The sequence below is a fragment of the Mytilus trossulus genome, chromosome 13, assembly GCF_036588685.1.
Source record: "Mytilus trossulus isolate FHL-02 chromosome 13, PNRI_Mtr1.1.1.hap1, whole genome shotgun sequence".
NCBI lineage: Eukaryota > Metazoa > Mollusca > Bivalvia > Mytilida > Mytilidae > Mytilus > Mytilus trossulus.
The window spans coordinates 52,050,080-52,122,168 of NC_086385.1; the positions used below are offsets into that span (position 1 = coordinate 52,050,080).

Consider the following 72,089-nt stretch of genomic DNA (forward strand, 5'->3'; position numbering starts at 1 on the left):
TAACAACTTCTGTGTCTGTAGAGAATTTGTTGTATGTATTAGAATTATTTTGTCATCTTCATTGAATTAATTGGCTAGTTGTCTAGACTTCGGATGATTCAGAACTTGACATCCTATGGGACTGCTTTAATCCTGGCATCTTGGGGGCACTGTTTCAATCCATTCAAGTACCACACCTTTTCATACAAATGTTTTATATGTTAAAAGATATAAATTGCACCATATTTTTATCTTTTAGTGATGGACCCCCCCCCTTTTTTTTGTTAGAAAACTTTAATATTTTCATATTGAGACATACTGTTAGACCACCGCCTTGTTATGTGACTTGTATTTGTTTAAACCCCTCCCCCTTTTCAAAATGGCTTCATCTGAACCTGTATATGAAAGAAATATAAAAGTAAAGATGATATACTGTGGATTCATTAATATTCGTGGGATACCAATTTTCGTGGATTTCGTGGGTACAGGAGAACCACGAATTCAAATGTTCAACGAATAACAAATTTTCTAAAGGAATGAGTGTAGACTTTGCCAAAACCACGAAATCAAATATCCACAAACATCTAAATTTTCCTTAAACCACGAAAATTGATACCCACGAAAATAAATGAATCCACAGTATACTAGTGATGTACTATGAAGCTTGAAATAGTGGCCTGTTCCATTGTCTTATTCATTACAATCAATTCAAATTATTTAAGGGCCTATCATGGACTAGACATAAGGTGTTGAGTTATTGTTCATAGCCAAACCTTTGTGAATATAATGATTTCTTGAGGTCCATATAGGCCTTCTTTTTATAAAGTCACTGGTCCCTGTATTTAATGGTTAGATTCATTAGTGGTTACATGTACCAAAGGTTAGAATGGGGTTTGTTTTAGTTTAGGCTTCAGGGATAAGGGCTTATGTTAGGATTAGGTGTGGGTTAGTGTAAGATGTGAGTAACCGTTAGGCCGTGGAGTCTAGAATTAGGCCTTAGGCTTAGGGATTATGGGCTTATTAGTCACAGGTCCAGGGTTTCTGTATTTTATGGTTAGATTCATTAATGGTTACCCAAGGTTAAAATGGGGTTTGTTTTAGTTTAGGCTTCAGGGATAAGAGCTTATGTTAGGATTAGGTGTGGGTTAGTGTAAGATGTGAGTAACCCTTAGGCCGTGGAGTCTAGAATTAGGCCTTAGGCTTAGGGATTATGGGCTTATTTAAGGATTAGGTGTGAGTTAGTGTAAGATGTGAGTAACCATTAGTCTTAGGCTCAGGGGAGTTAGGGTTTAAGGATAGGGCAACATTAGGGTCAGGTGTGGAAGAGGGTTAGATTTGATTGAAGGTTAAATTCAGTTCAGTCCCCACGAAGTCAAAGACAACCTCTATCACAATTAACTTCTTTTGCTAGGTTGCTGTCTTATAAATGTGTACCTCACAACACCTTTAATTGATAACAAACATGTATGAATCAGCTAATGTCTATCATTTCTCTATTTTTCAGATGTATTGGGACAATCCTTTTCACTCCTCATTAATATATAAATGTCTCATTTCAATACATTAATGGAAAATATTACATAATATTCGTGAAGTGATCACAGAGGTATATTAATAAATGTTCCTTTTTTTCCAGTCTAAAACGAGAAACAGATGAAGAGAAGAACGTTACATTGATTTCAACTATATTGAGATGAGTTAAACAGTCGGACAACTATTGCTTTGGTTTGATGTGAGTCATCACTATGAATTATACTGATGAAGTAACAAGAGTCTGACTTGGGATGATGGTATCTGGTTCATATATATAAAATTTAGGAGATGTGGTATGATTGCCTATGACACAAATATCAACACAGACCAAATCGTGAGGACACAGGCAGATCAAAAAAGTTGAACTTGATTTTTTTGTCAATTACCCAACACTTCAGCTTACTTGTTTATGTTTTTTTGGAACAACCTTAACTGGCTTTAAAGCCTTTTGAAGCCCTCACACATTTGGTAATGAAGTACTTAAATGTAGGCTACATGTACATGTATTTGAGGTGGTAGTTCAAGAGAGGAAAAGTGGTTTAAATTATTTTTTTAAATCTTACGAAATTAATGCAGTTAATAACAATTCAGATTCCTAGACATAATGGAAGGACCCATCCGACCAACTTTTTAAAATTTCTAGATCATTGCCTGCTAGATAATTTTAAGGTGGTACCTAACACTACAGGGAGATAACTCTGTAAAGTCAGCTAAACGTTACAATTACGTTGTGTTTTAAAGGGAATATTAAGCTTCTCAGTTATCAAAATTGGTGTTTGTCAAACTGGTATATAACCAGTGTATTTTTTCTGATAAAATGATTGGTTCAAAATTATTGAAATTTTTATATTTTTGTTAAAGGGTCAAAGTAAAAATTTTATGAAAATTAAACGAGCCAAATAAATTTTAGTGAAAGTGTTGGGTACCACCTTAATTATATCCTATCCATTCAGTACACTTTTTTTGAGAAAAAAAAAATGAGTTTTGATTATTGATAATACTTATATTCTATAAATCACTGGGAAGTGCCAAGAAACACAACTAAAAGTGCTTTGTGTAAACATAGAATATCTTTAATTGTTAACCAAGATGAAAAGAAAACCAGCAGGTGCTTGCTGAAGTCTGTTTTTACAAGCGTTTGATCTACCAGCCATTAAGAATGAGAGATGGAAGTTGTCTTATCTACCATTGTAGAAAAAGTGCAGTTTTTACTGAGATATGCATGTTTATTTTAAGGAGAGAGATGTTTGATAGGCGATCTTTGATCTGACGGGATGTATGGATTTCATCACTTATGTGATGATGATGTTTCCTGATAAAAAATAAGTATTTAAAAATGAACTTAGTAGCTCCATTGCTAAGATAACTTGTAGCAGACATTACCAAAATCTTCACTTTCTTTTACTTTTGTCCACAAAATGCATGAAATATTTGGCACTGGACTTGAAGCAACAGTGAAAAAATAAAATCCTCAATTTCTCTTTCAAAACAAAAAAACTTAAGGATTTTTTTAAGGACTATTAAAATAAGTATTCAAAAAGGTACTTCGTAGCTCCAGTATTTTGAAAATAGACTTTCTGAACTTCTCCATTTCTTCGTTTTTGTCCAGAAAAAGCATGAAATATTTACCACTGATGGGATACATGGATTTAATCACGTTTGTGATGATTATGTTTCCTGATAAAAAATAAGTAATATTCAAAAATGAACTTAGTAGCACCAGTACTTGGATAACTTTATGAATATCTTCCTTCTTATATTTTTGTCCACAAAAACCATGAAATATTTGCCACTGAAGGGATATATGGATATTGCATCACTGATGTGACGATGATGTTACCTGATAACAAATAAGTCAGAAATTAACCGAGATAACTTGTAGCAGACTTTACCAAAGTCTTCCCTTTCTTCACTTTTATGTCCTGAAAATGCATGAAATATTTGCCACTGGACTTTAAGCAACCAACAATCATTCATTCCTCCACTATATGAAAACCCTTAATGCCTTGATTCAGATGATCTGTGAGAGAGACCTTCATCCATGTCATTTGATTCTGATAAAAAAAACCAATTGAACTAAATATACCAGTCTGGTAGTTCTTTTACAGTGTAAATTGTAACAGTGTTGAACATTGACTATGCTACACTTGGAGTTTAATGCTTTAATCATCAGAATTTAATTTTATAGGAGATTTGGTCCCTAATAAGTCAGATTTCTCAAAGTCTTTTTTTTTCTGGTAGTTCTTGAAGAAAGTCTGATACATTAATTTTTAAAAATTTTGGTGGTCTAAACAATTATAGTATGTAACACTTTTTTTTAAACGTTTTGGTTTCTCATGAATCAAAAAGTTTTTCATTACTTTCTCAGATAATGTTAAACATATATATCTATGTGATGGATTTCCACGGCACACCAACAGTACACAGTGTAGGTATAGATATGAATGCTGTTAATCTAATTAAAAAATCAATTGATGTAGTTTTAGGTTTTGTAGTACCAAGGATGTTAATTGTAGTAGATTTGAGCTTCTTCTTTTCTTCATTGAATCTCTGTTTTAATATTTTCGTTCATGTTGCTACTGAAGATCTCAGCTCTTAGTTGGTCAAGATTTTGTTTAGAAAATATTCAGCCTCTGAAGGTTATTTTCTGATTGGACTTTCTCAGTTGAAAATTTTCCACTCTGGTAGAAGATAGTAGATTTTTCCAAAAAGAACCAATTTTACTGTACAGTTAGTCCAAAAAGAACCAATTTTACTGTACAGTTAGTCCAAAAAGAACCAATTTTAACTGTACAGTTAGTCCAAAAAGAACCAATTTTACTGTACAGTTAGTCCAAAAAGAACCAATTTTACTGTACAGTAAGTCCAAAAAAGAACCAAGTTTTGATGAACTTAAAACAATTTTTTTTTTTTTATTCATCTTTAACTGGCTTTAGAAATACTGAAATGAATATATAAATTCTGACTTAATATATTTATACTGAAACAATGCTACTTTAACAGTAATGTCATGCACGTGTTTCAGCCCTATAGTGTTTGCACGCTTTTGTCATTGATGAAATTTTGTTTGTCAGAAAAATTACAAATATTGGATAAGTTTTGTTGTTAGATATTTAACATTTAACTTCTGACTAGATATTTTCATACTAAACATACTACTTTCCCCCGTAGTTAGTTGCAGGTGCTTGCAAGCTCATTGTCATTGATAAAATTTTCTTTGTCAGAAAAATTATAAATATTGAAAAAGTTTTGTTATTAGATATTCAATATTTTAACAGGTTGTGCAATTTACATGATCTTTCTTTTAATCATTCCCTAACTTAGGTCAGAATCTTCAATTATCATTCTTTCTTTTCTTCACAGATTACAATGATGAGATTCCTACAAATCTTAAGCAATAAGGTTAATGTTCATTTTGACAAAGTTTTGCTAATTTGCCAAGATCTTCAGATGTTGAACATATTGTGGTAAAAGTGATTGTTATCATCAGGTTTAAGTCTTTTGTGTTAGAAATAATTCTTACCGAAGTCTGTCATAATCTTAGCTAGGTTTTATGATTTGTGCTGGGTGGGGTGCTATAATAAACATCATACTGTAAACAGAATACTGATTTATACCAAAGTGCATCCTGCTCAGCTAGGCATGATTGCAGGATCGACAAAAATGGATTTTTGAGGGTGTCAGACTCAATTACCTCAAAAACAGAGAAAAAAAACATATCCACTTCACCCTTAATCTCCCCATCCTCCAACTCCTCACCCAAGAAAATAAAATAAATTATAAAATACAAAATAATGAAAAACATAAAATTCAGAAACAAAAAAAAACTGACAAGAGGAAACATACACAGGAACTTCTATTTGTTGATTAAAAACATTCAAGTTTTCACTGAATATAGTCGTATGTTTAGGGATGTAAAGGCTTGTTGCACAAAAAACACGTGGCAATTGTTTACAAACACTTTCTACATTTACACGTGATCATGTTATAGGCGCATTTTGATTGGATGCAGTGAGTTTTGACTGCAACCAATAAAAATCCTTACCTTGTGTCTCCGAAATGTTATCTCAATCCGCCAAGGGTGAAGAGAGCGGGAGTGGATCGTAACCCTTGGCTAGCGAAGATGCATTTTCATGGTTCAGTGACCACTTGAAAAAAAAGTTCAGATTTTTTGTAATGTTTAATTCTCTCTTGTTATAAGTAATAGAATAATTATATTTGGTATGTGCCTACCTGCAAGGTCCTCATGCCCGTCAGACAGTTTTCAATTGACCTCGACCTCATTTCATGGATCAGTGAACAAGGTTAGGATTTGGTGGTCAAGTCCATAACTCAGATACTATAAGCAATAGGGCTATTATATTCAGTGTATGGAAGGACTGTAAGGTGTACATGTCCAACTGGCAGGTGTCATCTGACCTTGACCTTATTTTCATGGTTCAGTGGTTATAGTTAACCTTTTGTGTTTTGGTCTGTTTTTCTCATACTTTATGCAATAGATCTACTATATTTGTTGTATGGAATGATTGTAAGGTGTACAGGTCTAGCGGGCAGATGTCATCTGACCTTGACCTCATTTTCATGGTTGAATGGTCAAAGTTAAGTTTTTTTAGTTTTGGTCTTTTTTATCTAATACTATATGCCATAAGTCAACTATATTTGGTGTATGGAAATATTGTATGGTCTATATGTCAGTCGTGCAGGTTTTATTTGACCTTTACCTCATTTTCACGGTTCATTGCTTAGTGTTAAGTTTTTGTGTTTTGGTCTATTTTTCTTAAACTATAAGTAATAGGTCAACTATATTTGTTGTATGAGGCATTGTTAGCTGTACATATCTGCCTGGCATGGTTCATCAGACCTTGACCTCATTTTCATGGTTCTTTGGTCTTTGTTTAGTTATCTTGGTTAATGTTAAGTTTATGTGACAGTTTTTAATAAAGCTTTATACTTAGGACTATCAACATAATATCAATGATTAGTAAAGAAGGCGAGTCATTTCAGCGTGTGCACTCTTGTTAGATCTAAGGTTCATTTGAAGTATATCATATAATTTGCTTTGCTTAGAATATTTTCAAAGGAATATAAGCTAGCTATAATGGTAGGACACTTCAATATCCTCTACAAAATTTGGTGTAACAGAAATTAATTGTTATTTGAATAAAAAGGTACTTTAGACAGTATTATTATATTTTTTTATAGGGGGGGGGGGGGGGGGGGGAGGGGGGGATCACATAAATGGATTATTTTTTTTGGCAATTAATGTTTAAAATGTTATCTATGACTAAAGAATTCAAGACATCCCTAGCTTTTGTCAAACTTTCATGAAATATTATTAAACTTGAAGACAGGCTTCTTCATCATTAAATGATAGCATCTGAAGAAACAGTTTGAAAAAGTGTTTTTTATCCTATTTCACTGATAGATTTGCAGTTGATATTTAGATTAAGTTTGGGTTTAACTTTAAAGTTTTTTTTGACGTCCATAACTTTGTCAATGCTACTTTTAATGTGTTTAAACTTGTAGAAAGGCTGCTTCATCATTAAAAGATAGCATCGCAAACAAAATTTTGAACATATATTTTTTTCCTGGTAGTTTACCAATTTTTTTGGCAATTAACATGTTATTACAGAAATTTTAGTTAGAATATTTTAGAAATTAGTAATTTTGTCATATATTTGTGGAATATTGTGAAAATAATCTTTCCCATATTTTACTGATATTTTGACGTTTAATTTTTTAGAAAGTTAGAGTTATATTTTTTTTTAAGGACTTAAGTAAATTAAGTTTCAGGCTTATTCACACTATTCTGCTAAAGGTTCAACAATTCTTTTCTGCATTATTTTTAGTGCATTGCATTAATTTGAAAATTAATCATTAATTAGTGTATTCCATATATTTAATGAATTGTTCTTCACTCATAAATATCAAACCATTTAAGGTCAGTACCCAACACTTTCACTCAAATTAATTTGGCTCGTTTAATTTTCATAAAATTTTGTCAAAGTATTAACAAAAATATAAAAATTTAAAAATTTTTGAACCAACCGTTTTGTCAGAAAAATTACACTGGTTATTATTATAGCAGTTTGACAAACACCAATTTTGATCATTGAGAAACTTTATATTCCATTTACAACACAACCTAATTAAAACATTTAGCTGACTTTACAGAGTTATCTCCCTGTAGTGTTAAGTACCACCTTAAACTGATACTTCTATTTCCTTTGAAATTTGAACATGACATCTTAAACTTTGTCGTTATTGCAAGTGCTTAACTGATATGGTTTCATATATCAAATGAGAAATAGAGAGCTATATTGAAAAGCTAATACCAAGGGTTAAAGATGGCCAAAATAATGACTTGAATTTAATTTGTTTTTTGGTTATATTAGACTTATTATGATGAGGAAATTTAATTTGAGTCAGATGAGAAAGATGGAATATACCCCCCCCCCCCCCCCCCCCTTATGGAAGATATTCAAGATATGATCAAGTCTATTTTTATTCCTAGATAATTTTTTTTCTCTTTAGAAATTGCAAAAATGGTTTAACCAAATGATCTATTTTGAAACTGAATGAAGTCAGGAAATCCACTGTCCTCCATAATGGTTTGCAAGTTAAATCATTTCTTGCATTTCTTATGTCATCCAATTACAAGAAAAAAGGAGGAGTTGGGGGGGGGGGGGGGGGGGGTACAGAAAATTCATTGAATAGATATACATTCTAGATGTATAAATAGTTCAATTTTCAGATCAATTCACCTTAAATATTATAAATTTACTTTTACTGTTTCTAGGTAGTAAGAATAAGAATAAGAATTTTTATTGAATTAAAGGGCCCATATTTCTGAGCATATAAATTTTATTATATTAATTATTCCGTAATTTTTAAAGATATATATGACATCAAATATAAATGATAAAATAACTATGCATGCAATACTAGATGCATGGTGTTTGAAATTAAAACAAAAATCTATCTTATACATAAAAAATAAAAATAAACTACATCACTACTAATATATATTTAGTTTTTGGTAGTGCATTCAACCTAAATTTCATTCAATAACAAAATGAAATGTTTTTTACCCAGCTAGTAAACATCTGCAGGGCCAGTTACTTTGATCTATAAGTTACACATTCTGATAAGTTATAGAGAAGAATTCAGATTGTAGAGATATACAATTTCTCCTCATTAATTCAGGCACATGCCTTTACGTGATGGATTTCTATCTGTAATAGATATAGAAAATGAGGCTCCAGGCTGCAGCTGAAGGTTTAAAATTTCATAATAAATTTTTGTTTTTTATTTACGTAATGTTTCATATTTTTGTGGCCCCTAACACATAATAACATGTAAAGTGATGACGGTTTTGGCTCCAGGCATCTACTTTTGTTTCCCTGAGTAAATTGATTATGCAAAGAGTGCATATGCTACAAATTTAGATTCTTTTTTGTGCATTTATTTTTGACAGTGCATTGAAGTCATGATTTTAAGATTCAAGTCCACAGTAGCTATACTCTATACTTGAATAAAGAAGAAAAAAATGTACTTTAACCACAATATAAAAATAATTTATATTTTGAAAGGAATCTATATCATTGGCGGTAATTTCCAGGTTTAATGAAACCCTTAAGTCCCTATATATACTTTGTTATGGAGAAAAAAACGCTTGAAATGCAAAATTTATTTTGATGCAAGAAGATCATGATATAAAATATGCATGGTATTAATAATTAGTGGAAAGTTTAATATGTAATTTGAAACCAATTGTATATTTTGCATGTAACATTAGATATACTGGTACCCTGTGTCATATAATCAACCAAAATTTAAGCTCTGGGATCTTTCAAAAGCAGTATATTTTTATATGGACAGAAAATGAATTTGTTATAGTTCTACCAGAGACATAAAATACAATTGTATTTATAGTAGAAACATATGCTTAAAAGGCAAAATTTACTTTAACATCGGATGCAATAAAATCATTGATAAAATATGCATGGTTTGAATAATTATTGGAATGTTTAAAATATGTAATTTGAAACAAATTGTATATTTTGCATTGGATCAACTACTAAATAATGACTGCACTATATAATTGACCACAATAGCTCTGGGTTCATTTGTCAGCAGTATATATCAGACAATTCATCTACCAGAAACATATAATACAATTGTATATGTAGAGACAAATGCATAACAATTTCCTTGATAGGCAAAATTTATTTTAAAATGGGATATATATATGTAATAAGATTTTCTGATAAAATATACATGGTTTGAATAATTATTGGAATGTTAAGATATGTAATTTGAAACAAAGTGGATATTTTGCATAGGTTCAACTACTAAATAATGACTGCACTATATAATTGACCACAATAGCTCTGGGTTCATTTGTCAGCAGTATATATCAGACAGTTCATCTACCAGAAACATATAATACAATTGTATATGTAGAGATCGACAAATGCATAACAATTTCCTTGATAGGCAAAATTTACTTTAAAATGGGATATATATATGTAATAAGATTTTCTGATAAAATATACATGGTTTGAATAATTATTGGAATGTTAAATTTGTAATTTAAAACAAAGTGCATATTTTGCATGAGTTAGGTTACTAAATAATGACTGCACTATATAATTGACCACAATAGCTCTAGGTTTATTTGTCAGCAGTATATATATATGAACAGAAAATGACTGTCGCAGTTCTATCGGAGACATACAATACAATTAAATTATATGATTCTATTTCTACACTGAAAGTATAAATTCATGATTGTCACCAGTAAGATGTATGACCAAGCTCTGAACTATATTGATTTATCGACAGAAACTGCAGAATTATTTCAATAGATTCTATACAGCTTCACTCCAGCCAGACAATCGAACAAAATAAGTTCATTTTCTCACGTTAATGAAGTCTTTTTTCTATCAGTGTTGGTTGAAAGGTTGAGATAATAATACATGTTCATCATGGATTTGTTGGTCTGTCCTTTTGACCCTAGTGACTTCTCACGACTGATGAAAGGTTGAGATGATAATACATGTTCATCATGGATTTGTTGGTCTGTCCTTTTGACCCTAGTGACTTCTCACGACTGATGTTTACTATTTGGTACCAGTTTGTTAAAAGACTTGGTGTCGCGACTGTCATAAGATATGTAATTATGTTATAATTATATAAATGGCTGTAGGTTGATGGGGCAGGTAGAGATAAAAGTTTGGTGTCAAAGGCTGGGATACCTGAGTTTTTACCTGTAAGGTGCACCTGTAATTGTTACCTGAATCAAAAGTTCTTTGTTCTTTAAATCTGATCACATCTCCTCTTTAAGGCCTGGCTAATGTGATTTGTTGTTTATAATTTCTTGTCATCTGTCCATATATTTTTGCTCCTTGAGTATATATGGGTGAATTTGTCACGGAATAGAAGTTCCTTCATAATATAAGTTCCGAATGGAAAAACTATTCTGGAATATTATTTCCACAGGAATAAATATTACAGTAGATGTTCCTAACGGAATAAATAGTATAGAATATTTGTTCCAACAGGTACAGGTATTATGACATTGTTTATAATAAAGTTTCCACTGGAACTTCTGTTAGGTGGAACAAATATACGTTGACAAATTAAGTGTGTTTGAGGATTTTTGTAAATGAAGTATTCATCAGTTGCAGATCTAGAAATCTATGGGCTCACTGGCTGCCTTAGTCTTTTAAGATGGGGCCCACTCGGGTCTTGCTTCAGTGATTCCCTATACATATAATCAACCAAAATTTTCCCAGAAAAAGGGGGCCAGTGCCTGCATCTCGTAGTGCAAAATACTTATTTTCATTCGATTTGTGTGGGAAAGATTATTAACCAAGTCAGCACAATCATTTCCTATATCCTCTGTACTCTGTATGAAAGCACTTTAAAAGATTTGGAAAGACATATTTTATATCAGCAGGTTTACTATAATCTGGTTTCATTTTCCTGAATGTGACCATGATAGTAATAATTACTTCCATGATGGACCTATCAAATTAGACTTATTAACATGTTTGTTATAACATGAGCAACACAACGGGTGCCACATGTGGAACATGATCTGCTTACCCTTCTGGAGCACCTGTCATCAGCCCCATTTTTTCCTGGGGGTTCATGATGCTTAGTATTTATTTTTCTATGTTGTTTTTTGAGTTCTTTTGGTCTTTTACTTTTTTACCCATGACCTTCTAACGGCTGTTTTATTTTCAACATATGAGTTTGAATGTCCCTCTGTTATCTTTCACACCTCTTTTAAAGTAATTTAAATTTGAATTATGTAACTGTGAGCTTTCTTTAATACTGTACTATCATATCCTTTAAAATAATATTCTTGTTTATTTTGTTATTTAGAGTTTTATTTACTATTCTTATATTAAACATTGATATAGTGTGTACCTGGCCTTGACAGTTTGATCAAAGTGATAGGTAGTAACACAGATGGAATTTAATGAATGCTTTTGAATGACACTGAATAACTTGTTGCACAGCTTGGGTTTCTATTGTGTTTAAATTTAATAGGGCATTTGACTTGTGGACAGAAATGGTACATTTTAACATGAACACAGCAGGGTCCATGCTCAATTACAAGTACAGCTATTTATGATCATAGAGCCTATAATTAGAACTACACTCAGGCTGTTGTGCCTGTCCACTTGACTTTATCAGTACAGAGTGTCATGTAAAAACAGACAATTTTGTGATGTTTAAAAAAAAAAAAAATGCGTCAGGGTAACTTGAAGCAAAATTAAAACTTGCATTTTAATTTTTTTTTATTTCCTTTTAGAAATAAAAGAAAAAATGATTTTGTGTTTTGGCCATAAGCTCCATGTGAACATATATAGTATGTGACATCCTGACTTCCTATAAAACTGATCAATTGATTTAAAATACAGTTTGTCGATCTGCATAATTTGCAGGATTTCCACTAATTAGATTGTAATTTTTTTCAGGTTTGTCAACCAACATAACCACAAAACTGAAGTTGAACTTAAAATATAACAAAAGCGTCAAACCACAGTTTGGGTAAATATCTCTAAAACTATAGCAATATGGTAAATATTTGCATGTTGATATGATGAGCACCACAAAGCTTTATATTTAGGTCTATCAACATAATATCAATGATTAGTAAAGAAGGCGAGACATTTCAGCGTGTGCACTCTTGTTTAATAAAAAGAACAATAAAATAAAAGTTGAACTTGTCCTGTTCCTAAATTAATGTATTTTTACTTTTCTGATAAATTGTATTGTCCTATGTGGAGCCGTTTGTGAAAGAAACTATCATTTATTCTTGTTTAAACAAATAACCTGGAATTTTATCCAGAATAATTTTGCTTTAGAGTAAGGACAGACAGCTTAATCATAAACTTGTAAATTTTATTTTATTGCAGGTAAATGTGGCAGAAAAAACATTCAGACTCCCTGATTTATCATTACAAGTTCATCTTGATGTAAAAACAGAACTTTTTTATGGTGGTTTTCCTTGGGGGACATCAATGTTAACTGAAGGTAGATATGAAAATGTGATGTACCAGTAGTTAAACAACATTCAGAAAGTTATTCAACACTATAATGATCCGAAATAATATAGAGTTCAGCAGTATCCCTTTTTTTAAACAAATAATAAAATGTCATGTGATATATACAATTCCTTGGATATATACAATGATAATCATAAAAAAAATCCAAATATTTACCACATTCAAACATTTACCAATGCTACTAAAGCCCCAGTCAATTGCATGATTGTGCAGGTAAGACACTCTCACGACAGCCAAAAAACAGTGACACCACAAAAAATCGTAGAGCCAAAAAAGGTGCATGTTCAATTTTCGTTCCACGGCACACACTGGTGCCATGAGGCTCAAAATATTGTGGGACTGTCATACGATGATCCCAGATTACCTGCGATTTTACCAAATTTCATGTTGTGGCGCTGCACAGATGTTTCATGGGCTCGTTGGGACCAGGGGTTATGTCTTAGCAGACAAACCATAGCTCTTAAGGTCCTCATGATATTATTTGACCTATTGTCTGAAAAATTGTCAAAATTATGATGAGGACCTTAGAGCTGTGGTTCCACATTTATTACACATGCATTTGTCTCCAAATTCCCCACCCCCTATATACCTTAATATAATGTTATATTAAGGTATATTGCGGGGGGGGGGGGGAATTCTTAGACAAGTGTCTGTGAGATATCTGTATCTAAGTGTTTTTGACTTAAAAATTTGGATTAAATAGCAATGTGTAATGTATTCTTAACTTTCTAGACTCGGACAATTTAATAACTAGTTTGACTAACTGTAACATAACTTGTCTTTTATTAATGATCCTATGTAACCAAGTAGACATCTCTTCTTAAGTTTTCATGTCTTAAAGGTGCTACCTCAGTGTGCTAATAGTATACCGCACATGTCTTTTTGATTCATAGATAATTTTCTTGTCTGATAGTTCAAGGATTTTGATAATTTATGATAAAAAAAAATAATGCAGAAAGGCATAAAGTATGTAAACTAACAACTATTACTGTCAAAATCTTACAACTAATTTGTTTAATTGACTTTAAAAGTTGTCATATAACATATGACTTTATTGAGGTAGTAATTATTGTAGAATACCAATTAAATATCAGATCTTCACATTTGACTCGTGTCAGTTTAATGATCTTTAATTTGCAATTGTAATGACAAGAATTAAGAAAATTTGAATTTTTAATTTGTAATTTGAAAATTGAGGACATGCATGTCATAATTTATAATATTATTTTGTCAAGTTTATAGGTTAAAAATTGTACTTTTATAAAATTGATTTATTTTTGTTGAACTTCCAGTGACAAGTATTTCATCCTCAAACCAGGAAAATTTTATGATGTCCAGTTGAACGGTTACAATTTGTACTTAACAAAAAGGATTATTTTTGATTGGACTTTCAACAACTAATCCTTTGCTCATTGTTGAAGGCCATACAGTCATTTTCTGGACACCATGTTTCCCTTTCTTCTTAAACAAGTCTCTCCCGTGAGACATACAAATTTCAAACCTTAATATAAAAATATTTCAACCTTGTTTAACTATAAAGAATATCCATGTTCTCTCTGAAAGATACAATTTAGACAATTAAAGTCTGAATTTCAATTGTCAACACTTATATGAAAATAAGGCAATGTGGTATGATTGCTTATGGAAATAGATATCCACATCCCAAAGACCAATGTAGGTCACCAGGACATAAACTTTATATTTACATCACATATTTTAGCTGATGAAACAAAGTCTCCATTGTTTTAAATCATATTTTATATTGTTTTGTTTTTTTATAAATGTTTCTGCGTCATGAAACATAGATCTAATTATAATGTTTGATTTATGTATGTGACATCATTTCATTAAATTATTCTTTTGTAGTCTGCCGTAACCTCCGGGTAAGGAGATGTCATTTTCTGATGGCTGATGATCGTAGCTTTTTTGTGAACATCTTTTGAATTATTAATAAGGTAAATTGTTGATTGTTTTAAAAGATTATATTATATTTAAAATTTGTCCACAGTGTTCTCCTGATTAAACATTCCCAAATTACTCCAATATAATCGTTAATTGTCAGTGTCTTGTCCACAGTGTTCTCCTGGTGAAACATTCCCAAATTACTCCAATATAATTGTTTTTAGGCAGTGTCAGATCCAGGGGTGTTCCTGGAGTTGGAACCTATTTTTATTTTGACGATCAATGCATTTGAATAGGGACATATGGTTGGAACCCCCTTATCCTGGGTTGGGAACCCCTCGTTTGCAAATGGCTGGATCCACCCTGTGTTGTTATTGGCTAAAAAATATCCATAAATGTAAAATATTGCTAGAGGGAAATAACAGTGGGCATATTACTGATATGTGCCTCTTAAACTGCCAAAGCAAATAAATTGAGATTGTGTCTCCATAGTACGTATACACCGGCGTTTTGCATTTGCGCCGATATGCATTTCATTTGCGCCGATTTTTTCTTTCATTTGCGCCGATTTTTGTTTTCATTTGCGCCGATTTTTTTACAGGTAAATTACAGGTAAATTACAGGTGAAAAGTTGTAAGAAGATCTGATATGAGTGCCAATGAAACATTATACAACTCTCCATCCCAGTCATGTTATGTTTTAATTATCATTAAAGACATCTTCCGTTAGCCAGTTGTACAAATGTTATGAATTGTCAATAATATAAAATTGAGAATGGAAATTGGGAATGTGTCAAAGAGACAACAACCCGACCATAGAAAAACAACAGCAGAAGGTCACCGACAGGTCTTCAATGTAGCGAGAAATCCCCGCACCCGGAGGCGTCCTTCAGCTGGCCCCTTAACAAATATATACTAGTTCAGTGATAATGAACACCATACTAATTGAACGCCATACTAATAACATGTATATAGCTTGATAACATCCAAAACACTTATATGTTGGGGTGGTGTGAATAGAATTGTTTGTTGTAATGGGAATGAACAGATTCTGGGCCGTTATTCGTCCTCTTGCAGTTTTAAACGGATGCAGCTTCCCATAAATGAGGTTGATAGCTTGACGTTGTGCATATGTACATGCACTTAGTACGTAGTCTAAGAATGTATGACATTTGTAATCAGAAGGAGCGTCAGACTTACTGTCAAATGTGAATCAGTCATCGATTTCATTTAGGGGAAGAAATGGTAACCACAAAAAATTGAATAGTCATTTACCAATGACAATTGATTTGTCTTTATACCTTGTGCTCAGCCCATGTAAAAGTATTAACTTACATGTAAATCCAATTAGGAGAAAATATAAAATCGGCGCAAATGAAAAAATGAAATCGGCGCAAATGAAAGAATGAAAATTTTCAAAATCGGCGCAAATGTCATACTCCCGTATACACAGACGATGCATATACAGTTTAAATGGGACATAACTCAAGAAGGACGAAAAGTACACCACTTAGTGTTTTCTGGTAATATGCATTGTGGATAAGTTTTATAATATTTGGTTGAGGTAAACTTTAGTAAGGGAATGAAAACTTTGTGGTTTAAGTGACATTGGTTGCAGAAACTGGAGGCCTAGGATAATATACTAATCTTTGAGTAATTTGTCAAATATGAAAGTGCACAAATTCAAAAGTTATCAATAACTTGAAGTTATAAAGATATGGTTAGCGTGGGGCCGTTGGCGTTGGGCCGTTGGCGTGTACTTTAGTGTTGGTAGACACTGAACTCACTTGTTCTGATGCAATAAACAAATTTATGCACTTTTAAAAGTTTATGATTAAAATTTATTTCTCAAGGCATTTTTATTATGTTTTGATATTCAGCAGATTAGACCTTAATACTTAAACTAATGATGTACACTTGTAGTAATATGCACAGAAAATTATCTAAATCATTTAATGTTAAATTTTACAGTGAAACCTTCTGTATTTAAAGACCTGTGTTTGATGCAGTCAAGTTTTCTTCGAATTCAGAGTTTGGAATGTGTGGCCTTTGGCTGTTGTCTGTTCCATGGTCGGGTTGTTGTCGCTTTAACACATTTACCATTTCCTTTCTCAATTTTATTAATATTTGCCACCTGTTTTATTATGTCCCTTCACTGCTAAGGGGGCATTAAGGGTTACCCTTGTCCATTTTTATGTCCATACATAAGTATGTACTTTCAAAACTTCGGTTCTTTTTAACTTAAGTTTGCCTCAATTAAATGATATGCAACTTATACACACAACACAGATCAAGATCAAAGTTGGGTTGAGTACCTTTACTGTTCAGAGTTATGTCCCTTTATAATGTTATATGCCAGCTGGGGCATCATGTGTGCCTAATAAACATATTTTTCATTTATTTTTTAACTAAAATCAACATCTAGATTTATTAGAAACTTGGCACTAATTAATGCAAAATGACTTTTTGACAAATTAATTCCATAAGATATTTGTTTAATACTGTTTTTTTCAACAAGTTTATGTTAAAAAAATATTAAAATTGCATTTAAATTTTTCTAGAGATAAAATTGAAATCCTAAATTTTTCACTGGTCATCTTGATTACAAAGCTTAAAATCTGTTGTCAATATATTAACATGATGCTCACACTAAACTAACATTATTTATATTATAATATAAATGATAATAAACTCTTTAAGTTACAGTTGATAAATTGGAAAAAAATCAAGTGAATTTGCAAACCAGCTCATTTAACATAAAAAAAAATCATGTAATTTTGTCCAGAATCTCATCTCATTTGAAAAGATGTTAAAGACATGTGAAAAATAATTGGTTAATTCATTAGATCAATATCTAGGGATCAAAGGTCATAAAAGAGGACACACATTTACATCAGGTTATTTCATGGTTTAGGTCAAAATTAAGGTCATTAAAGAAATTTTCACAGTATACTGGTTATTTATTAAAACATAGTTATCTGAACAAAACAAATCAATCAATAAAGCTGTTATCTGCTCTTTGGCTAGATTTTGTCTCTGACATATTCCCCATTTCCATTCTCAATTTGAAATCTTTAGTTACACCAGGAGGATTTTTTTGTGAAAAAACTTTTTCTTTCATCTGTTGTTACATTTACTAATTTTTTCAATATGTTTGGTTCATAAAAACTTATATCTGGCATGCCCTCCCCCCCCCCCCCCCCTTTGTGGGAAAAACTTGGTTGATTATTTAAGTAGTCACTGAAGCATGATTTTAACAGGCCCTTTCTTATGGTAACCTCCCCACCTCTGTTATAAAAAGTGCTAAATCCCACACTGGTGACTTGCTCTTTTTGTTCTATCCTTGGTATTACAAAATTATCTATTTTCGGCTCTTACTTGGCCAGGATATATAATTAAATGAAATGTTATCCATGAATTAAAAACTGCACATTTACTATCAGTGTGAAGTTAGTACCTTTTGATAAGCAACCATTTCAGTAATTATAAAAGTCAGGTTTTAATCACTTAACATGTTATGATGCTCAATGAATCTGAAGTTTAAAGTGTCTCATCTGCGTTTATTTGCCTAATGGTAAACAGAGAATCCCAAGACTTTCTCAGTTCAACACAGTGTCTAATTGTTTTAAGACAAGAGCATCCAAAACTTTCTCAGTGCAACAAAGTTTGAACATCCATGAAACATTTGTACCAAGTTCCCACTTTTCCTGCATGATTTATCTTCATCAGGATATTTAAACGGATCTTAAACAGTCAAATTGGCTCTTTATTATGAGTTATTTCCCCTGAATACTATTTTATGAGTTATTTCCCCTGAATACCATTTTAGGAGTTATTTCCCCCTGAATACCATTTTAGGAGTTATTTCCCCCTGAATACCATTTTAGCAGTTATTTAACCCTGAATAAATTTAAAGTATCTAAAAAATAAGGGAATTTGTTTCTGTAGAACAATGTAATCCATTATGTCCCAGTGGCTGAGATCCAGAAGTTTTCATAAGAGGGGGCCTGATCTAGTCATGCTTCTGTGATTCTCCAAATAATTGCCCAAATATTTCTTAGTCTCATTTTTAACGGTACACATCATCTGTAATTTATTGACCCAGGCTGTTCTTCTTCACCCTTGGTTTTCTTTCTTAGACAGCAGTAGTTCTGATTAACAGAAAAACAACAAAACTCTATGTTTAAAGGTCAAAATGTAGACTTTAATAAAAGAATGATTTGTTAATAAAATTGAGAATGGAAATGGGGAATGTATCAAAGAGACAACAACCCAACCATAGAAAAAACAACAGCAGAAGGTCACCAACAGGTCTTCAATGTAACGAGAAATTCCCGCACTCGGAGGCATCCTTCAGCTGGCCCAGAAACAAATATATACTAGTTCAGTGATAATGAACGCCATACTAATATCCAAATTGTACACAAGAAACTAGAATTAAAATAATACAAGACTAACAAACACCAGAGGCTCCTGACTTAGGACAGTCACAAAAATGCGGATGGGGTAAGCTGTTCTCCTCCTACTTTCTGTCGTAAAGCCTGCGATTATGCCAAATAGACAGCAGCATATCAACAACAACAAAAAAACAAAAATACAAAGCTCACTATATCTGTATGTAGACTTTAATAACAAATGATTTGTATTTATTATTTATTATATAAATAGTCGTCAAGACCATATGTTATCTTGGGGACCATCAATTTAAAACTATAAAGTGCTATAAATCAATCAAATTCTATTCTTGGTAATCATTATACATTAATATGTGTCAGATTTTAATTATAATTTATTATGATTCTTTCACATATTAGAATTCAATCCTCAATCCTATTGCATATAACACTGTCAAATAGTCACAAAATTGTCTCAATTTTATTTGTATGCCCCACCTATGATAGTAGAGGGGCATTATGTTTTCTGGTCTGTGCCTCCGTTCGTCCGTCTGTGCGTCCGTGCATCTGTGCGTCCTTTCGCTTCAGGTTAAGTTTTTGGTCAAGGTAGTTTTTAAAGAAGTTGAAGTCCAATCAACTTGAAACTTAGTACTCATGTTCCCCATGATATGATCTTTCTACTTTTAATGCCACATTATAGTTTTGACCCCAATTTTACAGTCTACTGAACATAGAAAATGATAGTGCAAGTGGGGCATCCGTGTACTATGGACACATTCTTGTTTTCATTAATGTTTAGACACTAGAGCAAGTTAACTCTAACCTAATTATAAAAAAAATATTTAATTGCAACTCTGTCTTTTCAACAGTTATTGCCATTCAAGTGGTTCCCTCTGGACAAGGCATTAAAATCATATTTTAATTTTAATGTATAATTTTTTTTTTAAATGACAATTTTGACATGTTTATAGTTTCAATGAGACAATTGTAATAGACATGATTTACTTAAATTGATAGTTTTTCAATGAACTTTACATAATCAATTTAATTTGAATAAGAATAGACAAAATGCAGAGGCCGATTTAGAGTGGGGGAGGTCAGGGTGCCCAGCCCTTTTGAGAGAAAAATTTGGTTGCTTATATCGATAGAGAATCACTGAAACGTGACAAGATCCCCCCTAGGCAGCCAGTGGGCCCCCACTAATGAAAATTTCTGGATCCGCCACTAAAATGTTGTCCTCCGTCTACATGTATAAAAATCCTTTAAAACGCTTTTTATGAGGATATTTGGCTCTGTTACTGGTAAATAACTTGTACGTTACATTTGGTATTGACCTGAGTTTTAAAGTGTGATGTATGAATATCTTCAGAAATTAAAATTCATTTGATTCTGAAAAGTACAGCTATCAAAAAAGTAGAGAGCCAAAAGATACCAAAGGGACATTTAAACTCCTAAGTCTAACATAATTTGATAACGCCATTGCACAAAAAAGAGCAAGAAACATAGACATTCAACAACAGAGCACAAAACACAAAATTAAAACTTTAAAATACATAGAAACATGAATCCCACCTAATATCAGGTGCTTGGAAAGGGTAAGCAGATCCTGCTCCGCATGTTGCACAAGATATAGCTAATCTCAAAATAAAAAAGGAGAAAATAAAAGATAAGAAGACAAGAAAAATCAGTGCATATTATTGAGTGGCTGTCACCTACTTGGCAAGGTAAAACATAGTTTAAAGTGTAGCTGACTTTCTATTAGCAATCCTCTCAACACTATTATTATTGTATGTAAATCTTGTGAATATTAATTAAAGAACTAATTATATGAATTACAGTTAGATAGTAATGAGCATGCATAACAGGAAAGATTACAGATAAAAGGAATTCTTAAGGTAATTTATATGTATCTTTAATTTAGATATTGTCAAGTCATGATGAAATATTTGTTTTGATGTTATATATTCATATTTGTTAATGACTCATTAAAAATATTAGGCAGAAATTGTGATTCTTTCACATTAATAGTACTTGTTCCATGTGCATATTTTATTGAAAGCTAAGGTATCCTCAAAAATATGCATGTACTATTTGCTGCTGGAGTTTGAACAGCCACAAATCAATAAATCATTAGAGACTGAATTTTGAAATCTAAAATCATTTATTACCTGTCAGCCTATGTAACACAGCAGGTTTCATGATCATATCATATTGACATGTTACAATCTACAGACATCTGCATGTACTATTTGCCGCTGGACCTGAAGAAGCCATAAATCATGCAGCAATCATTATTAGGTATGCTGGTGACTTGAATGTGGAAGCCAAAATCATTTAATACCTGTCATCCTGCAACACAGTAGGTTTTATGATCATATCTTATAGACATGAGTCAATCTTCAGGCTTATGCATGTACTATTTGCTTCTGGACTTCTTGATTGAATTGTTTTACATTGTCATTAGGGGGCCTTTTATAGCTGACTATGCGGTATGGGCTTTACCCATTGTTGAAGGGCCTATGGTGACCTATAGTTGTTTATTTCTGTGTCATTTTGGTCTTTTGTGGAGAGTTGTCTCATTGGCAATCATACCACAGCCACAGCGATAAATCCATCAACCAATATCTGGTATGCTTGAGACTAGTTTTTTGGAGTGAAAAACATCAGTTAAAAGCTCTGAGTTGGATTCAGTAACAGGGAAGTAAAAAACAGGAATAAAACTCTTTTTTTTGTTAGATTCATCAGTTGCAGGGTTTCATGTATTAAAATATAAAATAACAAAATTACCAAACTCGGAGGAAAATTTCAAACAGAAAGTCCCTAGAAGCAAATAGAAACATCCTCAAACACATTTAATTAGAGACCGTCACAATTTCTTCGTATATATATAATGAGTTATCAAAAAAATTGACAATTACATGAATCATTTGCTATGTAAGATTTCTACGAATAGTTTGACCTTATTGTCATTCATTATGTCATCTTTTTGAGCTTCTTTCAGCAGAAAAAGGGGAGGAATGTTAACTGGGTGATATCAATGTTATTTTACCATTATCCATCTTGTGTGGTACCACATTCCCACCCAATTAAAGACTTTCAACATATTATAATGAATCAATCTTTATTACATTAGCAACAATATTGCATTAGCAAAATAACAAGGTACATACATTACATGACAAGTATGACAGCACAGTGGCGGATCCAGAAAAAAATTTGGGGGTGGTCCCAAATGAATATTGAATGATATGAAAATGGTTAAAAAATACCTTCGACATTATGGAAGATCATGAATTTGGACAACACCATGCGATGCACATATTCCTAGGTAAAGGAATTTAAAGACATGTAAAACTGATTTTTATTTAAGACTCTATTACAATATCTTGCAATCTAAAATAGCACAACATACAACTGTCATCTGAATAAGGCAAGCTGTAAAAAAGGTTTAGCTAAAATGTTCTGAATCGGTAAAAATAGTTTTACGTAAAATTGTTCAAAATTTACCAATTTAACAAACTTAAGAGTCGTTTATCAGGTCATTCAACATCATGCTTTGCGGGGTTTCCTTGCACAGTTTTCTATAATTTGTTTTATGTTTAGTTCCAAAGTGCACATGCATCAATGCAAGTCCGTCTAAACGCGATTGTCCCATAGTTGTTCTCAGGTAGGTTTTTTGAAGTGATAACTCACTGTTGGATCGCTCACATTCGCAACTCGTAACCCCCATGGTAGCTATGATTTATAAGATAACAGAATTAATTGGAAAGTCGGTTTTGCAACATTCTTTCAGAGTACCGGCTACAATTTCTGGTTTTGAAAGCATTGACTCGCAAGTCTTTTGCCACAAACGCAGTACGGAAGGCATTGTAGATGGACTCGGCAAATCAGTCGACAAAATGTTTAAGTTCGTCACATGATGCGCTTTGTACAAATGCCGGTACCAACTCCAGTGCTTGAATTGCTGTTGATGTTGGGGGAAAAGGGGGGAGGGCTCAAAGAGATAGATAAACAAATTTAATTTAATTCATTCATAATGATTGTTTTTTTTCAAAATGTACATAAATGAAATTTAAATCCGAGACTCCGTTAGGTGGAGAATGCAATTACATGTATATATGGAAATTTCACTTAAAAATACAAAAATAATTTGTATTTACTTTTCAAAATAAGAAGTCAACTTCTTCATATTGACGAGCTGTTTTGACAATTTAATTACATGTATACAGGTGAAACACATTGATCCGTATTCTATCACTGTGACACCTCCAGGTATCCAGGTAATCCATAACCAATCAGTGCGATGAAAGGATTAATCTTAAGTGTTAATTTGTTAATTAGCTAGTTATTGAAAAAATAGACACTTTAAAAAAAAATTGAGGTTCGTCATGGGGGTGGTCCGGTGCGCCGTGGGACCACCCCCTGGATCCGCCACTGCAGCATGTATGAAACTGTAAAGCATATTACGCTTAGAAATCTTGTGTAAACCAGGAGTAAGGGAAAGATACATGTCCAGATCCAAGGGGAAAGGGTATACATACAAGAGAATGTGAAACATCAGACTCGGACTTTTCTTGAACTGAATTTTAATGTGCGTATTGTTATGCTTTTACTTTTCTACACTGGTTAGAGGTATAGGGGGAGGGTTGAGATCTCACAAACATGTTTAACCCCGCCGCTTTTTTGCGCCTGTCCCAAGTCAGGAGCCTCTGGCCTTTGTTAGTCTTGTATTATTTAAATTTTAGTTTCTTGTGTACAATTTGGAAATTAGTATGGCGTTCATTATCACTGAACTAGTATATATTTGTTTAGGGGCCAGCTGAAGGACGCCTCCGGGTGCGGGAATTTCTCGCTACATTGAAGACCTGTTGGTGACCTTCTGCTGTTGTGTTTTTTTATTTTGGTCGGGTTGTTGTCTCTTTGACACATTCCCCATTTCCATTCTCAATTTTAAGAAGTATATGTGTGAACCAGTAGTCCCCTCTTTTCCCATTTAATCACCCTCTTAACATTTCCTGTCTCAATTTTCAAAAAACTAAGGATTTTCTTATCCCAGGCAGAGACATATAATACAAGAGATTGGCAACTCGGCGAAATCCCGTGATTTCACTCGGCCAGATTTAAGTCTCGTGAGATTATTATAAATTGTATTATATGTCTCTGTCCCAGGCATAGATTACCTTAGCCATATTTGGCACAACTTTTTGGAATTTTGGATCCTCAATGCTCTTCAACTTTGTACTAGTTTGGCTTTATAAATATTTTGATATGAGCGTCACTGATGAGTCTTATGAAGACGAAACCCGCGTCTGGCGTACTAAATTATAATCCTGGTACCTTTGATAACTATTTGCATGATAAAACAGCACATAGATTTCTGTATTTTTTAGATTTTGTCCTTGTAAAACTTATCATGTTTTAAGCTTTATTTTCTTATTATATGTCCCTATCTCTCTTTTCTTATTATATGTCCCTATCCTTTTTAAAATTGATAGAGCAGTGTTATAAAGGTGAAACATATAAGGTTTACAACAACTATGCTTTCAACCATATTATCATTACATATCTGTTATAAATGGTCTTTTTTCATAATCATATTTCAAACAGTGACACTTTGTTGGGTAAAAACAGAACAAAAGTATCTCTTCTGTCTGTTTAAAGTACTTTTTGTATCAAAGATGTGACATAAAAACAACGAACAAAACAGACGATAGAGTAACATTGTACCGTTGATATTCGACCACAAAGAATAGCTGTTAGGTTTCACCCATGTAATGGCTTTAGATTACTATCGTATATTAGGGAAGACACCATTTTGCACTGGGGTTATTAAATTGGTCTGCATTTATATACATAGCTATAGGTAGCTGTGGCTTTAAATCAATGTACTTTTATACTTTTGCTATTACATAATTTGACAAAATAAATTGGTTTTGGATTTTACACCTGATTAACAAACCTCAATCAATTATGTATGATTTTTTTTTAGGTTATATGTCAATGAGACAGAAACCTTACAACTAAAATAAATAAAAGATATCTTAAATTCATACAACAATCACTACAAGATTAATTACCAACTTGGGACAGGCACATGAAGTTGTGGCAAAGTTACAGTATTTTTTTTTCTCCACCCCTATTGATTTTGATCAGTTTGATCACATTGTTTGATATTCGTGTCTTCAATAATTACTTGCTGGATACTAAATATCCACATGTTAAGTGCTACAAAACCTACCTATTGTATTTATTGTTTACCTGTTCTCGTCCTGAACATGCATGAAATATTTGCCACTGGACGTTAAACCACCAACAATCAATCAATCAATTCAGAAAGTGCAGACTTAATTTAAGCCATTCTTTTCAAGGTATGACCTTGATACCAAGCCTAACTATGACCTTGCATAGAAAATTGAATACTTATTACATAAAGATTAAATATTTTTGTGTTAAAGAACCAGAATTGTTAAAAAAAAAGAAGGAAAAAGTCTTGAAATTTGTCTAAAATCAAGTTTTATTTATTTCACATAAAAGTCATAGAAAAAAAATTCTAGAGTGGCCAGATTTTAGTTTTTATTTTCTTAAGAAAAATTGGTGGCTACATTTTCATGTAGAAATTGAACTATTTAATATTCTCAAATATTTATCTAACACACCTCGTGTAAGTGGAGAAAATTGAAATAAGGCTTATGTAAAACACTGCCTGTTTCTCTGTCAACGAGTCTTGTCAACAAAACCTTTCAGTCTGTGTGTATTAAAGAGATAAATTCATTCATTTAAATTTCTTTGATCTTTCTTTTGATTAATCTTAAAATTTACTTTAAATCGGGAAGGTGAGAAAATCTATTTTAACAATATTGATAAAACTCAGAAAAATTTGAAGTAGAATTTGTCTAAAAGATTTGATAAATTTGTCCATGTTAAGAAAAGTTAACATTTTGTTTATTATACAGATGTATACAATAAAAGATATGAGATTTAAGTGGTGAAGTTATGGTTTAACATGTAACAAACCAATATCATAAAATTTTAAAGCTTTTGAGGAACTAGGGGGTAAAACAATAGGGGAATGAGGTTAGAGAAAAAAACAATAGGGGAATGAGGTTAGAGGAACTAGGGGGTAAAACAATAGGGGAATGAGGTCAGAGGAACTAGGGTGTAAAACAATAGGGGAATGAGGTTAGAGAAAAAAACAATAGGGGAATGAGGTCAGAGGAACTAGGGGGTAAAACAATAGGGGAATGAGGTTAGAGAAAAAAACAATAGGGGAATGAGGTTAGAGGAACTAGGGGGTAAAACAATAGGGGAATGAGGTTTGAGAAACTAGGGGGTAAAACAATAGGGGAATGAGGTTAGAGAAACTATGGGGTAAAACAATAGGGGAATGAGGTTAGAGAAAGTTCAAAGGTTACAATAATTTCTATAATTTGTCATAGGATATTGGTTAAAAAGAAATGTGTTTCAATAATTGTAGAAAACTGGTTTAAAAGTATTGATAGTAATTGATATGGAAAGTCTTTTTTATCATCATTTGTGGACTAAAGATCTGAAATTTTTTAACCAGGTCTATGAAGTACATACATTTCATTGTATTATAGGTATATGAATAAAAGCTTTGCACTTATTGTCCTTTTCATTTATCATATATGATTATTCTTCAGAATTTTAAAGAAATCATATGTAGAAAGTCTTGACAGGGCAAAGTATATGCTCCCCTTTATGACACCAAATGAAAAATGTAGAAATAGATGAGATATATATTATTCAGCACTGGTCACAAATATTGGTCTTGAGTTTTGAGTAGGTTTTGTATATTTCATCATTGATACAGATACAAAACAATGTTTCATTGGGCGGTAATGGTCTCCAATCTCCTTGATGGTACCAATTTAAATCAGCGGAAATAGATTTAGATATGCTTCCTTTATGCATGGGTCTTAAATTTTAATAAATTACATGTCTGCTGGTAAAATCATTAAACTAGCCAAAAAAATATTCGCAAAAATTGTTAATTCTAACTTAAAACCATGTTATCTTTTTTATTTTAATTAAATTGAAAAGATCTGAGAGCACATACTGTGTTAGTAATGTGTATTGCTTGAAGGATGTGTATTGGAAGTTACAGGGGCACATGTCTGGTGAATCTATTAACCATTAAATCACAGTAGGAGAGCATAATGCTGCTACGAAATCCTAAATGTTTCTATTTTGTGGGTGGAATGGAGATAACAGAGAAAATACATTCACTTATTTGAAATCATCGCTCGATGATGTAATTTAATTATATTTTCACCAATTTTACATGGTTTTTGTGTTTTTAATTTAGAAATCTGAATTTGACTCTCTTTGTAGAAAATCATTACTAAGATAATCAATTTGAAAACTGAGATAGGGTTTCTAATGGATTGAGAGAGAAATGCTCATGTTTTTGCTACTTACAGAGCTGATTGTCAATACTGTCAGCTCAGGACATACTCAAAAAGATAATTCAAAGACCTATTTCAAGTTAAGTTAAAACATAGGCCAACTGAGAAGTAAAGTTTGGACAAGGTTCTGAATGGGCATCCTTCAATTCTGTATTCTTCGATTTTTAATTCACTTCTTTCTATTCTTTATATATAGTTTGTCCCTTATTCTCTATTCTTTAGTTGTTTGCTTGCTTTTCTTTATTTTATTATATTTTTTTCCCTTATTTCTGCACTTTTTCCCAATATTCTTTAAATTTCATGGAAGTTGAAAATTATTCTGTACTTCATCTTTTTCACAAACTAAAGTCTTTTCATGTGAACTTCATTTTTTAGCTCACCTGGCCCGAAGGGCCAAGTGAGCTTTTCTCATCACTTTGCGTCCGGCGTCTGTCGTCGTCCGTCGTCGTCGTCGTCCGTCGTCGTCCTGCGTTAACTTTTACAAAAATCTTCTCCTCTGAAACTACTGGGCCAAATTAAACCAAACTTGGCCACAATCATCATTAATGTATCTAGTTTAAAATTTGTGTTTTTTTACCCGGCCAACCAACCAAGATGGCCGCCATGGCTATAAATAGAACATAGGGGTAAAATGCAGTTTTTGGCTTATAACTCAAAAACCAAAGCATTTAGAGCAAATCTGACATGGGGTAAAATTGTTTATCAGGTGAAGATCTATCTGCCATGAAATTTTCAGATGAATCAGACAACCCGTTGTTGGGTTGCTGCCCCTGAATTGGTAATTTTAAGGAAATTTTACTGTTTTTGGTCATTATCTTGAATATTATTATAGATGGAGATAAACTGTAAACAGCAATAATGTTCAGCAAAGTAAGATTTACAAATAAGTCAACATGACCAAATTGGTCAGTTGACCCCTTTAGGAGTTATTGCCCTTTATAGTCAATTTTTAACCTTTTCCGTAAATTTCCATATCTTTTACAAAAATCTTCTCCTCTGAAACTACTGGGCCAAATTAAACCAAAATTAGCAACAATCAACATTGATGTATCTAGTTTAAAATTTGTGTTTTTTTACCCGGCCAACCAACCAAGATGGCCGCCATGGCTAAAAATAGAACATAGGGGTAAAATGCAGTTTTTGGCTTATAACTCAAAAACCAAAGCATTTAGAGCAAATCTGACAAGGGGCAAAATTGTTTATCTGGTCAAAATCTATCTGCCCTGAAATTTTAAGATGGATGGGTCAACTGGTTGTAAGGTTGCTGCCCCTAAATTGGTAATTTTAAGGAAATTTTGCTGTTTTGGGTTATTATCTTGAATATTATTATAGATAGAGATAAACTGTAAACAGCAATAATATACAGCAATTTAAGACTAAAAAATAGGTCAAAGTGACCAAAATGGTCAATTGACCCCCTATGAAGTTATCGTCCTTTATAATCAATTTTTAACAATTTTCATAAAATTTGTGAATTTTTACTAACATTTTCCACTGAAACTACACGGACAAGTTCATTATAGATAGAGATGATTGTAAGCAGCAAGAATGTTTAGTAAAGTAAGATGTACAAACACATCAAAATCACCTAAACACAATTTTGTCATGAACTGTCTGCTTCCTTTGTTTAATTCACATATACCAAGGTGAGCGACACAGGCTCTTTAGAGCCTCTAGTCTTTTCTTTTTTCACATCAAAATAAACTTCTTAAGCTTTTTTTTCAATCGCCTGTTTAAAAGACTAGAAATTAATGCAGAGACTTCTTCAATGGTCCTTTACTCCTCCTTGGTCAGTGATTTACAATAAACTTTTTAAATTAAGGAGACTGGTTCAACAAAAGAAACATTTTGTTCCTGGACTTTTGAACTTTTGAACAAAAATGTATGACTTTGTCCTGAATAACAAAGGCCATTCTAATTGGTCAAATAGAAAAATGTAGTATTTTATCAAATGACAAAGGCCATTCTAATTGGACGAATGATTTATCTGACAAGTGGGGAGATAACTGACAGAGGTTAACTCGGTGGAGTTGGCAGACGTTAATTAGATACGGTCAGTCACACCTGTGAGGTATAATTCGAGGGTGGATGACCATATCAACTGATAAATAGCCAGATCATATTAAGAATTAATTATAAAATTTACATCTGATGTGAATTATCTGCTCCTATTAAAATTTATTTACATGTTTTTATATCTTATTCTCAGTAGTATTTAGTACCTTAAGACATGCATAAGTATGGAATTTATACTGCAGGAATTACTGGAAGACCATTGATTAAATGATTAAAGAATATATGAAAAGAATGAAATATTTGATTTCGACACTCTAATATTATATATGCACAGTTAGATTCTATGTGAAATATCTGCTGTATTATAGTTTTAAATCTTATTTTTAGTTGGATGAAGATATGCAAAAGTAAGCTTAAGCTAGAGACTTAAAGATTGAATCAAACTGTTGATCAAATGATTGGGGGATATGAATATGATAGAAATATTTGAACTGGACACTGAAGATATATATGAATAAATGTATGTGCAGTAAAATTAGTCATTAGGAATGCTTATTGCTGAATACTGTAAATTCAGAAATTAATGCGAGGTTTTTATTATTGCGAAAAATGCGACAGAGTTGTAAACACAATAATTTAAACTCGCATTTTGAAATATTTTGTATGAATTAAACAGGACTTTTCTCAAAATCGTAAAAATTTAAATCGCATTTAAGTCCAAAATGACAAAATCGCAATAATAAATGCATGCAATAATTTCTGTATTTACAGTATTTGAAAGCCTAGGAAATATATGAAACATCACAATTGAAGTATATATATATTATCCAAGCTAATATGATCAAAAAGGGCCTACAATGATAGCCAAATTCATCTGAGGTCAACTTAAAACTTGAAAACTCTGAAAAACAATACTAGATGTCAGATAAAACAAAACAAGTTATAAAAAACTGCAATTCCGCGCAATTTAAACCAAACCATAATTTTTGATCAACTGACAGACAATATGCCTTTAAAACAAATAAAGTTTTCCCAATTTAATTGAAAACATGCAAATGTCAGTGAGCTTCAACTAACGTTAGTGTAGAAGAGTTGAAATCTTTGACTGACACTCTATAAGAGAGTCTGGATGGGGTGCTCTATTTTCATTAATTTTTAATAAATTTTTCTCTATAGATGATAATTTTTTCACATTATTCTTTTCTAAAAAAAATTATCACCCCGTTTTTGCAATTTTTTTTCTCTATCCTTTATATTTATTTATTTTCTGCACTCTTTTTCCTTATTCTCTATTCTGTAACCCCCACCCAGACCCTCTTTACATGCTGTGGAACATTAGTATGATGTTAATGATTTGGTTTCTTTTTATCATTTCCTGCACACCCTGTCACTGTAGATCAGACTTTTGACAAGTGCCAAATAATGGCATGTATCATGTCCAGCTCTCAGAAATAAAATATACTTGTACTCAAAATGATTAAAATCAGAAAATTTTGAACTAGGCCTTTATAAAAAAAAATGATTCTGGAAAACAGGTCCAAAAATATAGTTGTGTTTTCTGTCTTCTTGCATTTATCAAAATTTGTAACCTAACTTAATTAAATTTTTGCACACTTCCCCCTCTTTTTTTCTTATTTTTTTAAAGATTATAGCAAATAATAAAACTCAATCATTCCCTGATATATAAATATCTAAGTATCACCGGTTGCATAACCCTTGTATTTAAACAGCCTCACTTGACCAGTCACTTCCCCTCTTTTTTTCCTTCTTTTTCTCAGATTCACATTTCTTTTTGCTCTTTATATATCTGATTTTCCCATATGTTTATCGCCTATATTCCTCATCTAGGTCCATGCATAGCCAGGAATTTCCAAGGGGGGTTTGGACTCACAAACTCGACTTAACAGTCACAGTTCGAACAGATTAACGTTCACTTTAACAGTGCTTATTTGTTTTCAAGGGGGGTTCGTCTGACCCCCACCTGGCTACAGGTATGCACATCCCCTAAGTTCATAATTTTTATGCCATATTTTTAATTTAATAGAAGAAGATGTTGGTTATAATGTTTTGACTCACCAGGATAATGAGTTTTCTGTTTTGTTGAACAAAAATAATCATCAGAAATAATATTATTATTTATAGTGCAAATGTCCAGTAATTTTTAACAATATTTGTACCAAATGAACTATTCAAAATTAGAAAAAGTCAATGCCAAACTCTGTATTTAATCCTTTTCTTATTTATGGAATAATTCAAAAACTTGCCATGGGTTTATTTTCATAACAGATTCTATTTCATTAAATAAATAAATATATTTTCTTTTGATTTATAAATAAATTGATAGCAGAAATTAAACATTAACATTTCCTGCCAATAACTAAAATTTGAAAAGCAAAATAAATGAAAATATAAGAAAAAAATAACAGATATTTTGCCAAGAAAAATACAATTTGTAGAAAAATCATCAATTATTGTCTCTATTACAGATCTCTTTTGAAGATATTTCAAGTATAATTAAACACATTTAATGAAATGGGGATGTGGTATTTATTTCTTAGTACAATTTACAAGTCCTGTTTATGGCACTTCAATTACCTCTTATAACACAAGCAAAGTTTAGTTGATGAGACCCTAGCATAATTAATTATTAATGACACTTTTCAGAAATGCATTTTGTGGCTCTACCTAAAAATCTATATGGAGCAACAAGGTTCACATTTAGTTTAGTTTAGTTTAGTTTAAACATATTTTATTTGCTGAATTAAAGCAAAATGGATTAGACACAAGTAAATCATACTTATGAAGTCTTCTCCATAATACAATATAAAGTTACAATAACAGTATAATATAATGGACATGCATATAAAACAAACAGTTTATACAATATAATACTAGCTTTCATAGGTGAACAAAGAGGAGACAAAGTAAAAAAGGAAAAAGAAAGTTTGAAAAATCGTATACTTCTGTGATGATGACTTGTGGATTGATGACAACGATGACGTCCTGTGTCAGCAATAATAACGCTCTATCGGGCATAAAAGTGGCTCGGGCCTATTTGTAGTTTCTATTAGAAGTGCTGTATTTTTTGATATTTTATTCTTTACAGAAAAGTCAAATTGGTCGGAAAAAAAATAGCTGGTTTAAGCTCAAAATTTTACTTTTAAACAGGTATGTAAAAGGGACCATTTTTCAATGAAATGATAGGGAAAATAGAGATGTTACAATATATTTATCGAAATATAAAAAAACGTTCTATAACACTTGGGCCAAAAGTGTATTATAAAAAGCTGAACTATAGCTTCAAAGAATGAGCAAATAAAAAACATAGGACACCGATAAGGAATTTTTTTTTATTTTGCCTTAAAACCCAAGTTTGGGCGGAAAAATGGTGAAAATGGGTGAAATGTCATTTTGACCCTTTGACAAATACCAAAAATATTCTATTAGTCACATTATAAACTACAATGATTTAACATTTCTAATCAATCAAAATATTTAAAAAAAATGTATTGAATTTACGACAAATACTTTGGTAATTCATGCCTGAAATTATACGCAGTCGAATAGTCCAGAGCCACCTTCAGGTTATTTCCTCATAAATTAAAAAAAAAAAGCATTTTTTCTCTCCTTCAATTTACACACAGCATTATACAACATCTTAAAGTTTATCCTTTTTAGCTTGCTGTAACATGTATCGTGAATCAGTTAATATGAAGCCCCCTTTTTTTTCTCTATTCTCATTTTACAAACAACCTTTGTTTATGACTTTATCTACAATCGAGAGAAGGGGCGGATTTGGTCGATGATAGAGGGAAACACTGAAGCATGAAAGGAGTGGGCACCTTCTTAGACTTAGGCAGTCAGTGAAAATTTCTGGATCTGCCACTGCAATCCCCTCTTTTTGTATCCCCATTAAACCAGGCGTGGATCCAGCTATCTTTAAATGGAGGGTTTCAACTATTTGTCCTCATTCAAAAGCAGTAATCGTCAAAAATTGGGGGGTGGGGGTCCAACCTCTGAAACCTCAGGGATCTACCACTGTGTATAACTGCCTTTTTCATGAATGCATCTACCAACCTAGTTGATCCTTTACAGCTTGCCATCATATGTATCATGTCTGATATGAGAAGACATAATAAATTTCCCTAATTTATATCGTCTCTGTCTGACTCTGATCATCTGTACAGATGTTATATACCTTCTCTGAGGGTCTTCATGGGGGGTTCTTCATTTTCATTTTCTTTCATTTTTTGGGCCATTTTGTTTATATGCCCCATTTAGGGGCGTTATGTTTTTTGGTCTGTGTGTCTTTTTGTCCGTTTGTCCCTCCATCCCTAAATCTATCAATCTATCCAGCCTCAGGTTAAATTATTGGTTAAGTTTAGTTGTTGATGAAGTTGAAATCCCATGGACTTGAAACCTTAGTACACAGTCATTTTTTCTATGATATGATATTTTGTGTCTATAATCTTTTGAATTTTGCCCATTATATTCCTTTGAATAGACTTATTAAGAAGGGATATAATTACGATACTGTTGTCAAGTCATTAAAGATTGCATATTTTGGCGTTAATATTGAGTCACTGATAAGGTCTTTGCGTCGGAACTAAACACATTTATTCTAAAAACAGTTGTTGGCATGACACGGGTTATGTTCTTCTCATATATGTTATGATGGTATGATACTAAACCCCTTACGGGAAGGATTGTGCCTGATGTTCATATGATGAAATCATAATCTTTCAGTCAGTTTAATTGAAGTCTGGAGCTGGCATGTCAGTTAACTGCTAGTAGTCTGTTGTTATTTATGTATTATTGTCATTTTGTTTATTTTCTTTGGTTACATCTTCTGACATCAGACTCGGACTTCTCTTGAACTGAATTTTAATGTGCGTATTGTTATGCTTTTACTTTTCTACACTGGTTAGAGGTATAGGGGGAGGGTTGAGATCTCACAAACATGTTTAACCCCGCCGCATTTTTGCGCCTGTCCCAAGTCAGGAGCCTCTGGCCTTTGTTAGTCTTGTATTATTTAAATTTTAGTTTCTTGTGTACAATTTGGAAATTAGTATGGCGTTCATTATCACTGAACTAGTATATATTTGTTTAGGGGCCAGCTGAAGGACGCCTCCGGGTGCGGGAATTTCTCGCTACATTGAAGACCTGTTGGTGACCTTCTGCTGTTGTGTTTTTTTTTATTTTGGTCGGGTTGTTGTCTCTTTGACACATTCCCCATTTCCATTCTCAATTTTATCTTTTCTTTATTTTTTAGCACCCTATAATCCCCATTATAATCTATTCTTAATTTTTTGGCCCATTTTCTGCTGTATTAATGAAAATCTGAGAACTCCTTCAAGACCCTCTCTCTTGTCTTACTATAAATCTTCCCAAAAGGTAGCCAGCATTATTAATTGCCTTTTATTAAAAAATTAGGCTGATTTTTTTTAGTAAAAATGGAGAAAAAATCTTCTAAAAAGGTAGTCAGATTTATTACTTACCATTTACTATTAATTTTATATGAAAAATTAGCCTATTTTATTGAAAAGAAAAAACTGAGGAAAAAAATTGGCGGCTTTATTAATTACCATGTACTTTTTACTTTTAAATTAAAAATTAGGCTAATTTTTTTGAGAGAAAAAAAGTGGGAAAATCCAAACAAGATTTATAACTGAACATGTATAAAGGTTGACTGTACTTTTAAAAAAGAATGAATCAAAAATGAAAAATTAAGATTTAAAAGAGAAAAAAACAGAAAAAATCCAAACAAGAAGAATGACAGAATTTGTTTAAAGGTTGTTGTACTTATATAACAGAATGACTTAACAAAGATGTATTGTTTTAAAAACCATTATGCTTATAGGATTATAAAGTTTCCTGGTAGGCTATCAGTATTTTGTCTCATCAGGCAAATAGAATTAATTCCTGATACAACATGCATGCTGGTTGAGAATTTATAATCTTTAATTTTTAATTTGATTTATCAGTAGACCTCTTTAAAGTGTTTAAATTATAAGGAAAAATTACAAATCTTATGGATTGAATTTCTATGTTTTATTTTTCAATGAAATTGAGAATACAAGTGGGGAATGTGTCAAAGAGACATTTATCTGACCAAAGAGTTATAAACTACCCAAGGCCACCAAATGGGTCTTCAATCCGGAAGCCAGCTTTAAGACAGCTGTCCCCTAAACAAAAATGTGTTGTTTAGAGAAATGGAAGTCACACTAAAGTGACTAAACCCTGAAACGTAGATGAACTGAAATTTATAAAAAAAAAGTACAATAAAATTTAGAATGAAAATGAAGAATTCGAATATATGTCAAAGGACAACAACCCAACCAAAGAGCAGCAAACAGTCAAAGACCACCAATGGGTCTTCAACGCAGCAAGAAAATCTCACACCCGGAGATAGTCCTCAGCTGGACTTCCTAACAAAGTTGTGCACTAGTTCAGTGAAAATGGACATCACACTAAACTCCAAAACATATAATAAACTAAAATTAAAAAACCCATTCAAGACTAACAAAGGCTTTGGGACAGGCACAAGAATGTGGTGGGGTTAAAAATGTGAGATCTGAACCCTTCCACTACACCTCTAGCCAATGTAGAATAAAGAAACACATATCAATATGCTCAGTGATACTCAGTTTAAAAGTACTAACAAAGACCAGAGGTTGATGACTTTGGACTGATGCATTTTCATCATTACTTTTTACTTGAAACATGGACTAAATTAATTTCTTTTTTTGTCATTTCAGATTATGAACAGGAGATATTTAGAACTAACATTCAAGAAAATGCTATGCTGTCATATGGAGGTCAAAGATTAAGGAAATCTAAGGTATATTTTTAACTGAAATAAAAAAAAAAAACTATTTTGTAAATCTGTTAGGTTGATTGAGACTTCTTTTGTCAAACAAGTATTTCAAATGTTTGGGTTTAAGCAATCCTAATGAAAGTAAATTAAAACAAAAAAGCGCTAATGATGCACAATTTCTTTTTATTCATTTATTACTGTGGATTCATTTATTTTCGTGGGTATCAATTTTCGTGGATTGCTGAAAATTTGCATATTCGTGGATATTTGATTTCATGGTTTTGCCAATCTCTGGATACCAATCCTATTGCAAATATGTTATTCGTTGAACATTTGAATTCGTGGTTCACCTGTGCCCACGAAACCCACGAAAATTGGTATCCAGTAAATAATAATGAATCCACAGTATTCATATCTCTTTTGTATGGTTTACAAAAAATTGTATATAGATTTATTGTGTTAAGGATGTAAGACTATCAACTCCATTTTATCAGAAATGTTTTTATGTCTCAAATCCTCAAATTATTTCATGATTGGAAATTTGTAAATTAACTTTCAGTAATCCATCTGATGATTTATCTTACAGAAAAATTTAGATGAAATTTTAAAATGAAGTATAAAAAGGAAAATAATGACGACAATTATGGCATGCGTCATTTCACATTTTATACAGACCAATCTAATGGTTTAATAATTCCCTATTAAATGGGACAAAAACTTATAAGTATAGCAAAGACCCATCTTGTAATTTGATATTTACGTATGAATCATGCAGATTATTAAATATTGGCTTTCTGCGTTATTAGACAGGGGAGGTAATTATTTTATATTGGGGAAAACAGAAATATTTAACCATTTGTTATCATGACACTTTGAATTAACGTTTTGTTAGTGGTTAAAACCAGAATTATCTTGTCTTTTTGTACATACAGATTGTAAAGTAATGATAATTATTTGGTAAATTTTCTGCTTAATTAAATATATTTCAAAATTAATATTTTCAGAGATTTTCAAGATATAACTCTAAATATGACATTTATTTCAGAGATTTGCTGATATAATTCAAATTATGTGCTTTTTATAGATATTTAACATGAAGTTGTTGTGTTGTATTTAAATTTGAAACTGCTTGATCTGAAGTTCTCATGTTCAAGGGGAATAACTGTTGAATGTCAACTGACATCACAGTTGTGTAATTCAAAACACTTTGTTTTTATACGAATGCAAATTTTGAAAAAAATTTCGTCGTATATTGCTATCACGTTGGCGTCGTCGTCTGTGTCGTCCTCGTCGTCATCGTCATGGTCGTTGTCGTCGTCGTCCGAATACTTTTAGTTTTCGCACTCTAACTTTAGTAAAAGTGAATAGAAATCTATGAAATTTTAACACAAGGTTTATGACCACAAAAGGAAGGTTGGTATTGATTTTGGGAGTTTTGGTCCCAACATTATAGGAATTAGGGGCCAAAAAGGGCCCAAATAAGCATTTTCTTGGTTTTCGCGCTATAACTTTAGTTTAAGCTAATAGAAATCTATGAAATTTTGACACAAGGTTTATGACCACAAAAGAAAGGTTGGGATTGATTTTGGGAGTTTTGGTTTCAACAGTTTAGGAATTAGGGGCCAAAAAAGGGCCCAAATAAGCATTATTCTTGGTTTTCGCACAATAACTTTAGTTTAAGTGAATAGAAATCAATGAAATTTATACACAATGTTTATGACCACAAAAGGAAGGTTGGTATTGATTTTGGGAGTTTAGGTCCCAACAGTTTAGGAATTAGGGGCCAAAAAGGGACCCAAATAAGCATATTTCTTGGTTTTCGCACCATAACTTTAGTACAAGTAAATAGAAATCTATGAAATTTAAACACAAGGTTTATGACCATAAAAGGAAGGTTGGTATTGATTTTGGGAGTTTTGGACCTAACAGTTTAGGAAAAAGGGGCCCAAAGGGTCCAAAATTAAACTTTGTTTGATTTCATCAAGAATTGAATAATTGGGGTTCTTCGATATGCAGAATCTAACTGTGTATGTAGATTCTTAATTTTTGGTCCATTTTCAAATTGGTCTACATTAAGGTCCAAAGGGTCCAAAATTAAACTTAGTTTGATTTTGACAAAAAATTAATCGGTTGGGTTCTTTGATATGCTGAATCTAAAAATGTATTTAGATTCTTGATTATTGGCCCAGTTTTCAAGTTGGTCCAAATCGGGGTCCAAAATTAAACTTTGTTTGATTTCATAAAAAAATGAATAAATGGGGTTCTTTGATATGCCAAATCTAACTGTGTATGTAGATTCTTCATTTTTGGTCCTGTTTTCAAATTGGTCTACATTAAAGTCCAAAGGGTCTAAAATTAAACTTAGTTTGATTTTAACAAAAATTGAAATCTTGGGGTTCTTTGATATGCTGAATCCAAACATGTACTTAGATTTTTGATTATGGGCCCAGTTTTCAAGTTGGTCCAAATCAGGATCTAAAATATTATATTAAGTATTGTGCAATAGCAAGTCTTTTCAATTGCACAGTATTGCACAATGGCAAGAAATATCTAATTGCACAATATTGTGAAATAGCAATATTTTTTTTTTAATTAGAGTTATCTTTCTTTGTCCAGAATAGTAAGCAAGAAATATCTAATTGCACAATATTGTGAAATAGCAATATATTTTTTTTAATTGGAGTTATCTTTCTTTGTCCAGAATCAACTCAAATCTTTGTTATATACAATGTATATTCACTTTTTACTACCAACTGATAAATTAAAATAATCTTTACCATTCAGTGATAATAAGCAGTTTTTTTACATCTTAATATTTTATGATGTATTTAAATGAGTAGTTATTGGTGCAAACTCCATTAGAAATTTAATTGAGATTAATTTGGAATAAGGGAAAGGGGGATGTGATTAAAAAAAATGGGTTCAATTTTCTCACTTGAAATGAAATTTCATAAATAAAATGAAAATTTCTTCAAACATTTTTTTGAGAGGATTAATATTCAACAGCATAGTGAATTGCTCTAAGAGAAAACAAAAATTTTAAGTTCATTAGAACACATTCATTCTCTGTCAGAAACCTATGCTGTGTCAACTATTTAATCACAATCCAAATTTAGAGCTGAATCCAGCTTGAATGTTGTGTCCATCGTTCAGGGTTCAACCTCTGCGGTCGTATAAAGCTACGCCCTGCGGAGCATCTGGTTTTATATTGTTAATCATCACAAATACAAATTAATGAATTTGTGTCATCTGAAGAAAAAAATAGATTCCAGACCTTTTATTTATTAAAGATGTTCTGCATTTTGTGTCTGGTGGATTCAGGAGAGTTGTCTCATTGGCAATCATACCGCATTATATTGTTTTTATATTTCTCTTGTACAGCTCTTGAATATTTTTATTTTTTATAACAGGATACTCAGTTTCTCCTCATCCTTAGATCTGTATTTAAAAATTGATCAATCATAATTAGTGTCAATAAAAATTTAATTAAAAACTTTTAAGATGTCAAGTGTAAGATAGTTCCACCAATGACAGCCATTATGGAGAAAGTCTGGATGGGGGTCCTTCAGTTCTTTATTATTTAATATTTTTGCTATTTTTCTCTACTCTTTTATGCCATTTTTCTCTATTTTATATATATATATTTTTACCAATGATCTCCTTTTGCACCCCATTATTCTTTTGTCTTTATTTTGGTCCATTTTTCTCTAGTGTTTATTTTTTTTGCCCTCTATTCTCTGTTAGAACTGTAAACCCCATTCAGACCCTCATTATATATCCTTTCCTTCAAGATTTATGAAAAAATTACTTGCTTGTGAATGAGAACTTTGCATTATGGGAAATTCAGTTTTGAATGGTAGGTGTTAGCATCCAGCAGACGACACTCTAATAAGACTGCAGTAATTATCAAGAGCTTACGATAATCACCAAGAATGACTACATTCATTAAAAGTAAATTTAGCCCGTCATTAATCATAACTATTCTTGACATTGAACGTGAGGTTAATGTCTTTAGTCTGATATTAGATTATCTTCTGTCTATCTCAAGCTTATTCAGATCTTACCAAAATAATCATCATGTCTAACATTTTTTTTTACCGAAGAAAAGTTCGTTTTTTGTAGGCAGAAGATTGGGGAAATGTTTTTGTTTGTTTCTTTGGTTATGTAAATTTAAGAGACCACACTGAAATAGTCACTGATGATTTCTGCTGGAAAACCTTCAATTTTAGTCTCTAATTGTTTTATGTTGATATAGTCAGACAAACATTCTGCATACACCCTCACAAGAAATGATTTTGTTAATTTCTTAGGCAGCAACCATTTGATTTTCTGGGGGGGGGGGCTATGTTTTTTTTTTGAAGAAAATGTTTGTTTCCAGTTTTTGGTGAAAAAAAAATTGTTTTGGACCCTGAGAAAAAAAAATAGTTTGTTTCACCCTCATCTGCCACTATATGTAATGCTAAAATTGAAAGAAAAAAATTGTTTTCGGGTTGTCGCTAAAAAAATAGATTGTTCTTCGCCGAAGGCTGTTCTTCGCCGAAAGCAAAAACAAAGGTTTGTACAGAAAAAAAAACATAGCCCCCCCCCCCCCCCCCCCCCCAGAAAATCAAATGGTTGCTGCCTTAGATTATGTAAATTCAGGAGACCACACTAATAGATGAAAGGCTTACCCTTCCGGAGCACCTGATTTTACTCCCTGTTTTAGTGGAGTTCGTGTTGTTTCTTAATTATTATTTATAACTGTTGATGTAAATGTCCTTTGGTTTTTGTGAGTTTTTGTTTACTCCTTGGTTTTGATTGTTATTGTCTTACTGATTCTTTCTTTAGGGAAATCTTAATTTCTCAATTGGTTTGATGTTTGTATTTGACATACAAGTACTGTAGTGCCATGCAACCCTCTTTCTAGTTTTTACATTAATCTGAGGCTGTTAGTTTTCTCATTTGGATTGTTGTCCATTTGATGTTTCAAGGCCATAATATAAAGCGGTATGGGTTTTTCTCATTGTTGACGGCTTTATGATGACCTTTAGTTGCTGAATTCTACATCATTTGGTCTAGTTGTCTCTATGGAAATCATACCACATATTCTTTTTTTTTTAAAAGATGGCTTCAGTTAAAGAAAAAGGATTTCGTTTCTTGAAAGGGGAGATAACTCCAGAATAATATATGTCTCCCAAAATAAACAATAGGAACAATTGTTTATAATGAATATTTTTCATTCCTTTTGTTCACAGAAAATAGAATCAAGTTGTAAGGTGACCTTGAGTTGTTAATTTCTGTGTCAATTGGTGTCTTGTGAAGAGTTGTCTCATTTGCAATCATACCACATCTTCTATTTTATATACACTGTAGAGTTGGGAACCCAACATCCAGTAAATGAAACAGTCCCATAATTTGCAGTATGTCCCTTGATTTTCCAGTAGCTGTATATCACATTACATGCTGAACAGACTTCTGGGTAATATAGATCAATCCCACATTTTCCAGTATGCCCCCTTTGATTTTTACAGTAGCTGTATATCACATTACATGCTGAACAGACCTCTGGGTAAATAGATCAGTCCCACATTTTGCAGTATCCCCCCCCCCCCCCTGATTCTACAGTAGCTGTATATTACATTACATGCTGAACAGACCTCTAGGTAAATAGATCAATCCAACATTTTCCAGTAGCTGTATATCACATGCATGATGAACAGACCTCTAGGCAAATATATCAATCCCACATTTTACAGTATGCCCCTTTGATTCTACAGTAGCTGTATATCACATTACATGCTGAACAGACCTGGAGGTTCCAGGAAAGCCCTCTCAGTGAATGAATCAACCCCACATTTTCCAGTATGCCCCCTTGATTCTACAGTAGCTGTATATCACATTACATGCTGAACAGACCTGGAGGTTCCAGGAAAGCCCTCTCAGTGAATGAATCAACCCCACATTTTCCAGTATGCCCCCTTAATTCTACAGTAGCTGTATATCACATTACACGCTGAACAGACCTGGAGGTTCCAGGAAAGCCCTCTCAGTGAATGAATCAACCCCACATTTTCCAGTATGCCCCCTTAATTCTACAGTAGCTGTATATCACATTACACGCTGAACAGACCTGGAGGTTCCAGGAAAGCCCTCTCAGTGAATGAATCAGTCCCACATTTTCCAGTATGCCCCCTTAATTCTACAGTAGCTGTATATCACATTACACGCTGAACAGACCTGGAGGTTCCAGGAAAGCCCTCTCAGTGAATGAATCAGTCCCACATTTTCCAGTATGCCCCCTTAATTCTACAGTAACTGTATATCACATTACACGCTGAACAGACCTGGAGGTTCTAGGAAAGCCCTCTCAGTGAATGAATCAATCCCACATTTTCCAGTATGCCCCTTGATGCTACAGTAGCTGTATATCACATTACATGCTGAACAGATCTGGAGGTTCTAGGAAAGCCCTCTCAGTGAATGAATCAATCCCACATTTTCCAGTATGCCCCTTGATGCTACAGTAGCTGTATATCACATTACATGCTGAACAGACCTGGAGGTTCTAGGAAAGCCCTCTCAGTGAATGAATCAATCCCACATTTTCCAGTATGCCCCTTGATGCTATAGTAGCTGTATATCACATTACACGCTGAACAGACCTGGAGGTTCCAGGAAAGCCCTCTCAGTGAATGAATCAATCCCACATTTTCCAGTATGCCCCCTTGATTCTACAGTAGCTGTATATCACATTACACGCTGAACAGACCTCTGGGTAAATGGATCAATCCCACATTTTCCAGTATGCCCCCTTGATTCTACAGTAGCTGTATATCACATTACACGCTGAACAGACCTCTGGGTAAATGGATCAATCCCACATTTTCCAGTATACCCCCTTGATTCTACAGTAGCTGTATATCACATTACACGCTGAACAGACCTCTGGGTAAATAGATCAGTCCCACATTTTCCAGTATGCCCCTTTGATTCTACAGTAGCTGTATATCACATTACACACTGAACAGACCTCTGGGTAAATAGATCAGTCCCACATTTTCCAGTATGCCCCTTTGATTCTACAGTAGCTGTATATCACATTACATGCTGAACAGACCTGGAGGTTCTAGGAAAGCCCTCTCAGTGAATGAATCAATCCCACATTTTCCAGTATACCCCCTTGATTCTACAGTAGCTGTATATCACATTACACGCTGAACAGACCTCTGGGTAAATAGATCAGTCCCACATTTTCCAGTATGCCCCTTTGATTCTACAGTAGCTGTATATCACATTACACACTGAACAGACCTCTGGGTAAATAGATCAGTCCCACATTTTCCAGTATGCCCCTTTGATTCTACAGTAGCTGTATATCACATTACATGCTGAACAGACCTGGAGGTTCTAGGAAAGCCCTCTCAGTGAATGAATCAATCCCACATTTTCCAGTATGCCCCCTTAATTCTACAGTAGCTGTATATCACATTACACACTGAACAGACCTCTGGGTAAATGAATCAATCCCACATTTTCCAGTATGCCCCCTTAATTCTACAGTAGCTGTATATCACATTACATGCTGAACAGACCTCTGGGTGTAGCAAGATAAAGTGTTGACAGAAGAAACATTTCATAAACATAACTGAATTTACAGCTGTTAATGTTATCATCAAGCCAACTTTAAAGCAACACTTCACTGTCAGAGTTCAAATCCATCTGGAGATTATCTCTAAATTTCATTTATAGGTCAAATAAAAATATTTGTGTGGTTCCAGTTACCCTGTAACCTACTTTTTAGTCCTAATAATAGTATAATAGATTTTTTTGTCATTTTTCATTAAACACTTTTTAAGTCAGAATTTGCTCCTATAGACTCAATGTAATAAAAATATAAAATAACAATACCTACCTACCCAGACTTCTTTTTAGATGTACCTAGAACCACACATACTATTTTATTTGGCCTTATATTATCTGTATAACTTCAATGTAAATTCTGTCCTTCTTCATTAATTTTAATTTACTGGGTGGCCAGAGAATTTGCAGATGGCTCCTTAAATTTAAACTTTTATCTTATTTATTGTGTTTAATTGGATATTATGTTAACTGCATGGAAAAAAGTGGTGTAACCTTTGAACTTTAAATTCCCTAGCATCTCTAGAAATGCAATTGTTATTAAATAATGATATAACTGTTTGAGCTTCATCAACTTCTGTTTTCAGGCAAAGAGTAAGTGACCTAAATTTCTGAATAATTCAAGAAAATATATTTTAAAACAATATAACTTATATGGGAACATGTTTACATTAGACGGGTTTTAATTTACAGAGAGTAGGGTGGCATTAAAGTTCAAATAAATTTCAAAATGTTTTGGTAATCGAGACAACTCTCCAACTAAGAGACAAAGAAGATAACAGTCCTGGTACCCTTACAGCCTTCAACAACGAGCAAAATTTATACTGTATTGTATAAAAGCAACTCAAGGCCTTATGAGGCTTATTTTCCCATTTCCTGCTATTTTTGTAATTTTTCCCTTCTTTTTCTAGATTTAACATTTTTACCCCTATATTTCACATACCCACATTTCGGTAGCCCTTTATCCCACATCCCCATATATTTCCCCTCTCTATATCCTAAATCCTAAAAGGCATCATCACCCAATCACAGAGTTTGATTTAAACATGTTTCATTGTTTAACTCAATATTAAATTTCTAAATCTACATCTAATTTACATTAGGAACAATAAATTCCAGATAATCTTAACATTTAAGAATGCTATAAAGCCATTACAATTTACCAGCAGTAATAAAACACAGATAATTTCCACATTTCAGAATGATCCAAACTAATACAATAACCAGAGTCATACAGACAGCCACAATTAGCAGATGTTATAACAACAAATATTTCCTATAGTGTGGAGACAGTTATATCATTAAACCAGAAAGTGCTATAATACAGCCCTGTTATACCTGCTCAACTAAAGTGAGTTTACTCTAAACCACATCCATTTATCTTGGGGGGGGGAGATGGAGGGATATTATAAAAAATATTTCCTATGGTGTGGAAACATTTATATCATTAAACCAGAAAGTGCTGTAATACAACCCTGTTATACCTGTTCAACTAAAGTGAGTTTACTCTTAAGCCTATTGTGTGTGTGTGTGGGTGAAGATGGAAAAAGGGGGTACCAGTTATAAGATTCTTTATGAATTTTAAGTACTACATGTAACAGAAAAAAAATTAGAAGAAGGGATACATATCAATGAGGCAGCAACACAACAACAACAATCGAAATATTATTAAGAGATTACCAATCCATCTTTAACATTAGAGACAATATATTAATCTCTTAATGCTTCCGAAGACAAGAACATTGTGAATAAATTGAAAAAAGTATAATTTCTGGATCTCAAATGAAATGATATTTTTGGAATGTCTTAAAATGTCTTATGTAGACTACTCAGACTATGGGCACACAGAAAACCATGTAGCAAATCCTTTCTATTCCCCAATCCCCCTTTATATTTCTACATAAAAATATACTACAAACATAATAGTCTAATATATAAGAGTAGAAAAAGAAATGTTAGTTAGAGGGAATGGTATACCAGGTTTATATAAAAATTAGGGGATGTGGTATGATTGCCAATAAGACAACTCTCCAACAATTCATCAATATATACCAAATGCCATAGAAGTTAACAACTATAGGTCACTGTATGGCCTTCAACAATGAACAAAACAGAGTTCTCAAAATCTTTTTCCCCTGGTGGTCCTTAAAGAAAATCTGCTGGTCCTCACTATTAATCTATTGAAAAATACTAAAATTGTATCAGTCCTATGCAAAATTTTGGTGGTGAAATCACGAGGATTGACACTTTTCGCGAACTCTGACAAAACCTATACTGTATGCTGCGTACAATCAGCTATAAAAGGCCCTGGAATGAGAAATGTGAAACAATTCAAAAGAGAAGACAATGACCTGATTTAACTTTTGTTCTATATTGTGATTAAAAAATAACCTGAAGAAACAGGGGTTCCAACTATTATCTCTGGGGTTATCTCCCCCTATGGAACAAACAATGAGATGAACTGATATTTTGGTTATCTCCCCCTATGGAACAAACAATGAGATGAACTGATATTTTGGTTAAAAGGAAGTAAATAAAGATGACTGGCACCACCTAGATTTTACATCCAAGATAATAGGTAGAAGTAAACTTATATTCTGCTGCCTTGGTAATTAGAAATTAAAATTGAAATAGTGAAAAATGGGTGTTGGCCATTGGTGTAGAAATAGCGTGAAATTTAGAAAAAAAACTCTCTTACAAGCAACATTTTCTGTGCCAAATTAAGCAAGGGGTGTTCTTCATTCATACTATTTTGAAAATTCGGATCTTTGATAGTGAAAAGCACAGGCACTTGTCTCCAAAAAAAAATTTCATATATACCTTAATATAACAACTTATATATTAAGGTATATAGGAGATTTTTTTTTTGAGACAAGTGCCTGTGGTGAAAAGGCAGGACTAAATAAGGCTAACATTGTTGCACAATTTGGCTTCAGTTGTTATTTTTATGATGTGATCACCTCTTATCCACATAATATTAAAATAACAGTAGATTATATATGCTGGTAGGGTCAACGTATATTTGTTCCACCTTACAGAATTTCCACTGGAAACTTTGTTATAAATAATGTCATAATACCTATTCCTGTTGGAACAAATATTCTATACCATTTGTTCCGTTAGAAACATTTACGATCATTTACTGTAATATTTATTCCTGTGGAAATAATATTCCAGATTTTTTTTCCCTTTTTGGAACTTTTATTATGAAAGAACTTCTATCCCGTCAAACTGAGACTACTATAACACAATTATAGTAGTCTCAGCGTCAAAGTAGTTTTATTTTTTCTGTGTATCATTTTAAACTATTCACTGCAAACCCAGTATACCAGGGTTGTAGAGATGTATCTAAATAATTATATTGAACATGCTAGAATGGATTGAAAATGATTTATTGCTGCAAATGTAATTAGAAAAGATTTGTTTATAATTACAGTTACGTAACATGGAGGTTCCCTGCAGGGTTAACATTACTTAACATGGAGGTTCCCTGCAGGTTTGACATTACGTAACATGGAGGTTCCCTGCAGGGTTAACATTACTTAACATGGAGGTTCCCTGCAGGGTTAACATTACGTAACATGGAGGTTCCCTGCAGGGTTGACATTACGTAACATGGAGGTTCCCTGCAGGGTTGACATTACAATTATTACTGGATAGCTGCTGGAAGCTGATGATGAAAAATCCATGATGTTAGACAAAGGATTCGAGGTATCAGGAAAACGGGGAAAAAAGTTAATCTTTAAACAAAATGAAAATAAACATGTAAATTTCATTGCTTTAAGCGTTAAAATTGAAATTTGGAAAATTAAAAATTCCAGAATAATATATGATAGAAAGGTCTGGAACTTAGAATATCTCACAGAACAGGGAAGAGCAAAGAGTGAAAAAGAGTATGTGTCAAGAAAACAGAGTTTTATTTGATTTATAGGGATAATGTTTTATAAAGTTCTTATACATTACAATGACACTGTATTTGTTATTACATGATAATAGAATAATGAAAACAATTGAAAAATAAAAAATGATTAAAAAGAAATCATTTGTTTGGTTTTGTATAATGCCACTTTCAGTGATCTTGGCTATATATTAAGGTGGCAATCTTACATTTGAAGGGAAGCTGGAGCAAGTGGAACACACTTGCAAAAGTGGGACGAAAGATACCAAAGGGACAGTCAAACTCATAAATCTAAAACAAACTGACAACGCCATGGCTAAAAATGAAAAAGACAAACAGAAAAACAAAAGTACACATGACACAACATAGAAAACTAAAGAATTAACAACACGAACCCCACCAAACACTAGGGGTGATCTCAGGTGCTCCGGAAGGGTAAGCAGATCCTGCTCCACATGTGGCACCCGTCGTGTTGCTTGTGTGATTAAATAGTCTAATTCGGTAGGTCACATTCATGAAAGGGAAGGGGATTGTAGTTACGACGTAAGGAACATATCCAATAATATTTGTGAAACAGTTATTCCATAACGGTCAACCAACTCCTGATGGCATCTGTAAAATTTACGAAGGGATGATTTCAACAAGAGACCAACCTTTGTCAGAAAACTGGTAATCCTTGTGAATAAAGATCTGACAGTACAAAAATACGAAGATGTGGTATGATTGCTGATTATGCAACTTTCCACAAGAGACCAAATGATGTGAAAGATACTATAGGTGACTGTATATACTTAACCAATTAGAAAAAAAAACAATACATGTACATGTATCACATAACAAGCTTTGAAATGCCTATAACCACCTAGCACAGATCCAGTTTGAATTAAGATGGCATCTCTTTTGTCATTCTCAAGTTATGTCCCTTTATAGAGGGAAAAGTTGGCAAATTTACAGTCTCCATATTCTTAAAAAAACAGATGTTCTGAAACATACCCCCAATGCTATTACCATCAAACCAGATTCAGTTTGAATATATTTGCATAGCTTTTACCATTATGAGTTATGTCCCTTTATAAATTGAAATATTAGGCAATTTGCAGTTTCTGCACTCTGACTTTATTTCGCCACAACAAAATATTCTAAAACTTTTTCACAATGTGCATGATATGTATGACTACCAAACACAGATAAAGGTAGAACATGTTAGTATTAACTTTACCATTCCCTTGTGATGTTCTTTTATAAATACCAAAAATTGGAATTTGCAGTTTCTGCATTCTAACTTGAATTTTCCACAACCTAATTAAATTAATACATTTAACTTCTGCATATGTACCTTTTTCAACTAGGAAAAATGACTACTTTTACTTATGACCCAATCTTTTTTATGGTGTGATTTCATCCTGTTATTTGTTAAATGTAATGCACCAGACACGAAAAATGAATTTGAAGAGTTGAATGAAAAAACATTGCATTTTACTATTTGTTAGAAAAAAAAGTCGTTCTAATCAAATATGTTTCTTGCATAATGATGATTAAAAAGGGACAGTGAAGGAGATATAATTAAATTCAAATACACATGATGAAATTTTAATTATGTTTAGGATGTTATATTCAAATATGGTTTCATTAATATTAAAGATTATGATTATTTATAATCATGACTAAATGTAATTTTTATTCAGATTCACATGCAATTTGTCATTAATTACATCTGGTTTTCTATAATGTATTAATAATGATGATTTTTAAAATGTATTTCTATAATTGGAATATAATTAACATGTGCAGATGAGATGAAAAAGATTTTTTAAATGCTTAGTTGACTGTGAGCCTTTGTAGCATGCTATAGTTAGAAGTTGTGAATGCACATTACGGAATATGGTTCAAGGTGCACAAGATATTTGACAATACACAAAGATATTAATTATTTTGATACATATCTGTTTTTAGTCAGATTTACTTTAATCTATACATTTTTGGTATTTCTGCCTCATTATTTCAACCTTGGTTTCTAATTTATTACCAGGCCCAGGGGTGGATCCAGAGATTATTTAAAGAAGAGGGGTCAAAACATATCCTCATCAAATGGCATTGACTGTTAAAATAAAATGGGGGGTTCCAGCCCCCTCCCCTGAATCAACCACTGAGGCTCCTCTGCATAACAACTTTGGGTTAGATATAGGGGATATGAATTAAAGCAATTAATTCAACAACACAATATTTGTTTGTAACAAGTTTGAGATTAAATATTGATAAAATACATGTAACACTGCACCCTCTGTGGATCAACCAATTAATAAAACATTGTCTAATTTCATCTGTAACTTCATTAATGTTTCCATGAATGCTTGAAAGGAAGACTTTTATTTTTCTTCATTCTTAAAACTTTGTTGAATTTCAAAAGCAACAAACATATTTGTTATAGCTTCACAAATACCAAATATTAAAATTTCCATGACTCCATTCAAAACACTATCTTTCTACATGTCACATCAGCAACTGATGGAAAACACAGGAAAATTGGTATTTCCTTCAACATCTATAAATAAATTCATTCATACCATAATTGAAAATGATGAATTGCAAATATTGAAAAAACAATCAAAACTCCATTATTTCATTAACTTCAGAGTTGTTAAAAAATTGTGATTAAATTGCTACTTCCCTTATTTAACTCGTGTACTGGAAGGAAATTGTAACATCAATAGTCGGTTAGGTAATGATGACATACCTTGTTATTTGGTAATTACAAGGAAAGTATTATGCCCCACCTACGATAGTAGAGGGGCATTATGTTTTCTGGTCTGTGGTTCCGTTCATCTGTCCATTCATTTGTCCGTTCGTTCTTCCGTCTATGCGTCCGCACAGGTTAGTTTTTGGACAAGGTAGTTTAATATGATGAAGCTGAAGTCCAATCAACTTGAAACTTAGTACACTTGTTGCTTATGATATGATCTTTCTAATTTTAATGCCAAATAAGACTTTTTACCACAATTTCACGGTCCACTGAACATAGAAAATGAAAGTGGGAGTTTCAGGTTAAAATTTTTGGTCACAGTACTTTTTGATGAAGCTGAAGTCCAATCAACTTGAAACTTAGTACATATGTTCCCTTTACTATAATCTTTCTAATTTTAATGCCAAATTAGATTATTATCCAATTTCATGATCCATGGAACATGGAAAAGGATAGGGCGAGTGGGGCATCAGTGTACTTTGGACACATTCTAGTTTTAGTTATGTTTGCGATTTTCTAAGTGGGTTGATATGCAGAATTGATTGAGAAAGCACATATATATATGGCGCTACATATATGGTTGCTGCATTGACTTTTTCAAAGTTCAACTCCAGTCCTTAAGTCACCAGTGAAGTCGGTGCCCCTTTCAAAATATTGGACCATCAACTACATGTATATACAAATAAGTCTTTTTTTTATGTATTATTACTATAAAATGTCATGAGCAAAAACCATGCAATACCACATATCATGCAAGCTATACAAAGCTTTAACATGACAAACTGTGTAACAATTTTTAGATTGTACATGTAACATTCACGTGGGAATTGTACATTTTGTAGTTGTGATGTATATTTTCAACATATATTGTTTACTTTCACCATAAACATCAGATTGTATTATAACTTTCCAAGGTTGTTTACTTTTACCATATATTGCAGGTTGTACTGTAACCTCCTAAAGTTGTTTACTTTTACCATTTATTTAAGATTGTACTATAACCTCCTAAGGTTGTTTACTTTCACCATTATACAAAAGGTCCAAAAAGTATAGCCAAATCCATGAAAGGAATCAGAGCTTTGCATGAGGGAGATACATTCCTTAATTTATAATAATTTTTAACAGCAAATTTTAATAACACAAAAAATCCGTATTTTCATGCCAGTACCGAAGTACTGGCTACTGGGCTGGTGATACCCTCGGGGACTAATAGTCCACCAGCAGAGGCATCGACCCAGTGGTAGTAATAGAGTTAACGGTACTAATTTTCTTGCACCAGATGCGCATTTCGACAATACATGTCTCTTCAGTGATGCTCGTGGCCAAAATATTTGAAATCCAAAGCTTATTTAAAAGATGAAGAGCTATAATCCAAAAGGTCCAAAAAGTATAGCCAAATCCATGAAAGGAATCAGAGCTTTGCATGAGAGAGATACATTCCTTAATTTATAATAATTTTTAATATTTTATAACAGCAAATTTTAATAACACAAAAAATCCGTATTTTCATGCCAGTACCGAAGTACTGGCTACTGGGCTGGTGATACCCTCGGGGACTAATAGTCCACCAGCAGAGGCATCGACCCAGTGGTAGTAATAAAATTAACGGTACTAATTTTCTTGCACCAGATGCGCATTTCGACAATACATGTCTCTTCAGTGATGCTCGTGGCCAAAATATTTGAAATCCAAAGCTTATATAAAAGATGAAGAGCTATAATCCAAAAGGTCCAAAAAGTATAGCCAAATCCATGAAAGGAATCAGAGCTTTGCATGAGGGAGATACATTCCTTAATTTATAATAATTTTTAATATTTTATAACAGCAAATTTTAATAACACAAAAAATCCGTATTTACATGCCAGTACCGAAGTACTGGCTACTGGGCTGGTGATACCCTCGGGGACTAATAGTCCACCAGCAGAGGCATCAACCCAGTGGTAGTAATAGAATTAACGGTACTAATTTTCTTGCACCAGATGCGCATTTCGACAATACATGTCTCTTCAGTGATGCTCGTGGCCAAAATATTTGAAATCCAAAGCTTATTTAAAAGATGAAGAGCTATAATCCAAAAGGTCCAAAAAGTATAGCCAAATCCATGAAAGGAATCAGAGCTTTGCATGAGAGAGATACATTCCTTAATTTATAATAATTTTTAATATTTTATAACAGCAAATTTTAATAACACAAAAAATCCGTATTTTCATGCCAGTACCGAAGTACTGGCTACTGGGCTGGTGATACCCTCGGGGACTAATAGTCCACCAGCAGAGGCATCGACCCAGTGGTAGTAATAAAATTAACGGTACTAATTTTCTTGCACCAGATGCGCATTTCGACAATACATGTCACTTCAGTGATGCTCGTGGCCAAAATATTTGAAATCCAAAGCTTATATAAAAGATGAAGAGCTATAATCCAAAAGGTCCAAAAAGTATAGCCAAATCCATGAAAGGAATCAGAGCTTTGCATGAGGGAGATACATTCCTTAATTTATAATAATTTTTAATATTTTATAACAGCAAATTTTAATAACACAAAAAATCCGTATTTTCATGCCAGTACCGAAGTACTGGCTACTGGGCTGGTGATACCCTCGGGGACTAATAGTCCACCAGCAGACTCAGGCATCGACCCAGTGGTAGTTAAGGATGTTTACTTTCACCATATATTTCAGATTGAACTATAACCTCCTATGGTTGTTTACCTTAACCATATATTTCAGATTGAACTATAACCTCCTATGGTTGTTTACTTTCACCATTTATTTCAGATTGAACTGTAACTTCCCAAGGTTGTTTACTTTCACCATTTATTCCAGATTGTACTGTAGCCTCCTAAGGTTGTTTATTTACACCATTTATTCAGATTGTTCTGTAACTTCAAAAGGTTGTTTACTTTCACCATTTATTTCAGATTGTACTATAACCTCCTAAGGTTGTTTACTTTCACCATTTATTTCAGATTGTACTATAACCTCCTAAGGATGTTTACTTTCACCATTTATTTCAAATTGTACTATAACCTCCTAATGTTGTTTACTTTCACCATTTATTTCAAATTGTACTATAACCTCCTAATGTTGTTTTCGTTTACCATTTATTTCAGATTGTACTGTAACTTCCCAAGGTTGTTTACTTACCCCATTTATTTCAGATTGTACTATAACTTGTTAATGATGTTTACTTTCACCATATATTTAAGATTGTACTGTAACCTCCTAATGTTGTTTTTGCTCACCATTTATTTCAGATTGTACTGTTACTTCCCAAGGTTGGTTACTTTCGCCATTTATTTCAGATTGTACTATAACCTGTTAATGATGTTTACTTTCACCATATATTTCAGATTTATTTATAACCTCCTAAGGTTATTTACTTTCACCATTTATTTCAGATTGTACTATAACCTGTTAAGGATGTTTACTTTCACCATATTTTCAGATTGAACTATAACCTTCTATGGTTGTTTACTTTCCCCATTTATTTCAGATTGTACTGTTACTTCCCAGGGTTGTTTACTTTCACCATTTATTCAGATTGTAATGTCACTTCCCAGTGTTGTTTACTTTCACCATTTATTTCAGATTTTACTGTAACTTTTTAAGGTTGTTTTCTTTCACCATTTATTTTATATTGTACTGTAACTTCCCAAGGTTGTTTACTTTCACCATTTATTCCAGATTGTATTGTAACTGTTCTTCCCAAGGTTGTTTACTTTCACCATCTATTTCAAATTGTTCTGCAACTATCCAAATGTTTTTAAATTCACCATCTTTTGCAGGTTGTACTATAATTTTCCGAAGTTGTTTACTTGCACCATTTATTTTAGATTATACTGTAATTCTTCAAGGTTGTATATTTTCACTATCTGTTTCAGATTGTACTGTAGGTTTTTAAACAGCTGTGACCGATTATACTGGTTTTTTTCATGACTATTTTAGATTATACTGTAAACCAGATGTCATTGATAAGATCATGTTTTATTATTAACTTAATGTAATAACATTGTAATCTTATATTGAAGCTAGACTATGACAGACATGTATCTTACAAATATCACAAAAACTCGCACGAAAGCATATTAATTTATATATTGACCGTGAAGCTATTTTCATTACTTGGAACCAAATAGGGGTAGTCTTATTCTATCTCCTTTTCCTCTCACTTTTTATACGACCACAAATAATCTCCCACTACCCACTATCTCCTTTTCCCACTCAATGTTACCCTGTGTTCCACTCATTTTTTCCTACCAGCGTTCTCCTTTTTACCCACCCACTGTCTCCCTGTCAAACACCAATTTTCTCCTTTTCTTCACCCACGTTCTCCCTGTCTCCCACCCTTTTTTCCCTTTCCACTGTGTACCTGTCAAAAACCTAACTCCTTCCCTTCTTCCACCCACTTTCTTCTTTTCTCACCTAATTTTTTCCTGCCTCCCACACACTTCCTCCTTTTCCCTCAGCCACCGTCTGTCATCCACTTTATCCTTTTATCCCCAGCAAATGTCTACCACCCTCTTTCTCCCTGTCTCCCATCCACTTTCTCTTTTCTCCTCTTGCCACTTTCTACAACTCACTTTCTCTTTTTACCCTAGCAACTGTATACCACCCACTTTCTTCTTTCCCAGGTCCCCAAGCCAGTCATCTATTGTCTAAATGTTTATAAATTTGATTTTTGATGATTGATGGTTGAAGTCCAATAAACTTGAAAATTAGTACACATGTTCCCTATGATATTATCTTTCTAGTTTTGACCCCGATTTCACGGTCCACTTAACATAGAAAATAATGGTGCGAGTTGGGCATCAGTGTAATATGGACACATTCTTCTTCCAAAAAGTTGAAAAACGTGATTTTTTTTTTTTTTGGTAAATACTGGCCATGGCGAGACATTCAATCTCATGGGAGCCTCTAGTTCATACAATTTTTAGTTCTAACATTACTGATAGTTGACATACAGTACTGTAGCAATGACATCAGGTTGCCGAGTTCTTGTACAGCAAAGTTAATTGGCTTTTTAATAAAAGACATATGTATATAAATCTGTTATTACGTATTGATCCTATGGTGTCGCCTGCCATCTTATTGTTTCACACATGTGATATACATACAAATTGCTGTTTATTCGATTAAATATAGCCACAGAATCAATAATACCGACTTTAATATCCTGGAGGTATGTTGAGTCACATCACAGAGAATGCGTTTTATTGACAATATTACATGCAGTCAGGAAGAGTTGTGACATTCATTTCGAATTTTGCTTATAAGTATGCAAATGGTGTGTTTTATCAAGGATTTGTATAGTAAGACTATACAAATCCTTGGTTTTATCAATCTGACCTGAACATCAATGTTCTTTTTATAACTTTTGCATTTTCTGTGCATAGGTACTTGGGACAGGATATTTTGTTTTAGCCCTCCCCTTTTACGAATCCGTTATTTTATAACGGTTTATGGTAAACGAAAGGGGGGGGGGGAGGGCACCGCTTTTTTGCACCTGTCCCAATTCAGGGGCCTCTGGGTTTTGTTAGTCTTGTGTATAATTCGGGATTTAGTATGACGTCCCTTATCACTGAACTAGTAAGATATTTATTTAGGGGCCAGCTGAAGGACTCCGGGTGCGGAAGTTTCTCGCTGGATTGAAGATCCATTGGTGGCCTTCGGTTGTTTTCTGCTCTATGGTCGGGTTGATGTCTCTTTGACACATTCCCCATTTCCATTCTCCATTTTACAATATAAAATATCAATTGAAATAGCTTAACTCAATCAAAAGACATAATAACAAAAACAAGGGAACATACACTAAAAGAATAAATTAGATCAATGACACAACGTAATTAAAAAACGATATTATTAAAACAAGGGGTGAGATGTAAAATAATATCAGAAAGATAACTATAACCTTGGACAAAATACCGAAAAGCATGAAAAAGGTCAAGGTCAAGGTCAAATGACATAAAGACAGCTACTTTTACTGTAGGTACGTAGTGCATTCCTTGAAAACAAATATGTGTGTTTGCAGAAATAAGTTAAACAACAGACTGATAAGTTTTGTTAACCGGTACCGTTGTTAGCCGTTTTATATATATATATATACAACTCGTCTAAACATCAACCCAACAATGTTAGATCTGTAAATTTGCTTTCGCAAATTTTTGGTTCTTCCCTCGCCGGGATTCGAACCCATGCTACTGTGATATCGTGACACCAAATCGCCTGCACTGCAGCCGTCCTGCTGGACCACGCGACCACCTGGGCTCTCAAAAAAAGGGCTTTCGGTGGGCATGTGTTACCTTTCCACGTCAGTTTTAATCTAGCGGCGTACTACAGTACATGATATATAAGGCATGAAGATGTTATTGTTACAGATCAGCTAAATTATCTATAGTAAAGGATCCTACAAATTAATGTAAGATACAGTCACAGAAAATAATTATATTCATAAGTACGTCTGAGTCAGTGACAACCCTACAACAGATGTATCCATCGGATCGCCATCAATGATGGTGATACATGGCTGTTTACATAATGTATATACAACTCGTCTAAACATCAACCCAACAATGTTAGATCTGTAAATTTGCTTTCGCAAATTTTTGGTTCTTCCCTCGCCGGGATTCGAACCCATGCTACTGTGATATCGTGACACCAAATCGCCTGCATATATATATATCGTGTTCGTTTCTTTATTACACAATAAGACAATACAATATAAGAAACGTGCAATGAGTTCTGTTTTTGACATAGACGTAAATTCTGCAGATTTTATTTCCCTGTACTGCACGATTATTTGATTTGGTCAAAGTTTTCCATATAAATTCAACCGGGGAGAAAAAATGAAGCTAATTTTCTTTCGATGGTACCGAATGCCAGACGATGATGAAGCGTCTAGCTAATGCTGATGGAAGCCTATTTTTCTGATCGAATTCATTGTGAAACTTTACAAGTTTTATGACAATTTAATGTGATATAATTATTAAAAGATTTTCTCAGGAGAATAAAATGTCTGTTGTCATGGTTATTTGATATGATTCTTACAAGGACGATTATATTTAAACAACAGAAATTCAAAATAGCAACGTGCACATATCTAATTCCAGTACTATTTTGATGCAAAAAGGTTTGGAATATCTAGAATTCGATGTAATTCGTTTCTATTGAGCGAACAATGACTGGTTTATGTATTGAATTCACAAAACATCGTTTTTCATGATTTGTCATATTTCATAAGTTTATATTAATTACTCCGATGACAGTTGTGTGGTTTACGTCCAGTGACAGATATTTGACACAATTACTCAATAGGTATATATTTTGCAAAGTTGCTCGACTGGGTAAGAGGACAAGAATTTCTACTGCCACTTTAAAATAAATATGTTTGGTTAAAGTGTTATTGAACGTGAGGACAGCACGACACTTACTCAACTTTGAGCATTAATTAACGTCCCAATTTACATATCATCTTATTTTTATACCATTTGTATCCCCAGAGATTACAAAGAATGAGAAACATTTAATTTGTCGGGGGCGGATCAAGTCACATTTTAAAAGGGAGGTTCCCAACCCAGGAGAAAGGGGTGTTTCCCGCCATATGTCCCTATTCAAATGCATTGAACGTTCGAAAAAGGAATACAACCCACGGACCTCCGGTATCCGCCACTGTTTGTGTTCCTTTATTTTCTTTAAACCTAATGCCTATTTCAGTTCACCTGATGCAGATTACCAGGATCGTGTACTTTCCCAGCTTCCTGATGCCTTAAATGATATATACCCAGACACATTTATTATAGGTAATTTAATAATAAGGTGGCTGTTAATCTTGTCGTGACAGTTGGTATAGAGAATATAATGATTTACTTTGGCAATTGATTTAGAAAATGAAAAGGAGGATCACAAGAGGATAAACTTGATACAGTTTACTTTGATACATACCTGACTGTATTGTCGAATTTACTGTTGAAAACACGAGAGATCTTATTATGATAAAGATCTGTCAAAGGCGGGGGGGGGGGGGGGGGGGGGGCAGGGGGGGCGACCCTTTTTGGAAAACAATTTGGTTGCTTATATAGGGATTGCGTGACTGGAGCGGACCCCCTTTTAGGCAGTCAGTGGGCCCCACTTACATGTATGAAAATTTCTAGATCCGCCACTGTGTTACTGTTCTCAGAGGCAGGTCTAGAATAAGGCTCCCCTCCACCTCAAAATAAGATCTCATGTTTATAACGATTTGTATGATTTTTCAGCATTCAATCGTGCTTACATTTTTGACTCGCTCAACTTGACAGTTCCTATTCCGTTTTCAGGAATGGAGCCACTCCGCCCCTTATTTTGGTAGCAGTCGACTCTAGAACACAAATATCCAATTAGAAATTGCTTACTCAAATGAAATGAACTATATATATATCCCTGCACACATTTCAGAACATTGCAAATAAAACTAGCATGGAATTGATAATAAAAAGTGTCGGATCAAGAATTTGCTTATGACTAGGAAGGCCCATTTACTGCACGTTCCAGTCGTGCCTCAGTGATTCCCTATATAATGAACCATTTTTTTACCAAAAAAAGAGGCAATAACCCCACCTAAATCTGTTGCTGAAAAGTGTTGAGTTATAAAAATGTACCAGTATGAATATAAGGAGATGTGCTATGATTGACAACGAGGCAAACATCCATGAGAGTAGATGACGTAGGTATAACAAGTTATGACGTAGATGTAACCAATTAGGAGTAAATGGCTATGAGTAAAACCTATACCATAGAGTCGGCTTTAAGATACCCTGACGTGCCAACAACGTGGTGTTGTGAGTGTTCAACCCTCCATGTTACTAGAGATGTAATAGTACAACAAAATCACAAACTCTAAATAAGGCTAAACTCGAAAGATCGGTAATAAGCTAATACGTGTTTCTCGTTTCTCGTTTTGTTTATATAGATTAGACCGTTGGTTTTCCCGTTTGAATGGTTTTACACTTGTAATTTTGGGGCCCTTTATAGCTTGTTGTTCGGTGTGAGCCAAGGCTCCGTGTTGAAGGCCGTACTTAAACCTATAATGGTTTAATTTTTAAATTGTTATTTGGATGGAGAGTTGTCTCATTGGCACTCACACCACATCTTCCTATATCTAATAAAAATAAAACATAAAAAATATTAGACACATATAAAGCAATAATTTAAAACCAACTTTAAAGCAAATTACTTAAAATAAATATATCAATCATGTTTATACAGCATTTTACTACTGTAATTTTTATCCGATTAATTTAAATCTGTAACCTAATCTGTAACCTAATAAATAATATCTTGACCAGATATTACAAAAGCTATAATTACGTTTTCCACTCAATTTAATATAAAAAAAGAGGTATCCTACATTGTTAACGGCGCTTACAATGGTGCAAATTTACACGTATTGTTAGAATGTCAAACTGAAGACAATTTGAAGACCCCATAGACAGACAAACCCTCCAAAATTACTGTCAGTTTTTAAATGGTACGAAATGTCAAATGTTAAGCCACGGAAAATAAAATAATCGATATGGACACCATTTTGGTAAACGTATTGCCAATCTCCATTGATTCGACATTGTACGTATTACAGTGTGTTATTTACAGCATGGTTGTAGAAATAGGTTTTGATGTGCAGTACTATACTGGACTTACAGACAAGTACAATGATTGACGTGTTTTTCGTAAGGTAATAGACAGAATGGCGCAATGTCGGCTCACCCGGATAGTATATTCAGGCGAACCATGCATTCTTGCTCATAACTATCAGTTACTTAGCTGAACAGTTGCAACCATGAAGCACACGGGTGAACTCCTGCTTTTGAACTGTTGCATATGAGTTCACGGCAAACCTTGAAACGTAGTACATGAGTTCACTCAGAGTGTGCTTAGATTGTAGTTCATGTGTGTACACTTCTGCCCTTGAATAATTGCAGTACAAGCGTTCACACTGCTACCCTTAGATAGCAGTACACGAGTTCACACTGCTGCTATTGAACTGTAGTAAATTAGTTCACTCATTCATTTCACAGTGGCAAATGTGTTCACACTGCTGCCCTCGAACTGTAGTACACGAGTTCACACTGCTGCATTTGAGCTGTGGCACATGAGTTCACACTGCTGATTTTAAACTCTAGGACACGAGTTCACACTGCTGCCATTAGAACTGTAGCACATGAATTCAAGATGCTGCATTTGAGCTGTGGCACATGAGTTTACACAGCTGACCTTGAACTGTAGTGCACGATTTCACACTGCTGCCTTTGAGCTGTGGCACATAAGTTCACGCTGCTGATTTTAAACTCTAGTACACGAGTTCACACTGCTGCCCTTAGAACTGTAGAATATGAGTTAAAGCTGCTGCATTTGAGCTGTGGCATATGAGTTCACACTGTTGCCCTTAAACTGTATAACGCATGAGTTCACACTGCTGCCTTTGACCTGTGGTACATGAGTTTGCACTGCTGACTTTAGAACTATAGCATCTGAAATTACACTGCTGCATTTGAGCTGTGGCACATAAATTCACACTGCTGTCCTTGGATTGTAGCATATGAGTAACAGTTCACACTGCTGTCCTTGGATTGTAGCATATGAGTAACAGTTCACACTGCTGTCCTTGGATTGTAGCATATGAGTAACAGTTCACACTGCTGTCCTTGGATTGTAGCACTTGAGTTCACACTGCTGGCTTTGAACTGTGGCACAAGAGTTACTTTCTGTTTCATCCCAGATTTGTGTTTCATTATTTTAAGCTTTATACGAAATGCAATGTTTGGTCGTATTGCTATCCATCCTTTGATTTAGTAAGCAAACTATAAAACAACTGACATCACGGTCTTACCAGATACAATGCACATATACTTAAAGAAAACATCCCTTTCAATAATATATTTTTTTTATATGCAATGGCATTTGCTCGGGCATTTGTACAAAATAATTCAAGCAAGATGAACATAGTTTTACTTAAATCTGTTGGATACTTTTGTGGTTAATTAAAAAGCACATAGAAATGAGTAAGTAGTTTATATTGTCTTCGTTTAAATGTATCATTAATGCACAAACATTGTTTTTTTCAGTGAAGCTTGATTAGTTATTAGTTGAACATACTGATTGAAAATGACAGATAATTTAAGCATACGATAAATTAGCACGCGTTGTTATGGTTATAACATGAAACGTCTGAAGATTCAACTACATCAAAGAATTCTAGACAAACTGTACTAAGTGACCTCCATTGTATAGGAGATAGTTGTTTTAGGATCATTTACTTTGTAAAAAATAATAAAACAGTGAAAACAATGCCAGCCTTGTGCGTGATCATTGGTACTAGTTTCTTTTAAACATTGTCTGTCAGCCAAATACTGGCGGGAAATGAACTGATATTGATATTAATTGGCATTTAGATTATTAATTTCCTATAAATGAAACTCAGTTTTAATACTTTAAAATATTACAGTAGTGGACCCAGAAATGTTCTTAAGGGGGAACCCACTGACTTCCTAAGGGGGTCCGCTCCAGTCATGCCTCAGTGATTCTCAATATAATCAACCATTTTTTTCCACAAAAGGGAGAGCCCGGGCCCCCTGAAAAGACCCTCTGAATCCACCTCTGTGATATTTCATTGAATTCAGGTGATTTATATCATTTAAATATTGGAGCTTTAGACATGAAACGTTTTTGCTTTTTGTGGTATGCTAAGCTCACATCCACTTCATTTGAACTTTGGTGGATAGTTGTCTGATTGGCAATCATATTTTATAACATATCGTTACAACTAACTTACACGTAAATCATTTTTTATTGCAAATATCAACACAATACACATTAAATTCCATGTGTTTATGTTTTAGTGATGTTAAAACAATGTTTGTGTTGGTTAATTATGGAAGTTTACAACACCCTTGACTGACTATTCAGCCCTTCCACGGTCGGTTATTGTTGGGCCTGCGACTACTGTGTTTTGACTGACTATTCAGCCCTTCCACGGTCGGTTATTGTTGGGCCTGCGACTAATGTGTTATAACTGTGTTATTTAACGTCGTTTGTTTATATGTTAAGTTTTTGTTTATATAAATAAGACCGTTATATATATAGTTTTCTGGTTTGAATTGTTTAACATTGTCATATCGGGACCCTTTATAGTTGACTATGCGGTATGGGCTTTGCTCATTGTACGGTGACCTATAGTTGTCAATGTCTGTGTCATTTTGGTCTCTTGTGGACAGTTATGTCATTGGGAATCATACCACATCTTCTTTTTTATATATAGTACTCAGGTTTGGCCAAATGAAGCTGGATCCGCCAGTTAAAGTTTTTGTGCAATATTCTTCAAGTTCAACTCTTAGAGTTTTCCTTCATTGATAACTAGATGCAACCACATCATGATTGATGAGAAAGAGATTACTTTTGTGGAACATTTAATGAACAGACCTGAGTATTTGTCGATTATAGATGAGTCAGTCATTACTTGGGTACAAGGGGAAGTAACTCTATTCATTTTGAAGGAATTTGACTTCCTGAATTTTGTACTCCAGAAACAATTATTTATTTATCCTTACAAAATTGTTAACCATAGAAAAAAAAACATGTGAAGCTTAACTATTCAGTTGACGTCCTCTGTTTCATTACACAATCAATCTTTCTGTATTTACCGTTTAAATGTAATTCAATACAGTTTCAAACACAAATCCCCTAAGATAAGGCGGAAGTTGAAAATTACATGTAATTCAAACTTGATATAAACGTATGTTGTTTAAACTGTTGGTATGGTGTTCATATGTCAGGGAAATTCCTTTGAACTGTATTTGTTCAAAAAGATAAAAAGGTTAATTACTGTACTTTATATAAAAATTTGATAATTTTCATCCGCAAATTACGGATCTATTGGTTAGATAATGAGAAACCACATGCAGCACAATCAATATGTCAATCACAGCTGAGTTTAGTATGCAGATATTACAACTGAAAGAATGACATATATTAAACACATTAACTACACTCATTTTTGATCAGGCAATGTCTAAATAGAAGTTCATAAAAGTTCTATATCTCAATAAACTAGAGATGTGGGTATACATACGTCAATAGGGATCTTGACATATTTCTAGAAATTAATGCGATGTCAATATGTTTAAAAGTAAAATTAAGAAAGGAAATGGTGAATGTGTCAAAGCGACAACAACCCGACCACAGAGCAGACAACAGCCGAAGGTCATTAATATATGTAGCGAGAATTCCCGCACCCGTAGGTGTCCTTCAGCTGGCCCTTAAAATATGTATATTAGTACAGTGATAATGAACGTCATACTAAACTCCGAATTATACACAAGAAACTAAAATTAAAAATCATACAAGACTAACAAAGGCCAGAGGCTCCTGACTTGGGACAGGCGCAAAATTGCGGCGGGGTTAAACATGTTTGTGAGATCTCAACCCTCCCCCTATATCTCTAGCCAATGCAGAAAAGTAAACGCATAACAATACGCACATTAAAATTCAGTTCAAGAGAAGTCCGAGTCCGATGTCAAAAGATGTAACAAAAGAAAATAAATAAAATGACAATAATACATAAATAACAACAGACTACTAGCAGTTAACTGACATGCCAGCTCCAGACCTCAATTAAACTGATTGAAAGATTATGTCTTCATCATATGAATATCAGGCACAACCCCTCCCGTTAAGGGTTTAGTATCATACTACCAGATCTCCTTAATTCAAAACAGTCACAAATATAACAGCCCAGGTTTTCCATAAGAGATATATTTTCTTTGGTCAAAATTTAGAAGATTTATTTAAATTTATAAAATTAAAACAATTGTTAGAACTAATTTCTAAATCATGGTTTCCCAGACTTATAAGGTTGTTTCCTTCATAGATCTTCATAATTATTGAAAAGTTGTATTAAACTGGAGTAGGAGTCAGTGGCAGATCCAGAGTGTTCATGGATTTCAACCTCACCCTCTTTTGACGATCAATGCTTTTGAATGGGGAGATATGGTTGAAACCCCCTTTCCAATTATACTTTTATGGTGAACGATACTTTGATATCGAAGGTTTGGGTGTTGAGAGGAATAAACACAGTTATTTATGAGAGTAATAATTAAGCGCTTAATATCCAAAATGCAGATTTTCATCTAATTTATTAAGGTAATTTTACCTATTAATTTTCATAATATGCAAATTTCTTATAATTTATAATGCATATGATTTATAGAATACAATTTGTCCCCATTTTGTTTAACTTTCTGTCAGTAAGGATGATACAGGTATACTATTTCAACCTCACAATTTGACAAAATTAAATTTCAATTTAACACCTGTAATTTTATTATGACGTGCATATTTTATTATGACGTGCATATTTTACACCTGTAATTTTATTATGACGTGCATATTTTCTAATAGATTTTGATAACAATTTATGAAAGGTTTAAACATATGAGATATGCATAACAATTAAGTACAGCTCTTTGTAAGAACCAGGCAGGGTACCATATACATGTGATTTATGAGGGTTTCAGATTTTTTCTATAAATGGCCTAGAGGAAGCAGTAACTGAATACTGCTCAAAAAATAAATATGAGTGGGAAAATATGAGTGGTTGCCATGGTAACGAACACTCTACTTTTTGGTTGTGAAGCATAGTAAAATCTTTCTAAAATCAGCTAAATCACTACAATTCGGAGCCTGATTAGGAAAAGAATCAAGCATTTTTCATTAATTTTCATATGTAACATTGATACAACTAGGTTTTAGCATCATTTTAGTTAAGATTGCATGTAAACCAAATTTGTAGATTTTTTGAAATTTTTTGCCAAAAACTGCATATTTTCAACTTTTCTGAATTTGAGATTAAAAGTGAAATAAATATAGATTTGTGGTAAGATTGCCAATATAGAAACTTTTAGCCAGAGACCGCCTCTCTGATATCGTGGTAGCGTGTTCGCCGCGGTTGCGATAGATCGTGGGTTTACACCCCAGCCGAATCAAACGAAGGACTTAAAAAATAGTATTTCCTGCTTCTCCGTTAAGAAGGCGGCATATAGGAGTTTGAACAAAGACTGATCGGGCAGGCTCGTAGTCATAATACTGAATGAGTCTGGGTAAGGTAACTTGTCTCGGGCCCGCGAAACGTTACCCTTGTGAACTAGCACCCTAATATCCGACTCTGCGTGTCAACCTAGTTCAAAGTAGATTTATATTCATATTAAATTAACAGCCAGGTTCTCGTCCTGAATAAGTATAATTTGCCGCTGCACGCTAAGAAGCTATCTATTATCATCATCATGAGCCAGAGACTAAATGACGTATAATGTCAACTCATCATCATGAGCCAGAGACTAAATGACGTATAATGCCAACTCATCATCATGAGCCAGAGACTAAATGACGTATAATGCCAACTCATCATCATGAGCCAGAAACTAAATGACGTATAATGCCAACTCATCATCATGAGCCAGAGACTAAATGACGTATAATGCCAACTCATCATCATGAGCCAGAGACTAAATGACGTATAATGCCAACTCATCATCATGAGCCAGAAACTAAATGACGTATAATGCCAACTCATCATCATGAGCCAGAGACTAAATGACGTATAATGTCAACTCATCATCATGAGCCAGAGACTAAATGACGTATAATGTCAACTCATCATCATGAGCCAGAGACTAAATGACGTATAATGCCAACTCATCATCATGAGCCAGAGACTAAATGACGTATAATGTCAACTCATCATCATGAGCCAGAGACTAAATGACGTATAATGTCAACGCACGACCTCAAATAATAAACAAGCACCGTACGTATGCTATAAATGACCTTGAAATATGATATAATGGGAAATAATTCAAACGAGAAAAACATAGGCCTGATTTATTTCAAAACGATTTACGATTCAAAAAATATAATATGACCGACAGCAACCAACGATAATCAATGAATTACATGCTCCTGACTTGTGACAGACTAATACATAATGTTGCAGGGTAAACTTGTTTTACTTAATGAGTGCTTTACCTTCCTTCGAACTAAAGACAGTGATTCATCCGCACAACACGAGAACATTTACACGAAATCTATTCCAACTACTGTGTAAAGTCAGAAATTATTGCAAGATTTTAATTACTAGTATTGCAAAAAATGCGAAAGAGTTGTAAACGCAATTATTTAAATTCGCAATTTGAATAATTTCATAGGAATTAAACAGGATTTTTTTTTCAAAATCGTAAACAATAAAATCGCATTTAAGTCTTAAATAACAAAATCGCAATAATGAATGCACGCAATAATTTCTGAATATACAGTTTATCTAATTAAAGTGCATGTCTGTTGATTTTGAGGATGAACAAGAACAATGAGAATAAATACAGGTCAACGTACGGACTTTGACATTCGCCAAAACCCGGCATTCGCCGAAACTTGTACTGCATGTAAAGCTGCGCAAGACACGGGATAATATAAGAAAAAACAGGGACAGACGCAACAGTAACAAACGACAACCAGTGGACTGCATGATCCAAGCTTGATTTTGACACCCAAAGGGTACAGAGATTTAAACATTATTATACGCACGCTGGTTTACGGGACGTATTATGGTATACCGTTGTACGTCCATCTGCCAATCCGTAAGTCTGTCCTGTTCTTTCCCGGTTCAGGTTAAAGTTATTCAGTTCAAAGTTTTTCAGGTTCAAGTTTTTGGTCAAGGTAGTTTTGATGAAGTTGAAGTCTATTCAATTTTAAACTCAGTAACAGGTCCCCTATGCTATGCTATCAAATGCAATTAAAGATTAAACGAAATGAAACAACAACCCAACAATACATGATTCCTAGATTTGCTATTATTTTAATGCCAGAGTTTTGACCCTAATTTCAAGATCCACTGAACATAGAAAATGATGGCCTTCTTTTACTCTGGGGGTTCCATCCCATAAAGAGCTATACAAAACTATTCTTAATCCCGAACCTTACCCTTACCCACACCTTAATCTAACACTAGCCTTAACCTTAAAATCTAACCCCAACCTAAAACACACCCTAACATAACCATAACCATGAATGAATCTTAACTCTAAAGTATAGGGACCCTTAAAGTAAAAGAAGGCCAAAATGATAGTGCGAGTGTGGCATCCTTGTACTATGGACACATTCTTGTTTATTTAATTATTTTCTGTTATGACATTGAGGAATTATGGAACTTTATTCTTTGCAAAAACGACGGGCGTATCATGCTCTCATGGCACAGCTCTTTATTGTGAGTGATCAACGCCTCTAAAGTTTATCAAATTGAAATGTCTTTCAGCTATATTCATTTATTGTCTTATTGATATATATTTTGATATTGTTGATCTTGCAAAATACTTTAGATATTGAAAATTTGTCAAAAGATTTCAAATTGAAGTATCTTAACGTAATTTTTTTTAAAGTTAAATACTCAAAAATAAACAAAACTAATGTTTAAACATTCCACGTATAATAAGTATGAACCTGTCAATGTTACGACATTTTGAATGTTTTTGAAAATGGGGTTACATTGTGCCTATTCGAATCTCTCCCTTCTCTCTGATGACATAATTCTAGAAAACGTACTGATTTGATGCTCTGTTTATTTTTTATCAATATGTATGCATGCAATATTTATGACTGTACGTTAAGCAAACAATACTCTCAAGAAAAGTTATATTCAAAGAAAGACAACTGCATAATTCCTTTGGACGATTAGAACGTCATATTCTCAAATATTGATGACTGTACCTCAGATAAACATCGAAAGAAATTATCGTGTACAATATATGATTAACAATGGCTAGAAAAAATCTTCAAAGAACTTCAATGAAGATACTTTAGCCTTGCTTCACACTATAAATCGACCAAATGATGTTTTTCAATTAATACGATTACCAGAGGTCACGAACGAACAACAACTTTTGAATTTTTACTTCTATCGAAAAACATTTAAGTAAAGCAAATAAGAATATTTCTTATTAAGGAATAATTTTGCAATATAATTAGTTAACTACCCGGATGGAAATAACACTTTACCCCAATTCATATCGGGATAAAAAAAAAAGCTGCAATGAGTTCTTTTATGATAAAACTGAGTCAGCGAAAATATACACTTATCACTCAATTAGGGCCACCGGTTTAACAGCTTTATTCAAGAACAAACTTTTAAATTCACAAACCGTGGCCGTGACGGGGTGAATTATCCGTTTACTCTTTAGATGTATACCATCGTGTGTTTGACCACGAAAAGGATTGATTGATTGTTGGTTACTTAACTTCCTGTGGCAATCCAAGAAAAAGGAAGAAATAGGTCAAGCCTTTCAAAAGTTAATACAGCCTTGGTCTACATATCAACTGCAGTTGCCTGCTGCAAAAGCACACATTGCTTCCGTCGTCTGTAAATTTAAATGACCTATACTAATGGGTATTTTAATTTCTGTGTCATTTTGTCTCTTGTGAAGAGTTGTAACATTGGCAACCATACCACATCTTATTTCTTATATTGACTGAACACTTTATAGCATTCGTAGTCTGTAACCTAAAATGGCTTTTACAGCTCTTCTATAAAAGCATGCAAAACAAAACTTTGATCAACTTACTTGCTATCTTTGCTTGGATGCTTGCAAACAATAGGAAGGCGGAGTTTCAATTTATACATGGGTTTTATTTGACATGAATTGAAGTTAAAATATATTGCCCGATCAAATTCCAGAAAAAAGTATACAAACTACCTACCTGTTGTTTTCAAACATCCCAACAAATATAGCAAGCAATTTAATCAATGGTTTGCGTTGCATGCTTTTATGGAAGAGCTGTAATAGTCTTGGTCGCATGCATTTCTTTTCGTTACCCGTAACTTAAAATGGCTTTTGGTGCACACTATAACTTTGCTTTCGTAGTCTATTTATAACCTTAAATGTCCGTCGGATGGTGACGTTACACCCGAGATTCTGTGTTCAGGGAGTATCATGCTCTTTGCATGTAAGATCCTTTTCAATAAGCTTTTTGAGTGGTTCATAAGTGACCAGGTGTGTGGAAAATATTGTATACTGGTTTTGGTTTTTGTATATTTTTCTGTTGTTTATAATTTAACTGTTTGGTTATTCGTTTTTCACGGTCTTATGTTTGTCTAAAATCTGTGAGTACTCAGGTCTACGTTGATGAGTTGATGAGGCTTTTTCAATTCATGTTTTATAGTGTGTTCTTTCATGTCGTATTGTAACACCTTTCTCATTGGTGTGCCATTTCGAACCTCATGTCAGATTTATAAGTATGCCATTTCGTACCTCATGTCAGATTTATAAGAATGCCATTTTGTACCTCATGTCAGATTTATAAGTATGCCATTTCGTACCTCATGTCAGATTTATAAGTATGCCATATCATACTTCATGTCAGATTTATAAGTATGCCATTTCGTACCTCATGTCAGATTTATAAGTATGCCATTTCGTACTTCATGTAAGATTTATAAGTATGCCCGGCATTTCGTATACCTTATGTCAGATTTATAATTATCCATTTTGTACCTCATGGAAGGTTTGTATGTTTATTATTTATAACCTCACGGAAGGTTTATATGTATACCATTTCGTACCTCATGGAAGGTTTATATGTATACCATTTCGTAGCTCATGGAAGGTTTATATGTATACCATTTCGTACCTCATGGAAGGTTTATATGTATACCATTTAGTAGCTCATGGAGGGTTTTAATTGTATGTGTACCATTTCGTACCTCATGGGAGATTTTTATGTGTACCAACACACACAAGGCGTCAATAGAGATGTAGAAGGCGGCTTAAAGACAATATTACAATTAAAATGATTCGAAAAAGTCATGTATTTAGTCCATAAAGTACGAAGTGGAAGATGCATTTGTTTATATAGGATACGAAATGGATTTTTATCTTGCCTACGAAATGGTAAATGTTGGGTACGAATAACATATTTGGGTACGAAATGATGAGGGTACAAGATGACTTGATTCCGCAACACCACTGGCTTAGGTAAGGGTGAAGGTTGGCACCAGATGAAACGTTCAAACCCTCTGCATTTGCTTGCAACTATCATAAGTCAGGAAAGTGACATTTCTCGTTTCTCGTTATTTCTATACATTAGACCGTTGATTTCCTTTTTAAATGGTTGTACACTAGTCATGTTAGGGTCCTTTATAGCTTGCTGTTCGATGTGAACCAAGGCTCCGTGTTTAAGACCGTACCTTGACCTATAATGCTCTACATTTTACAAATTGTGACTTGGATGGACAGTTGTCTCATTGGCACTCACGCCACATCTTCTTATATCTATTGTCAGCGCACTTTGCTTTCATTGTTAAAGAAAACTTAAAATGATCTAATTGCACACTTTACTTTTTTCGTTTATAACCAAACACTTTGCTTTCGTCGTCTATAACCAAAAAATAGGCGAGACACACTTTGCCTTTGTCGTCTATAACCAAAAAATGTGGCGAGACACACTTTGCTCTTGTCGTCTATAACCAAAATTGTGGCTAGACACACTTTGCTTTTGTCGTCTATTACCAAAAACGTGACGAGACACACTTTGCTTTTGTCGTCTAAAACCAAAAATAAGTCGAGACACACTTTGCTTTTGTCGCGTAAAAACTTCAACATAATTTTACAGCTTGGTATTAGAATAAGGAAAGGAATATTTCAAATTAATTCACTATCTTGGTGTATTCAGGGGTTTATTGACGGAAATTGAAACCGTTATTGAAAATCCATACACCAATTCGGCTACGCCTAAGGGTTCATGATTTTTTAACAATAGTGTTAAATTCTGTACAGCCCTGATTACACCAAGAAAACTTCTAATGTCAATCACAAATAGTTCTATTTTTATGCCCTATTTATGGGCATTATGTTTTCTGGTCTGTGCGTGCGTCCATCCTTTCGTCCGCTCGTCTATCCGTCTATCCCGCTTCAGGTTAAAGTTTTTAATGAAGTTGAAGTCCAATCAATTTAAAACATGTACACATGTTCCCTATGACATGATCTTTCTGATTTTAATGCCAAAATTAGAGATTTTACCCTCTTTTTAAAAGGTCTACTGAACATAGAAAATGATAGTGCGGATGGGGCATCCGTGTACTGGGGACATGTTTTTCATGTTTTATGCTCTTTCAT

General features: G+C 33.4%; 1 long non-coding RNA gene across 2 annotated transcripts; it reads left to right on the forward strand.

The window, feature by feature from the left end:
* Positions 1-1,615: 1,615 nt before the first annotated feature.
* LOC134695399 (uncharacterized) lies at positions 1,616-45,631 on the forward strand. 2 transcript variants are annotated; one of them, XR_010102750.1, is made up of 8 exons: positions 1,616-1,711; positions 12,507-12,579; positions 12,948-13,065; positions 14,964-15,052; positions 21,231-21,287; positions 30,222-30,354; positions 36,593-36,675; positions 45,469-45,631. It is a non-coding gene; the product is annotated as an uncharacterized LOC134695399 (long non-coding RNA). The 2 variants fall into 2 exon arrangements; XR_010102749.1 differs by lacking the exon at positions 30,222-30,354.
* The last annotated feature ends 26,458 nt before the right edge of the window (positions 45,632-72,089 follow it).